At 50.8% G+C, this 67,081-nt stretch overlaps 6 protein-coding genes across 15 annotated transcripts; 4 read left to right on the top strand and 2 right to left on the bottom strand.

Moving 5' to 3' along the window:
- Positions 1 to 11,306: 11,306 nt before the first annotated feature.
- Sp6 (Sp6 transcription factor) lies at positions 11,307 to 14,618 on the top strand. The gene has a single exon (XM_027424190.2). The coding sequence runs from the start codon at positions 11,359 to 11,361 to the stop codon at positions 12,487 to 12,489; it is 1,131 nt and encodes a 376-aa protein (XP_027279991.1). The 5' UTR covers positions 11,307 to 11,358; the 3' UTR covers positions 12,490 to 14,618.
- Positions 14,619 to 19,613: 4,995 nt separating this feature from the next.
- Positions 19,614 to 22,871, top strand: Scrn2 (secernin 2). Of its 2 annotated transcripts, none has more exons than XM_035447231.1 (7): positions 19,614 to 19,787; positions 20,020 to 20,201; positions 21,274 to 21,473; positions 21,820 to 22,035; positions 22,131 to 22,296; positions 22,380 to 22,560; positions 22,713 to 22,871. In XM_035447231.1, the coding sequence occupies exons 1-7, from the start codon at positions 19,614 to 19,616 to the stop codon at positions 22,869 to 22,871; spliced, it is 1,278 nt and encodes a 425-aa protein (XP_035303122.1). The 2 variants fall into 2 exon arrangements, with proteins under 2 accessions (XP_035303122.1, XP_035303123.1); XM_035447232.1 differs by having other exon boundaries at positions 22,719 to 22,871.
- Positions 22,872 to 23,577: 706 nt separating this feature from the next.
- Positions 23,578 to 28,885, bottom strand: Lrrc46 (leucine rich repeat containing 46). The gene is made up of 8 exons (XM_027424186.2): positions 28,548 to 28,885; positions 28,351 to 28,459; positions 26,417 to 26,525; positions 25,523 to 25,569; positions 25,151 to 25,260; positions 24,930 to 24,999; positions 24,471 to 24,616; positions 23,578 to 24,031 (listed from the first exon to the last, which is right to left on the bottom strand). Exons 1-8 carry the CDS (start codon positions 28,567 to 28,569, stop codon positions 23,670 to 23,672), a joined length of 975 nt encoding a protein of 324 aa, XP_027279987.1. The 5' UTR covers positions 28,570 to 28,885; the 3' UTR covers positions 23,578 to 23,669.
- Positions 28,886 to 28,920: 35 nt separating this feature from the next.
- Positions 28,921 to 37,156, top strand: Mrpl10 (mitochondrial ribosomal protein L10). Of its 3 annotated transcripts, none has more exons than XM_027424187.2 (5): positions 28,921 to 29,039; positions 31,935 to 32,104; positions 34,480 to 34,644; positions 34,898 to 35,042; positions 36,237 to 37,156. In XM_027424187.2, exons 1-5 carry the CDS (start codon positions 28,988 to 28,990, stop codon positions 36,491 to 36,493), a joined length of 789 nt encoding a protein of 262 aa, XP_027279988.1. In that variant the 5' UTR covers positions 28,921 to 28,987; the 3' UTR covers positions 36,494 to 37,156. The 3 variants fall into 3 exon arrangements, with proteins under 3 accessions (XP_027279988.1, XP_027279990.1, XP_027279989.1); XM_027424189.2 differs by lacking the exon at positions 28,921 to 29,039 and adding an exon at positions 29,334 to 29,352; XM_027424188.2 differs by lacking the exon at positions 28,921 to 29,039 and adding an exon at positions 30,132 to 30,212.
- A 90-nt stretch (positions 37,157 to 37,246) lies between these two features.
- On the bottom strand, positions 37,247 to 38,939 carry LOC118239200. Its single transcript, XM_035448149.1, has 3 exons — positions 38,930 to 38,939; positions 38,593 to 38,880; positions 37,247 to 38,496 (listed from the first exon to the last, which is right to left on the bottom strand). The coding sequence occupies exons 1-3, from the start codon at positions 38,937 to 38,939 to the stop codon at positions 37,853 to 37,855; spliced, it is 942 nt and encodes a 313-aa protein (XP_035304040.1). The 3' UTR covers positions 37,247 to 37,852.
- Positions 38,284 to 56,480, top strand: Osbpl7 (oxysterol binding protein like 7). 7 transcript variants are annotated; one of them, XM_027424179.2, is made up of 24 exons: positions 38,289 to 38,339; positions 38,838 to 38,949; positions 40,177 to 40,324; positions 40,434 to 40,559; positions 40,694 to 40,747; positions 41,976 to 42,089; positions 42,426 to 42,521; positions 42,640 to 42,757; positions 43,370 to 43,473; positions 43,701 to 43,793; positions 43,878 to 44,010; positions 44,097 to 44,191; positions 44,369 to 44,464; positions 45,367 to 45,504; positions 46,051 to 46,144; positions 47,398 to 47,630; positions 47,810 to 47,947; positions 53,276 to 53,339; positions 53,446 to 53,524; positions 54,498 to 54,642; positions 54,750 to 54,894; positions 54,979 to 55,105; positions 55,220 to 55,342; positions 55,497 to 56,480. In XM_027424179.2, exons 3-24 carry the CDS (start codon positions 40,250 to 40,252, stop codon positions 55,603 to 55,605), a joined length of 2,499 nt encoding a protein of 832 aa, XP_027279980.1. In that variant the 5' UTR covers positions 38,289 to 38,339; positions 38,838 to 38,949; positions 40,177 to 40,249; the 3' UTR covers positions 55,606 to 56,480. The 7 variants fall into 7 exon arrangements, 6 of the variants coding, with proteins under 6 accessions (XP_027279980.1, XP_035303354.1, XP_027279982.1 ...); XM_035447463.1 differs by having other exon boundaries at positions 38,290 to 38,339; positions 47,383 to 47,630; XM_027424181.2 differs by lacking the exon at positions 38,289 to 38,339 and adding an exon at positions 39,707 to 39,807 and having other exon boundaries at positions 38,784 to 38,949; positions 47,383 to 47,630.
- Positions 56,481 to 67,081: the final 10,601 nt, after the last annotated feature.

Here is a 67,081-nt window from a genome sequence, read left to right on the forward strand (position 1 = left end):
GAGACCACCAATCTCTGGCTTGCCGCTCCCTTATACTATAGAAAGGAAGCCATTAAATCCTAAGCAACTCATAGCCATTACTTATGTACCCAGTATCAGTCACTGAGACACCAGGAGGATCCAACAACAGCTAGCAGAAAAAAATTCTAGTCCAGCAGTGAGCTCACCTTTTGTCAGATCAGCCTTCAGACAGCTCTGGATTTTAGGCTTAGAGACTAGGCGGCTTCACAGAACCGTGGGGTGGGGTGGGCATGAGTTGGGTTTCAAAGGCTCTACATGGGCTCATCCAACAGAGATCTAGAGAAAAATGGGAAAGAGCATTTCATACAAGGGGCAGTGCAGGGTATGGAAGCAGAGCCAATAACCTTGGAGCATGCACTCGCTGTGGTGGAGCACTAGAGACTCAGAGGGAAGAGGGCTGGAAGAATAGCCTGGGGGCAGATGGGGGAATGATACTTAAATTCTAGGCCAAAGAGAGAGGGTTTTCTCTAGTAGGTAAAGGAGAGATATTGAATGTTTTGAGCTGCAGCACGACAGGACCAGGATTTAGGTACCATTAGGAGAAGAGTTTAACTTATCCAGAGGCGGGGGGGGGGGGGGGACGATTTTATCTCTGCCCTTGCCTTTTTCCATGGCTGCTACCCTGCCAGCCTTTTTCCGGGATCCCATTCACTCAGCTCTTGGTTGTAGTAAAGCTGACAGCATAGAATGTTCCAACCTCCTTCAATTCTCAGCCCGCTAAAGGAGACCAAGGAAGTTATTTGTCCATGCTCATGATAGATCTTTGGGGCTCAGAACCCCTGCTGTGTCCCCACACCTGCCCCAGACTTCTAGCTTAACTGCCCCCCTCTCTCAGAGGGGCTTTTAGAAGCTTGGATGGCAAGGAGACTTTTCTCTTTCTCTTGGCCATGGCTTCTCCACTCCCTTCACTAAGAAAGGCCCTGGGAGGAAGCCTGTGTGGTATGAAGAGATAGTTCTTGCCCCCAAGGAGCTGCAACCAGCAGGGGAGATAAGACAACAGCCCCATGCAAACAGAGCATGAGGCAATTCAGCTAGGGAAATTCCAGGAGCAGGCCACTGATGTTTGGATAAGAGCAGATTCCTAGAGAATCAGATTCGGAGCCTGGAGCTGGGAGGGAGGATGGTCGGCTTTCCCCAGGCAGGGATGGGTGGCAGCTGTAGATATAGTCTGAGCCACAGAGTGAGGACCAGGTGCGTTGAAGAGGTTCCAGTCAGCTGGGGCCTGGGTTTTTATAGGAACCAGAGGAAGCAAAGACTGCAGAGGTTTTAAGGTCAAACATTAAGAGTCTGTGGTGTCACAGAACAAGGAGAGCCCTGCCTGGGTTAGTGAGCAGGAAGGGAGTGGCATTTGAGGGTGATAAATGTGTTTTTGGTCTGCAGGACAGCTTAGGTGGTAGGCAAAGAGGGCAGAAAACCCATAGGAGGGGTTAGGGTGGGAGCCCAGTGGTTGAGTGCTTGATCAGACCTGACATTTTTCTGTCCTCAGTATGGGAAGAGAGCAAGCGCAAGTGAGAGAGAGAGAGAGAGAGAGAGAGAGAGAGAGAGAGAGAGAGAGAGAGAGACAAGACAGAGACAGAGAGAGATCCCATAGGCAACAAGAACCCTATCAAGTAACTAAAGTTCCTCTGGCAGCAAGTTAGCACTTTCCTAGAATTTTCCCAGGACACTGCCCAGTTCCTCTTCATTTGTTCATTTAACAGATAATTAAGAAATACACAATGCCAGGTACTGTGAGCTTCCATCTCTAGCCATCTGAGAGGACAAAGACTTTCACCCACACACAGCTTTGAGGCAGACCTGTGGAGGAACCCCAGAGATGTGCAGGCAGTAGGGAGGTTTCAGAGGGTGGGAAAGAAGAAGGGTGACTGAATGCATGGTCATGGGGCCTGGAGAACGGGAGAGGGGAGATGAGTTAGAGATAGGCCTCTGGGGCTGATGATGGGGGTGGAGGGGAGGGAGAGAAGGAGGGACAAATTAGAGAGCTGGAGAAGGAAGCAGAGTCTTAGCAGGTGGGGTAGTGGGAGGGGGACAGGAGGCAAACTCAGAGGAAATGGGCCCAGGCTCTGGAGACAAGAGTCTGGGTGTCTGAGCTGCCTGGGAGCCACCTGGAAGGTGTAGGCAGCGGCAACATCAAACTCCAGTTGGAGGGTTGGCTCTGGAGCGAGCCAGGGCTGGCTCCAGTGGGAACTAAAAGCCAGTTCCAGGGACATTAGCCATGCTGGTCTTCAGCTTCCTCTAGCTCCTTCTCTGTTCTTTTCTTAGGACCAGAATGGGACTGAGGGTAAGGACTGACTCCGGGTACTATCCATGGAGCCCATTCTCCCTCACGGCATTGGTGGCGTGGCGGGAAAGATGGAGATAGAAGTGGAAAGGGGACAGGTCCCCTGACAACCAGGATCCTGGTTGAGATGCTGTGTTGCTCGCTCCCCTCCCCACCAGCCAGGCTGGCTTCACACCTCTGCTCCTGGTCCACTGGCCCTGGGGGATGATATATGAGGCCCTGCAGGTCTGATCCAGAGCTGCGTTCTTTTCCTCTCTCAAATTCCCCCAGCCCCAGATTCTCCTGTCTTCTGGACTGGACCTGCTACCTAAGCATATGGAACCGATTGAAAGAATTTGTATGCTCACCTTATAATTTATGCAAATCAACTCTGTAATTAACTATAATTTGGAGGCATCCTTTGGTATTTCAGACATTTATCCATGAGGAAATGCCCTGGTGATAATACTCCTGTATTAACATTATTTACTCCACCTGTGTGGTCTCCTGAGTGCAGTCCCCCCTCACTGGGATTTTCTGGGCTGGAAGGTGGGGAGGGACAAGGAGGCCCCTCCTTGGAGCCAGCGTGGGTCTTGCCGCACAGTTGCCTCTGTGCTGGCCCTGACCCTGTCCTCTTAATTTTGTAGAGGACTGGAGGTGCAGATTTGCCTTCCAAGTTTTCTCATCACCTTATTCTCTCCTGCTTGATGGGTGGCTTTCTGCCACCTCAGTTTTCTCATCTCTGAAATGGGGAGAGGAAGAACCTGTTGGGGCCTTTACTTGATAATTACTGAAAAGCTAATGAAAAGACTGGGAATCCCCACTCTGGAGATTGCTGGGAGGAGATGGAGGAGGAGTTAAGGTGAGGGTTCCCTGGCTCACCTGTGGGAGGGAGGTAGCAAGCTAGCCTTGAGATGCTGGGCTCTGTGTGGGGGTGGGGTGCACCTGTCCTCAATGTTGAGGGCCCCTATGGCTGGGAATGGGACATGTCCTATGGTAAGGCCCCAGGCTGCTCTCCTGTGTGGGTCAGAATGCCCAGCGTCAGAGACCTTCAGGACAACAGCCTTGGGTTTCACCTTCATTCTTCTTCCTGGTCTTATGTCTCTCTCTATTCCAGGCAGCCAGTGGGGCAACCTGAATGAAGTACCTCTAATTGGAGGGCATCAGGACTCACCTCTAGGCCCTTGCCCGCTTACCAGGCTCCAGTCTCTTTGCTTTCCTATGGATCAGGGCCCACTGTCTGTAAAAGTCCATCAAGGCCTTCAACTCTAGTGTTAGGTGACCCTTTGTCCATCCCAAGCCACCCAGTGCAAGCTCAATGAGAAAGAGAGGCCTCTGTCCCCATTTGAGATTGAGAGGTCCCAGGCTCAAAGAGTTTACATTGGCTCCTCCTGGGGGCTCCAAGTTGGGATTTGAGCAAAGCAGATGTAAAGTCCGGGGGGGGGGGGTTGGGGTGGCAACAGGCTCCTAGAGGTAAGCAAGACTTGGAGTAACCAGAACTCTGAATAAGAATTTTTAGGGGAAGCCTGGCTTGGAGCGCGCGTGCGTGCGTGCGTGCGTGCGTGTGCGTGCGTGCGTGTGTGTGTGTGTGTGTGTGTGTGTGTGTGTGTGTGTGTGTGTTAAAAAATGGAACTTCTTTTCTTTCCCACCAAGTCCAAGTCAATAGAAGAAAAACCTCAGAGGCTCAGGGAGGCGGGGGGGTGGGGAGAGGCTGGAATTCAGAGAGTCCCAGCCCCACCAGTGTTCTCTCTGAGCAATGTGTTCATTTCCTCCATCCCACAGGAACCACTTGGTCTGTCTCCCACTGCCCACCCTGGACCCTGGAGAAGGAAGTCCTGTGCTGCTTCTGTCCCCACCCCCAGCTGCAGCCCTCCCTTCCTGGCAGCCCTCACTCGCAGCTCTCACCCCCACTACCACTCCCCCCATGAGAATCAGGCCACGGCTTCCTGGATTATCCTAAAAGCTTCTGAGGCCGAGGACTTGGCAGCATCCTGCCTGTTCTCCCACCTCCCTCTTTGGCTCTGACTGTCGCCTCCTTTATAAAGCCTGGCTCTCCTGTCACTCCACTTGCCCCTCATTGCTGCTGCCAGCTCTGGGCTCCATGGACTGGTAAGAAAGGCTGTTCCCTGTCTAGCATAGAGGACCTCCACAAAGAAGACCATGTCTCTACTCTAAGGAGACTATAGAGACAGATCTGGGGAGCTTGATACTTTCTCATTTGAAGAGGGGGGGGCGATAAAAAGGAGATCCGAGGGGAAGGGAGGACCCAAGAGGATCCCTGGGAGGTCTTTGGAATGAGTTGGGCAGAGATCTGGGCAAGATATGTGGCAGGGATTCAAGGCTGGGGACTTCAGTTTGAAAGAAAGTAAAAGTAAATATGAATAGACATCCAGGGTGCATGCGCATGTGCGCACATACACACACAGATACTCTCTCACACACAGATACTCTCTCACACACAGATACTCTCACACACACAGATACTCTCACACACAGAGATACTCTCACACACACAGATACTCACACATACACAGATACTCTCACACACACAGATACTCTCACACACATGATGTTGTAAGAGGTGCTTATTTAGACTAAAAACAGATGACAGAACCTAGTGATATTTGGATTTATCAAAGAATCAGTACCCAGTGCAGGGCTTGGCGCTAGGAGACTCTTAATGTCTGTTAAATAAAACAACTTGACCCCAAATCTGGACTGTAGCCGGTATTCCAGGAATCTGGGAGAGTTGACAGAGACAGGAGGAAAGTTCTGGTGTCCAGGTGCACCAGCCTGAAGTTTGGGAGACACAGTGTGAGTTGGGAATGAGGAGTAGGAAATAGTAACTAGGAACCCAGGAGTTAGGAGGTGGGGTCTAGCTTGCTCTGCCTCTAACTTGCTATGTGGCTCTGCTTCTCCCTGTTGAGGAGTTCAGCTTTCCTATCAAGTATTTGGATCAGACAGTTTTTATTGTTAGAACAATTTTGTTGTTGTCCTTTGAGACAGGGTTTCATGCAGCACAGGCTGGCCTCAAGCTTACTATATAGCTGAGGATGACCTTGAATTCCTGAGCCCCTGCCTCTACTTCCCCAGAGCTGGATTCCAGATGTTCATCACTACACCCAGTTTTAATAGGTACTGGGGACTGAACGCAGGGATTCATTCATGTTAAGCAAGTACTTGACCGCTGGGCTGCATCTCCAGCCCCCCACGGTGGAATCTCTGTAGGCAATGTGGGGTCTGGAAAGGCTCACCTGTGTGGAATGTGATTTGTTCCAGTAATTCAAGATGGATCAATTTGGCCTATCAGACACAAAATGTCAGTGGCTTGGACCTGGGGGTCTGTTAAGAATGTTGTTCTCTTCACCTTAGGGACCTAGGGGAGCAACTCCCAGAGCCACCACTCTGTCATAGTGAAGCCAGACAGAATAGCAGGTAGAATGTAGGTTTTGGAGCCTTACCTATCTGGACTCAGTTTCCTCTTTTATCTGTTAACATCTCTGTAATCTTGGCTAGGTCATTTAGCTTCTTTGATCCCTGGCTTCCTCATCTGTACAATGGGAATGATAATAATAATTACTTTGTTGCATGCTCATGAGAATTAGAGATATTTGTGGGAAGTACCTGGAGTACACATAGTAGGTGCTTAATAAAGAAATGTTGCTTCAGATAAGCATACCAACCAAGGAGGCTGCTACAGGCACAAAAATGAATCACTTACTATAAAAGAAGTTGGAGATGAGGGCTGGCAGGTATAGGGGACAGAGACTTGGGAAAATCTAAGTCTTTGAGAGAAAGAAAGGAAGGAAGGAATAGAAGCAGACCCTGTCCTGAGCACATCTCTGTTTGTGTGACGGGCAGTTCAATTTCAAGAAAGGATGAGAACACGGGCTATGGTGACTATGGTGACCTCGGCAGTCAAGTTAATATGAGATCACAGCCATCATTTGGTAGGAAAACATCTGGCAAGTGGGAAGTAGAATGAGTTGGAAGCAGAGGAATGAGATCCAGGTTGTCTGAAAGAAAGGGAGCAGAGAGGCTAAATGACTATGAGGTCCAAGAGCATCTTCCCCATAGTTGAATTTCATACTGATGAGCCACAAGCAGTTGCAGGGTCTTTGCTTCAGGATGGGGCACTGTTAAGGGGAACCTGGGGTGAGGTTTCTGCCACTCTCTTCCTAGTTGCTTCCCAAGAAAAATTGGACAGCACTGGGAAAATAAGGCAGTCTATTTTCCCTATCCTATATACAGATGCTTCAGCTCATGCCTGCCTGGCTGGAAGAACAGAAATCAGTGGTTCTCAACCTTCCTAATGCTGCCACCCTTTAATACAGTTCCTCATGCTGTGGTGACCCTAACCATAAAGTCCTTTCATTGTTACTTTGTAACTGTAATTTTGCTACTGTTATGAGTCACAGAGTAAACATCTGATATTCTGGATATCTAATACCCTCCGGTTGAGAACCACTCCTGGGGGGGGGGGGGTCTGATCAGTCTTGCTCCAGGAGCGATATTCAGCCAAGTCAGGCTCTGCTCTCCACACTCCCCACATTGTGAACCCCTAACTCTGCTTTGGAGGTAACTATGAGTGGATGCAAACCCCACTAGTTAGAATTGGGAGGTTGACTGAGTGGACAAACCATGTTGATAAAAAGTGTGAATTTGGACACAAAAAGCCAAAGGGATTCTTAAGAATTTATGCTATGTAGTCAGTCCTAAGGGCAAAGAGGGAAGAACACTGGGTCCTGGGCTGATCCCCAGTCTCTCCCTGACATGTCTTCCGTTCTAAATGCCCACCCATCCTTCAATCCTCCAGGTCTGCTGAGGAAATGGAGGCACAGAATAACCTAATCCTTGAGGGCCAGTGTAAAAGATGTAGCGCTGAGGCCAGATTTTAGGTTTGTGAACCTCTAGTCCAAAGATCTTTCTGAATGGAGTTTAATCTGTACGTGCTTGTGGGAACAAATTTATTTTAAAATTATTAAGGGTTTATTTTGTTTCTAGCGGAATTTACTCTTTTAGGTACGAGCTGCTTAAGCCCTCTCAGCTTGTACCCGGGTTGTCCAGGAGAAGGACTCCAGTTTTAGAAAATACAAAGGTGCTCGCTCAAATAGCTAAAGCGCTGACCGCTAGGGACACGTGCGCGCTTGGAGAAGTTAAACGTGTAATTCAGAAGGCTGACGGATTCAGTTAAGTGTGTCTCAAAAGGGCAGGGAAACTAACCCGAGAGAAATGAGGACTGAAAACCGGGCATGGAGGTTCACACCTGTTGAGAGGTTGAGGCAGGAAGATTGCTGCATAGTCGAGGCCGGTATAATCAACCGAGTGATTTCCCAGCCAGCCTGAGCTGAGTGAGACCTGGCTTCAAAAAGCAAAGACAGAAAAAGAGAGAAAGAGGAGTCTGTAGTGGCGAGATTAAATCAATCTAAATTACAGAACTCTCGGAAATTGATTGTGAAGAGTGCTTAGGGAAAGCCAGCCGCGATAAGGGAAGAAACAACGAAAATCGCTCAGAAATTCCGTGTCGAAAGGGTCACCTAGGGAGGTCAATGCGCGGTCTTGGGAGGCGGCGGGGAAGACACGCTACTTCTAGTCAAGCCATTAGGGCAGCGAGTTGGGGGGACTCTGGTACCCACCTGGGTTCGAGGTAGGGATCCCAGGATTTCCTCCAGTTCGGATATGGAGAGTTTTGTTTAGGTGAGTGGCGCCGTGTATGCCCTGAAAATGTACCAGAATGTGGCTTTGCATACGTGCTTTTATTTCCTCCAAGGCACCCAAGACATTTATCTAAACTTAGATATTCAGCTGAGACCTGGTAAGAGCCCGTGCCAAAGGCTCGCTCAATCCGTTGCTGACATGTTTCTTCCCAGGGACATTCAGGTGTCTGCCCAGCCCTCACATCCAAGCGTAGGGCAGCAACCCCGCGTACAGGCTGAACAACCCGGACCGGGAGGGAGGTGGACTTCGATGGCGCCAGGCTTGCCGCCTAAGGGAAGGTGGAGAGAATACACTGAGAGGATCTGGGGACCCGTGAGACTGGAGAAGACATTGAGGGGGTGTTGATCACCCAGAAAGTCCAGTGGCCAGATAGAGGGGGAAGATCGCAGGAAAGCGGTAGGGGAAAGTTCGGCGCGTGGTGGTGGTGGAAGGAGGGCGGCGATATAACCAAAATGCACTTCTCGTGGCCTAGGCCTGGGGGTGGGCCGGACAGAAACTTAGTCTTCAAGTCTCCTTTCCACTCATTTCTAGCACTGCGAGGCCAGGACGCGTGAGTCAAAAGCACTTTTAGCCACGCGCGCCGTAAGGAAGGCTCAATAGCATTCCCAGGACCCTCGGTCCTTGGTCCCATCCTGGGTCTGAGCCGCGTCCCCCGCCGGGCCGAACCAGCTCCAAGCTAGATTTCCACGGGATTGGACGGGTCTCTGAACATGAGAAAAACTCCCAACTCAGGGAGTGGTGAGGACCTAGGAGGAGGGAGAGGGAGGGAAATGGCCTGGTTAGCCACCCTTCTCGCCCGCCCCCTCCTCGCGTGGGGTTGGGCCTCGCCTCCAGCCGAGCCAGCAAGGGTTAAAGGCGGCCGCAGGTGAGGTGGGCGGGGCCGCAGGTTCGGAGGAAAAAGGAGCGCAGGGGAGAGGATGAAGGCAGAGAGCGCGGTGAGTCACGGGCGGAGCTGGCCTCGCTCGCTCACTTACTCGCTCACCGCGCCCGCCCGCCCGCCCGCCCGCCTCCACCCTCCCGCCGGCTCTCACCGCCTCCACCGCCGCCGATCGCCGGGTCTGGTCGCGGCCCCAGCTTGCCCTCGGCTCCTGTCCCAAGTCGCCGAGAGCCGGTCAGCGCGCAGGGCCCATGAGCGCCCGTCTGTAGCGCGCCAGCCTGCGGTGCCCCGAGCCCGAGCGCAACCGCCAGGTAGGAGCCCCGGTCGGCGCGGCCAGGGGCGCGCGCTGCGGAGATCCGAGGGCAAAGGCGCTCGGAACACACCGCAGCCTGCGCTGGCCTCATGGGGAGGGTGGTCGTAAAGGATCCGAGGGGCTGAAAGCCCAGAATGAGGAAAAACCGGGAGGACGGGAGGGGCTGGAGGGACCAAGGGAGTTTGGGAACTGGGGAAACTGGAGCAACTGGGACAACCGGAGGACTGGAACACTGAAAACCACGTTCGAACAGAAATCTCCGCCGCCTGGACCCTGGGAATCGGGAAAGACAGACATCCAGTAGGACGTCTCTACCCTCTTTCTCGAGTTGGGGAGCCGATGTGCTCTCTCTCTTTTTAGTGCAACCTTGACGGCAGGCCATTGCACTCTAGGCCTGGGCTCAAGCTCTCTGCCCAGAGACGCCTCTCTGCAGCCTGGGTCATCTTAGCCTTCCCATCCCCCTAGACCCCGGGGCAGTTCCCAGGCGCCAAAAGCTATTAGGGTCCCGGGCCTCATTGCTCCTACCCAACCCCTTCTGGGCTGCCCCGCCCCGGCCTGAGGCTCCATTCCTGCTGCTTCACCCTGTTCCTTTCTTGTGGTAAGGCTGCCAGAGCCTGAGTAGGCACCCGGGTACTCCTCTTCCCTGCCTCTCCCAGACTATCAATGTTACCTCTCTGGTCCCAGAGGCGGGAGGTTGGTAGGGTCAGCTGAGCCCTGCTTGGGGAAGGCCTTAAATCATTGGCCTCTTCCTTGCCAGCCCACACACAGGCAAGATTCCAAGGCTCTAGGGAGAGATGGAGAGAAGACTGGGACCTTCGGGTCATAGATTTGTGGTGGAAAAATCGGTGGAGGTTTTAAGGTTTCTTGAACTTGTTTTTGAAACAGGGTATCATTTCCGAGCCCAGGCTGAATTCAGAGGCCTTCTGTCTCAGCCTCCTGAGTGTTGGGATTATTTCTTAGGTGATCCCCACCATCCTTAGCAACTTCTTTCTATCTTGTCTTCTTTTTTTTTACCTACCTCACTCCTTCCCTCTCTCCTTTTTTTCTTTTGCCACGTAGCCCAGGCTGGCCTGGGACTCTGCATTCTTCTGCTTCAGTTTCCTGAGTGCTTGGATTGAAGGTTTGTATCACCACACCCAGGCCAGATCTCTAGGTTCCTGGTGGGCCTTAGGTTTCTAATGTTTTAAGACAGAGAACTGGCTCGCAGAGGCACTGCACAGTGTATGCTGTTTGACTGAATGATTAAATGAACATTTGTTTGTAGTCAGTGCTCCACACTCTTTCTTAAATAAGAGCAGGCTCAGAACAGTAGTGCTCAACACTTGGCTGGACATTAGAGTCTTCTAGGGGGCTTCTACAAATTTTCCAGGGCTTGCCCTGGAGTTCTGGGATAAGGGATGCCTGTCTCCTCCAAACTCCCGCGCTGCCTTCCATAAGGGAGCAGCGGTTATATTTTTGTGAGTTTCTAACAAGCTCTTCTCTGGGTGACCTCTTTCTCTGGTGATCCTTCCCAGTTTCATATGGAGGGAAAGGAGTGGGTATTGGGTGAGGGAGCGGGTTTGGTGGGCAGAGTCAACCAACCTAGTCAGGGAGCAAGTGGTTAGAGAGATTAAGTGCTATTCCACACCTACAGCAGGTCCGTGATTGGCTTTGGTAAAGGCTCAGGACCTGTTCTGGGCTTTCTGAAGGACAAATCACCTCAAGCAGCCAGAAGCATACACCCGCTCTATCTGTGTTGAGAGTTAGGCTGGGGCTTAGAGGAATCTAGATCATCCATTTCGGTTGGCGGCAGGTCTGCAGGAGGAAATGCCCAGGCAGCTATGTAGAGATGGTTCTGGCTTCATTGGGACCAACCCCACTCCAGGATGAGCTGAGTCCTGAGGGCGGGGTCACTTCGAGGAAAGGCCATTCTGTGCGCTGTACTAGACAGACTTTCACGTTCTCATTCCTTCCTAGCATTCCCAAGCTCTAACTGATTTGTAGTCTCCACTCAGAGGCACGCCCCTCTTTTCCTCGTAGGGGTTCGGAAGGAGCCCTTTGCTGGGGAGGGATCTGGGTTAGGAGGGAAATTAAGCAGGTCGCCTTCTTACCTTTCATTTTTGCCTCCTCTAGGTCCCATCTGAGGTGCCCTTGACCGTCCCTGCCCTCACCCCACCCCGGATCCCGGCAATGCTAACCGCTGTCTGTGGCTCTCTGGGCAGTCAGCACACCGACGCCCCTCACGCATCACCGCCGCGCCTAGACCTGCAGCCTCTCCAGACATACCAGGGTCACACGAGCCCGGAGGTTGGGGACTACCCCTCCCCGCTGCAGCCTGGAGAGCTGCAGAGCCTCCCGCTGGGCCCGGAGGTAGACTTCTCACAGGGCTATGAGTTGCCAGGGGCCTCCTCGCGGGTAACCTGCGAGGACCTGGAAAGTGACAGTCCCTTGGCTCCAGGACCCTTTTCCAAGCTCCTGCAGCCGGACATGTCACACCATTACGAATCGTGGTTCCGGCCGACTCACCCAGGCGCGGAGGATGGCTCTTGGTGGGACCTACATCCCGGCACCAGCTGGATGGACCTCCCCCATACTCAAGGAGCGCTGACATCACCTGGCCACCCGGGGGCGCTTCAGCCTGGGTTGGGAGGATACGTCGGAGACCACCAACTCTGTGCTCCGCCGCCCCACCCGCACCCGCATCACCTCCTCCCAGCCGCGGGTGGGCAGCACCTCCTAGGGCCACCCGACGGGGCTAAGGCCTTGGAAGCGGCGGCGCCAGAGTCCCAAGGTCTGGATTCCAGTCTGGATGCGGCGGCCCGACCCAAAGGCTCCCGGCGGTCTGTGCCCCGCAGCTCAGGGCAGACCGTGTGTCGCTGTCCCAACTGCCTGGAGGCGGAGCGACTGGGAGCTCCGTGCGGGCCCGACGGGGGCAAGAAGAAGCATTTGCACAACTGCCACATCCCAGGCTGCGGGAAAGCCTACGCCAAGACGTCGCACCTGAAGGCACACCTGCGGTGGCACAGCGGCGACCGTCCCTTCGTGTGCAACTGGCTTTTCTGCGGCAAGCGCTTCACGCGCTCCGACGAGCTGCAGCGCCACCTTCAGACCCACACCGGGACCAAGAAGTTCCCCTGTGCGGTCTGCAGCCGAGTCTTCATGCGCAGCGACCACCTGGCCAAGCACATGAAAACCCACGAGGGCGCCAAAGAGGAGGCTGCTGCAGCGGCCCAGGGGGAGGCCAAGGCCGGTGGCGCAGTGGAGCCGCCCGGGGGCAAAGGCAAGCGGGAGGCTGAAGGCAGCTCGGCGTCCTCCAACTGAGCCCCTCGGATGTCGCATTCCTGCCGATCTTTTTAGGGGGTCGCCCTGAGTAAGAGGGGAAGGTGGTTATTTATTGATTGTGGGGAACAGGGAGAGAGGCGCTAGGGTTTTTGTTTTTTGGTTTTTTTGTTTTGTTTTTAGTTTCTGGGGCTAGATTGGAGGCTATTTGACTGTTTAGGCTGCCAGGAGCTGAACGCGCCCCTCGCTTCTCTCTATTTCACCCTCCCCTGAGTTGCTGAAGGGTTAGGATGGAGCACCCCTACTATGTGGAGGGGTTCGGCTAGTAGAAATGGCACGTCCCAGGAGCTGAGGGGAAGCGAGACTGGCTCGGGGCGTTGGGGGTAGCTGTCTGGACATGCCTTTAGCTCCTGGGAACCCGGACATAAAAGCACCTTGGAGCCGCCCTAAGGCCTAGGTCCCTTTCATCCCCCTGCTAGTGCTTCTCCCTCTAAAATTTCCGAAGAGAGAGCAGAGGTGGGGTGGAGGAGCCTGGGGTGGTTCCCCTTAAGGGGCTGTCTATCTAGCTTGGAGGGTTGTTACTATGGAAAGAACTCCCTTCAATGAATTCCTTATAAACCCTTCCAGACTCAGTCTAAGAGAGCCACGAAGGACACAGCTTCGCAGCCAGAGCTGTGAGCTGGAGGTCAGAGTTACATAGGGAGAGGGCTCCAGCAGGGCGGTCCTCTTACAAAATGGAAGAAGTTTGGCCGGGGTGGCGGGTGGGAGAACTAACCGCTTCTTCCCTCTTCAACTCTAATTCAATCCTTACCTCTTAGACCTTTTAAAAGAAATCAAATTCAGCAGTCCCCTAGGTAGTTTTCTAAAGTCAGCCACCAGCTCCGGAGTTGACATTAGACTCCCCTACCCCACTCCACCTCCTGGTCTCCATCCTTTGCTTTCCCTCTGGGGTTGTCCTAGCAGAGGGACTGCAGTGGAGGACCCCACTCTGTCTGGATCCCCGTCTCTTTTTAGCTTGACCTTCCCAAGTTGCCCCCACTGCTATAGAGTCCCCCCTCCTTCACCCGCAGTGGGAACCTCCTTCCGTATGAAGAGTTACTATCCACTGGAAGGGATTCTAGGAAGCTGTTTCTTTATCCCCTACTTAGATGCTAGAGATACAACTGGGTTTTGATCACAGGGCGGGGAGGGTAGTTTTCTACCTGGCAGACCGCAGGGCCCTGGGGCTGGGGGCACTCTCAGGTTTGAGGTAGAGGCCTTGAGTCCCTCTGACCTCTCCTTGCTCTCTTCTCTCCACCCAAAACCCTCTGCAGGGAATAGCTATGTGTTGACTTTTAAGTTATAAGCAAAGGGTATTTTATTTAATAATTAGGGTGTGAGTGCGTATGTGTGTGTTGTCTGTACCTGTATGTATGTATGTGTGTGTTTCTCTACTGAGCCTGGGGTCTCCTGAGACCCCATCTTGTTCACCCGTCCAAGGTCTGGGGCCTAGACCCACAGAAGTATCTCTTCTGCCATTGGGGATGCTGGGACCCAGTCCAAGGACTGGGAGCTGTATGGGAAGTAGGGGCTGGGATCTGGGTAGGAATATGTGTTTGTGTAGAAAGGGCTCCTCCTTCAAAGGGACAGGGTGACTCCCTGTGGGACTTAGGGGCCTGAGGTAGTTTAAGCATAAGGTTCTTTCTGTATTCTCCCTCTTCTCCTCACTTCCTGCTAACCTAGCCAGGGGTCCCCATTCTTAACAAAGAGGGATGAGGGCAAGAGCAAAGCTGGCCATGCCTGCAGGTTGCCTGGCTAGGTACAGAGGGGGAGAAAGAAGGGCACCGTGGGTGTGGGATGCTTTCTCCTCCACCCATCGAAACCAGACACCCTTCTCCCTGTGCTACCAAGACAACCTTTTCCAGTGACCATTCTTAGGGGAACTCCTACTTGGGTGTGGGGGGGCATGCATGCTCCCCCTTATAGAAGCCCTGAACCCTAAGATTTGCAGGTGGGGCTTGGGATAGTTTTTGTCTGCCCTACTCTTTATCAATCTAGGTTTCTCAGCTGCCTGTCCTTCTAGGCAGCCCCCCTAGAGGAAAATGTAGGATTTTTTTTCTTTAACTGCTGTGAACCCACTTGGGGGGGGAGGAGGAGGCAGAAACAGCCTGTGTTTTTTATGCAACAATAAAGTCATCAACCAACCACATTCTTGCTTTATTTGTCTTCCAGCGCAGCCCTGTTTTTTTGACTCTGTCTCTCCACAGAGAGGACTGGGTAGGGGGATCCTTGGGCAAGCATCACATCTATTCAATTGGTTGGGTCAGAGCTTGGATCTGAGCCTATCCTGGAAGGGGTAAGGAGAGAAAGGCTGCTTCTGCATCAGTACTCTCTGGTTCTCATCTGTGGAGTTTCAAGATGTTTCCGTATTCTACTTCTAACTCCTACCTTCCCTAAGGTCCCCTGCCTTCCAAGTCCTAGCTGGCCGCTTGGCTCACTCTCCCCACCCCCATGGGAGCATGCATGTCAGCCGGTCCCTCTGGCTGCGAGTGAGGTGGGGGTGACTGACAGTGATTTCTTCACCCAGGACGATCCCTATCAGAGACAGGGCGATGAAAGGCAGCCCTGATATCTGATGGGCACCTGCCCAGCTGGAAAGTACGAGGGGAAGGTTGCTACTACTACTCAAAGCAAGAAACCTGCTAGGGTTATGCAACGGCAGTGTGCACAGAGAGACTAGAAATGCCCACCTGTAGTAGCTGGTACCCAATCATGGCGAGTGAGTGAAAGCCTCATGACTTCGGGAGTCCCAGTGTTTGGAAGGTGATAGGGGAGCAACTTTTGTTTTGGCTTCCTGTCTCTTCAGGACAAGGTTGGTTATTATGTCCTTTTACCTTCCCAGCATACTATTTATTTATTTATTTATTTATTTCTCCAAATGTATTGTTCACCCCTCCTGGGATTCCCAGCCCCTACAACCCCTAACCCAATTTCTCCAGCCAACTCCGGTTCTCAGATTGGCCCATCCTATCACATGTCTGAGAGATTTGGGGGCCTCCAGGTGTAAGGGAACCTTGGGAGGGGGTATCAGGATGATTTAGGGACTGTGGAGAAAACCAGACTGGTGTGTGTGGGGTGCACCTGTTTTCATCTGTTACTGGGCAGAACAGCTCAGAGCCTTGTTTACCTGTGACCTGTGCCTGGGGCAATCCTGCTGGGCACCTCTTTTGTCTTTTGGTTCTAGGGGAATTAGACCCCAGAAACCTGGTGGTCCCCTCTTTTCCCCCATATTTGCCTCCAGGGACAGGAGGGCAGCTGTAGGGCCGGCTGGGCTTGTCTGGGCAGGGCCAGGGCCCTCCCTCCTCCCCTTGCTACTCCTCCAGCTGACCTGCATTCTTAGCAGGGGCCTTTGGTGGGGCTCTGATGCATGCTTGATCCTCTGCAATGCTGCCTGGCTGGCCTGGGCCCCCTGAAGGAGCCCAGGGTCACCTATGACCCCTCAGAAATGGCACCCCAGCAGGATTGTAATGGAGAGGCTGAGAGGGAGGGAAAACATCCCGTCTGGATTGACCTTTCTGAGGCTTCTCCTAACCAGAGAAGTGAAGTAAAATACCTCTAGGGCGGGTGAATGAAGTCAAAAGTGGAAACGTGACAGAAGGCAGCCCCGGAACGCAGCCTGGGTTGCTTGGAGTCGGCAGCCTCCGCCTTTCTGCTTTTCCGGCTGCCTCCTCCTTCGGCCTGTCCCGCCCCCCAGCGGACATCTGGGGAAGTGCCGAAGAGGAACCTGCCTTCTCCCCTGAGCGCCGCCAATGCTGCCTCAAGGTGTACAGCCTTGAGGTTTGAGGTGGTACAGCGTCCAATGGCGACTTTGCACCCCTCCTTCAAGATGCACCCCTCCTTCAAGACTGCCTTATGGATAACACCAGCGATTTAAATTTAAAAAGAATCTTAGGAACAAAACCAAAGAACTGTTAAAAGTCACAGAAAACAATGAACAGACAACAATAAGAAATATCTCCTTAAATTTTTTTTTTTGACGTGGCTGTTAATCCCACTTGGGGGGCAGAAGCAGGTGGATCTCTGAGTTCAAAGCCAGCGTAGTCTACAAAGTGAGTTCCAGGACAGCCAGGGCTGCACAGAGAAAACCTGTCTCGAAAAACAAAAATAATTTCATGTGTATGAATGTTTTACCTGCATATATGTGTGCACACCACATGAATGCAGTGCCCTTAGAGACTACAAGAGGGCGTCAAAAACCCTGGAACTGGAGCTACAGATGATTGTGGTATCTGAAGATTAGGATGGACCTCAGCTGCATCCTGACTTGAATTTCAAAGATGCAATGCTAGTGAGAAAGAGAGGGAAAATTTGTACACTGAAAAACAAATTTATTTTAACTCAGAGACTCCTGCCCAGGATGGCATTGAACTCCTTCTGTAACCAAGGACACCCATGAACTTCTGATCCTCCTGGAATTACAGGTGTGCTCCACCACACCCAGTTTATGCAATGCTCAGGATTGAATGCAGGATTCATGCTACCAACTGAGCTACATCCCTATTCCCAGAGACTAAAATTGAAGAATGTGGCCAAGTAGTGGTGGCTCATGCCTTTAATCCCAGCACTTGAGAAGCAGAGGCAGGTGGATCTCTGTGAGTTCAAGGCCAGCCTGGTCTATAGAGCAAGTTCCAGGACAGTCTCCCAACCTACAGAGAGAAACCTGTCTAGAAAAGAAAAAAGAAAGAACTGAAGAATGCACACACACACACACACACACACACACACATGCGTGAATGCACTTCGTTTATGTATTGCAAGAATTAAGATTGTTGCAATATTACAGACTCCATGTAACCCCTAGAAATAATTCCCAGAGGTCATAGGAGCACAAATGTATGAGATGCATTTTCTTCAGTGATGGCTACAGAGATGAACGGAAGGCCTGAAATATTTGAGGTTGGAACACAGCTTCACACCACTGTGCGTCCCTCTTAGCCCACATTTCTCCTTTGCTGTCTCATTTTCACTGCATGTAGAAGGAGAGGTGTCACATTTCTAAATTTCCTTTCAAAGTTGCTTTTCTTTTTTCTTTTTCGTGGGGGTTTTCGAGACAAAGTTTTTCTGTATCTCTGTAGCTTCGAAGGCTGTCCTGGAACTCGATCTGTAGACTAAGCTGACCTCAAACTCACAGGCTGCCTCTGCCTCCCGAATGCTGGGATTAAAGGTGTGCAACACCATCTGCCAGTGCAAAATTATCTTTCTATAATCCTAAGCACTTATGAGACAGAACAGAACTTGGAGTTTTGGAGACAGGAGGGTTTTGTGTATATCTCATTGTGACATGGGGGCTAGGGAGATGGTTGAGCCAGTAAGAGTTCAAATAATAAAGTACCTGTCAGGCAAACATGAAGAAGGCCTGGGTTCTATCCCCAGCATCACATGCATTTACAATTCCAGCCCTGGGAGGTAGAGACAGGCTACAACCTGGGCTTGCCGCTCAGACAGTGTAGAAGAATCAACAAGCTTCAGGTTTAATCAGAGGCCCTGTCTCAAAAAGTAAGATGGAGAGCAACTGAGGAAAACATCCAATGTTGACCTCTGGTCTGCACAAGCACACACATACAAGTGTATGTGCACTTGCACACATGAATACACATAAATAATCTCCCAAAGACAACAACAAGGTGGACAGCTTCTAAGACAGGGAATCTAAATTTGAAAATAAAATGAGTGAATACTGATCTTGCCTAAGTCCTCAGTTTGGTTCCCACCTCCCATGCCAGGTGGCTCAGAATGACCTGTAATTCCAGCTTCAAGGGACGGAACACTCTGTTCTGGCTTCCCCGGGCACATGCCCTCCAGTACACATAATCCACACACATAATTACAAAATTAAAGTTTTTAATTTATGTGTATGGATGTTTTTCCAGTATGTGAGTTTTTCCAGTATGTGAGTCTGTGCACCTCGTGTGTGCGTGTCTGGTGCACATGGAGGCCAGAAGGCATCGGATTCCCTGAAAGTGGAATTACAGACAACTATGAGCCACTGTGTGGGTGTTGGGAATCTAACCCAGTTACTCTGCAAGAACACCCAGTGCCCTTACGCCCTGAACTATCTCTAGCCCCTAAAAATAATTTTTTAAAAATTAGTAAAATAGGGGCTGGAGAGATGGCTCAGAGTTTAAGAGCACTGGATGCTCTTCCAAAGGTCCTGAGTTCAATTCCCAGCAACCACATGGTGGCTCACAACCATCCATTATAAGATCTGGTGCCCTCTTCTGGTGTGCAAATATACATGGAAGCAGAATGTTGTATAATAAATAAATAAGATCTTTTTAAAAAAATAGTAAAATAATCAATACAGTAACTTGAGATATCCCTATGCCTGTCTGTGCTGTGCAGTTTTACTAGGATTGAGTCTTTGGCATTCAAGTCAGGATGCAGGCAGCTAAAGTTCTTCCTTAATCTTCAGAACCCCAGCAACGTTGGCTACTTTATGAATACTTTCTTCACTGTGGCTTCTTTTCTCCTTCAGCTCCACCTCCTAATAGTGACTCTTTGATAAGCCTGACCGGGAAGTCCAGGACACCCAGGCAGGATTTGGAAGGCCACTTAGTTCCAAGAAGTAGTGCCAGCTAGCGCGCTCCCTCGTGGGAAACGGTGGGATTGCAGTTGCTCTGTTCACGCCCCGCCCCGGGGAACAAAGGCCTTCCAGGCCACCTAGGTACCTGGGTCCAGAAGAACAGATCTGACTTGAAGCAGAGGAGGTGGCGTCCTGAACTGAGTTGAGGGTCTTGGAGACAGAAAAGGTGAGAGGTGAAGGTACTGAGGACTTGGAAGGGGTTGGACGGAAGAGGAGCGCGAATGTGGGCATGCGCACGAGCGTGGGATTCTTGCAGCAGACATTAGTGCCTAGAAATTACCCTTATAGCCCGGAAGGGCTAGGATTCCAAGGCGGACGCTCCTAACTTGCAGAGTCTGCGTTGTCTGCTGACTCTAAGTGCACGGTTAGTGCACACCGCGCTCTGAGTGTGCACACAGTGCTCTTGTCCCAGAGCGTCTGGCATGGATTCTGTCTTGTCTGAGTGCACAAGTTATGGGAGGGAGCGTCCTAGGCCCCACCGGTGGCCAGGATTATGGAGAGGTGGCAGTGGAAGGACATGATCATCCCCACCTCTTCTTCGCAGATGGCCTCCTCTAACCCTGACGCCCCTTGTTCCTGCGACTGTTTTGTCTCTGTGCCCCCTGCCTCAGCCATCCCCGCTGTGATCTTTGCAAAGAACTCGGACCGCCCTCGAGATGAGGTGCAGGAGGTGGTGTTTATACCAGCAAGCACTCACGTCCCTGGGAGCCGGCTTCAGGTGGGTTAGGATTTAAAAGGAACTGCAAGGTTTAGACCTTCGCTTTCTTGCACCTGGGATGCTGGCAGATGCTGTGAAAAGAGTATGGACTTTTAAGTCTAGTTAACCTCTGCTAACTTGGTTTACTTGTGTGTGTGACGTGAGAATAAGACCTTAAGGCCATTATATAAAGCGGTCAGAGCAATGCAGGCCCTGGGTCGTTCTTTCAGTGAATTCTTTTCTTTACCTCCAGTGCACCTACATCGAGGTAGAACAGGTGTTGAAGACTCATGCTGTGATTCTGAGCCGCCCTTCTTGGCTGTGGGGGGCTGAGATGGGAGCCAATGAACATGGTGTCTGCATTGGCAACGAAGCAGTGTGGACCAAGGAGCCTGTTGGGGAGGGGGAAGCCCTGTTGGGTATGGATCTACTCAGGTACACACCGGCTCTTCGTGACCCCCGTCTTCCCCTAACACTCGTTCACTGGGCTTGCGTCTCTGTTGGCCTTGTCCTGTGGCCTCGCTAAGAGGGCTGCAGTAGACCTTCTATATTCTTCTTCTTCCTCCCCCTCCTCCCCCTCCTCCTCCTCCTCCCTCCCTCCCTCCTTTTCCTCCTCCTGCTTCTTCAATTTTTCAAGACAGGGTTTCTCTGTGTAGCTTTGGCTGTCCTGGAACTTTCTCTGTAGACCAAGTTGGCCTTGAACTCAGAGATCCTCCTGCCTCTGCCTCCTGAGTGCTGGGATTAAAGGCGAGGGCCACCAAGCCTGATAAGGAGCCTCCTTTGGCCCAGAGTGGTTTAATTTTTTTGTCAGTACTATCTTTGGTAACTGAAATGTCCCATAGAGTTCTGGTTTATAGAAACTGGTAAAGGTAGAACAGCCCCAACTGGGGAGCAGTTCAGACACTTCTTCCTTGGAAACTGGTTTCCAGACCTTTCCATGAATTCTCAGTTCAAAGCTTGGAAACCACTGGCATATGGCTTTTTCATTTTTTACCCTTGCTTGTTTCTGTTGTGTGTTTTGAAACAGCTTCTCATTGTGTATCCCTGACTGACCTAGAATTCACTATGTAGACCAGGCTGTCCTTGGACTCAGGCCCACCTACCTCTGCCTCCCAAGTGCCGGGGGTTAAAGTTGCTTACCACCATATCCAGCTGATTTTTCATTTTGCCTGGGTATTTTTGTTTGTTTGTTGTTTTGAGATAAGGAATCATGTAGTATGTAGCTGAGTCTGGAGTTGAACTTTTTTTTTTTTTTTTTTTTTTTTTTTTTTTTTTGGTTTTTCAAGACAAGGTTTCTCTGTGGCTTTGGAGGCAGAGTGCTGGAACTAAAAGGTGTGCGCCACCACCGCCCAGCTTGGAGTTGAACTTTTGATCCTCCTGCCTCCACTTCTTTATAGGGATCACAGGCCTGTGCTGCATACCATCATTGCTGTTGGGTTTGCTGGGAAAGGTGGGCCTTTCTTTCATCAGACCTCTCTGGGTCACTTCTATCCTCTGACTCCGCCAGGCTGGCTCTGGAGCGAAGCAGTACTGCCCAGGAGGCTGTGCACGTGATCGCAGGCTTGCTGGAACGCTATGGGCAGGGGGGCAGCTGCCGGGAAGAGCCTGTGCCATTCTGCTATCACAACACCTTCCTACTGGCTGACCGGACAGAGGCATGGGTGCTGGAGACAGCAGGGAAGCTGTGGGCTGCTCAGCAGATCCAGGGTAGGAACCTAGACCTCCCCAGGCACTGCCCTCCACTTCTGGAGGCTACCACGTTTGCTCTCCCTGACAGCCTTGGACAGTGGGACGCCCTGGGAAATGAACCCACTTAGGAACTGTTTCCTCCTTCCCCTGGCAGAAAGCCTTCCTGGACTTCTATGCGTGGTTGGGAGGTCACATGCAAGCAACCACTGCTTTGCCATCATGTCTGTTCCTATGATTTACCTCTTATTGATTTGTCTGTCTCATCACCGTAGGCCCCTTGAGGGCATGTTGTGTTTGTTAAAACCGTCACCTAAACACCTCACCTAGGGCCTGGCACATAGAATAAGTCCCTCTTCTTTCACAGGGGGTGCCCGCAACATTTCTAACCAGCTGAGCATTGGCACCGACATCTCAGCAGAACACCCAGAGCTCCGAAGCCATGCCAAGGCCCAGGGTTGGTGGACTGGACAGGGCACCTTTGACTTTGCAGAGGTCTTCTCCCTGACCCAACAGCCTGTGCGGATGGAAGCTGCCAAGGCCCGCTTCCGGGCTGGGCATGAGCTGCTGCAGCAACGACAAGGTCTCTGAGCGGTGGGCAAGAGGGTCATGGCACCCTGGCCTGGAGTCTCTCTCACACTCTCATTTGCTGAGTCCCCGCCACCTCCTCCTTTGCAGGCAGTATCACAGCAGAGGTGATGATGGACATCCTCAGGAACAAGCAGAGTGGCATCTGCATGGACTCTGGAGGCTTCCGCACCACAGCCAGCATGGTGTCGGTCCTGCCCCAGGATCCCACAAAGCCCTGTGTCCATTTTCTCACTGCCACACCAGACCCATCCAGGTGAGGGTGGAGAGGACATAGTGATCAGGGGACATGACATGTCCCCGGCTACTACTTCAGTCCTTCAACCTGTGTCTCGTTAGGTCAGTATTCAAACCTTTCATCTTTGAAGTGGGGGTGGCCCAGGCCCCCCAGGTGCTGTCCCCCATATTTGGAGCCCAGGACCCTGTTCGGATCCTCCCCCGATTCCAGACTCAGGTGGATCGTCGACACTTACTCTATCGTGGACACCAGGCAGCCCTGGGGCTGATGGAAGACGGGCAGGTAGGAAATACCTTTACCTTCCTGATATCTGGAACCGTAAAGGGCCTAGAAGAGACGGCAGAGCTGGGGGCAGGTGGGGCCTCCAGCCAGTCTCGAGTTTCTCCTGCCTGGAGGACAGGGTCCACATTCCTCACCTCTGCCTTTCCTGGCAGGATCAGGGAAAACAGCTCAGGCAAATGCAGCAGAGCCTGGAGCAGGAAGGCCTGGAGGTTCTCAGAGGACTACTTACTGGTGAACAGACCCCACCTCCCCAGTTGCTGGGCAGCCTCTTCCAGACCTTTGTGGAGAAGGAGCAAAAAGCCTATGCCTGAGCAATGCAGCAGCTGTTGGCCCACTGGCTTCAGGAGCTCGGAGGCCAGCTGTGAGCTGTAGTGGCGGTCACAACCATCCCTTTACAATCGCTAGCTCATCCAGGTTCTGGGTAGCTGGTACAGCCTCTGGATTAATAAATGTTTTATTTCCATATTTAGTGAACTGTATCTCAGGTCTGTTGGGGAGAGCTGAGCAGAGGGCAGCTCCTAGCAGCTAGACCTGGGTGCCAAGCCATAAACCCTAATTATGGGTGTGATGGGACCTAAATCATGTGTTTGCATGAAGACCCAAGATCACAAGAGCTGGCCTATTGGGGACAATCAAGATCTCAAGGTTTTAGTCCTTAGCTTGGACTGCATAATAGCATGTCTTTAATGCAATTACTCAGGAGGCAGAGGCAAGTAGATTTCTTTGAGTTCCCGCTAGCCTGGTCTACATAGTAAGTTCCAGGCCAGCCAGGAATACACAGTGAAGCACTGTCTAAAAAATCACAACAATAACATAAAGCTATCTCACCATGAGACAGCATCATTTGTGAGGTGGTCTCCACTTCTTGGCCACTTGGGGCCAGCAAACTAGTTGGGGACCCAGACAGATGCCAGCCCTTTGGGTCATTCCTGAAAGGTTAAGCTAATTTGGGGATTGTGGTTTTAGTTTTTGGTTTGGTTCCTTTCCTTGACTTATCCATGTGATATAAAAAGCATCCCAAGCCCAAAGATACTTTATTGGGGGGTTGGACTACTGCCACAAGTGAAAGGCCTGCGAAGGAGAGCAAGCACACAGAGGCTGTGTGTGTGCTACTTTGTGCTTCTTTTGGTTGTAATTTTTGTTGTGCTGGGGGCTGCAGCCAGAGAGGTCTTGGAGGCTGTGGCTGCCAGAGCCCCCTTCTTTGCCCGGACAGAGCTTTTTTGGCTTGTGGGAGCTGGTTTCTTGGTAGAAGAGGTGGTCCGGGTTGAGGAGGTGGCCTTAGGGGCTGACTCCTTCTCAGGCTCTGCAGTGACAGCAGGGCTGCAGTCCCCGGCCATGGGCACAGCAGGCAGGAGAGGCAGGTCAGTGAGGACAGGCTGTGTCTCCATCCTTGCCAAGTGCTCTGCCAGGACCACCTGCTGCCTTCGCTCCTGGTGTTGCTGTAGTTCCTGCTCCAGGTCCTTGAAGAATCCTGGGGGAAGAAAGGTAGAGCCCTGGGCTCAGCAGGAGGGCCTTGGGCTCAGGGATGGCTCTGATAAACCTACTGGCATCCCTAGGAGACTGTGTATTGGACTGGGGCTGGGAAGAGATGCATTCCCCCAGCCTCTTATTAGATCCTGCTGATTCCAGACAGAGGTGGATCACTGCCACTCAATCATGAGTAGCAGGTGGCCCTGAGGCTGATGGAAAGTGAGCATGTAACCCCAAGGACTGAGCCATGCTGGGAAGATGTCACCTTCCACCGTCCTGACTGGCACTCTGGAAACATGAAGATGCCTGGAGTGGAGGAGACCAAAGAGCAGGAGAGACGATCACGGCAGAGCTAGCTGCCTAGCACAGTGTCAGTGTCGTTCCCCATCTCCTAGGGCAATGTGAGCCTGGGGAGGCTACAAGCTGTGGAAAATAACCACCTCGCTCTGCGCAGAATGGGCCATTCAGCTCCGGAAATTCCTCCTCCTCATCTGAGGATTTATCCTCATCATCTGAGGTCCAGCGCTCCAATATAGGCTGCTTGTCCAGGTCCAAGAGCAGTGGCAGGGCTCCTATCACCATCTTCCTGGAAGGCAGAAGAAGCAGAGGTTACCCGTGAGGGTATCCTTGGTGTAGAACCTGGGAGGACACAGTGACATGTGCTTCGGTGCCTATACCTAGGTGTGCATGACTCTGAGACTAAGAGATGGACCTGGGGTCAGCTCAAAGAGCAAAAGGCTGGCTCCTGGGAGGTGCTGGATATGGGACTGGAGAGGGACAGACTCAGTCTAGGGGTCAGAGGGCAAGATGGATACATGAGGGTTGCCGGCTGATGGTGGCTCCCTGGAGCAGTGGGCGGTGCTCACCTAACACGCCTTTACCCTCCAGTCTCTCCTCACCTGTAGCCATTCTTGTTGGTGCAAGGGTTTCCACACAGGTTGAGGATGAGAAGGCTCTGAGGGAGCTCGTCTGTGCAGCAGAAAGAATGAGGGAGGGTCTCATGCCTGCTCTGTTCCCCTCCAGGGGGAGAGAGAGAAGCAAAATCACAGGGAGCGTGGAGCCCAGAGGAGGGAGGGCACCACATGGGACCATTCCCTGAGCCAGGGCACGGTGTTCCTACCTAGCTTTAGCATTTCTATCAGGTTCTCGGAAAGGTCCAGAAACTGGAGGTACTGGAGGTCAAGGAGATTTTCCACCTGCCTGATCTGGTTTCCTGCCAGAGACAGGAAGCTGCCGAGGGAGAGAGAGGGGCAGAGACGAGGTTGAGTTGTGGGACTGCTGGAGGAGGCAGGAGGGCACCAGGTGCCCAGGCTCCCCTGTGTAGGTAGCTGACTGACAAGTGGGGACACAAAGTCTTGTGGGGTGAGGAGAGCAGAGCCAGACTTCTCATCTGATAAAGAGCCAGGCTTGGAGAGCCCCAAGACAATTGCAGGGGCGTAGCCAGTTTCTCACCACCCACTCCTTAGGCCCGTGCTGTCTTGGTGCCACATACCGCAGGGAGGTGATGCATGACAAGTTCTCAATTCTCTGGATCTTATTCTGCAGGAAGAAACCAAGGTGGGGAAACCAAGTTTAAGATTAGCTGGGTGGGGAAGTCTTTTTAAGGGGACAAAGCCCTAATTTTACCATGACTACTCTCAGCTGCAGCCATTACACTTTGAGAATGACCGACTTTGAGAATGAGAATCAACCTGACTGAGGTTGGATGCCACTACCGTGGGGAAGATGATTTGTTTTCTCTGGTCAATGGCTAATGTGTGAGCGGAGCCAAAGGACTGGAGACTCAAAAGAAGAAAGCCAGGGGGCCAACAGGGAAATGGAAAAGCCCTCATTGGTGGCCTGTATATTTGTTGATTCACAAGGTTTGTATAGAAGTTTAAGGGCGCTGGGCAGTGGTGGCACACACCTTTAATTCCAGCACCGGGATCCTTCTGCTTCAGCCTCCTGGGTGAAGACTGCCATAGGCCACTACCCCTAACTGTAATGGTAACTCAAGAGCTTGTTCAGGAGCTCTTGGTGGGGTTGGGGTAGGAAATCGGTCTTTTTGTTTGTTTTGTTTGTTTGTTTGTTTGTTTCAAGACAGGGTTTCTCTGTGTAGCCTGGCTGTCCTGGCAATTGCTTTATACACCAGACAGGCATCGAACACACAGAAATCTGATTGCCTCAGATTTCTCAGGTATTCCAAGTTCTGGGATTAAAGGTGTGACCACCACCTCCGGGTCAGAAATCGGTCTTTCAATTCAGGAGGATTATTGATTCATTTTGGGAAAGTTCTGCTTATCTAAACACCAGAAACGAAAAAAGATGAACCATTCACCGGTTTTCAGGTTAGATAGACTAGGTTCGTAGCAGGGAGAGAACAGAAGGCATGGGGGCAAGACCTTACCAACTGCAGGTAGAGGCTGTGAATATTCCGGAGGCCCTCTAAATTCCTGATAGAAGTAATCCCTTCCCGATCCAGGCGGACAGTCTCCAGTTCTTCAAGAGTATGAAACCTGGAGAAGAGTGAGCAAAATGGCGCAGTAGGGTTCACACCTGTGGCCTCTTAGTGGCTGATGGGGGGCGGGGAGATGTCTCAAGGAAAGGAAGAGGGCTGAATGGTTTTGGTGAGATGTCAAGAGCAGCTTCTTAGCCGGGTGTTGGTGGCGCACACCTTTAATCCCAGCACTCGGGAGGCAGAGGCAGGCGGATCTCTGTGAGTTTGAGGCCAGCCTGGTCTCCAGAGCCAGTGCCAGGATAGGCTCCAAAGCTACACAGAGAAACCCTGTCTCGAAAAACCAAAAAAAAACCAAAAAAAAAAAAAAAAAAAAGAACAGCTTCTTGACCCAGAGATTGGTGTTCAGGTCATGAGACTGGCTAGTCTCAGTCACATGGTTCTCTGTTGGTGGACCTGAGGAAGGGCAGAGTGAAAAGCTGACGAGGGGCCCTCTGGATAACTGGTGGGTGGCTGCTCACAGCTCCTGGAGATTCAGAACGAGAGAGGCCTTCCTTGGTCAGTTTGGATGGTGGGGGCAGGGTGGGGATAGATGCAGAAATACTGTCATATCTTCTGGAAGAAGCTTCCTCACTCCCTTTTGAGTCACCCATGGAGCAGAAATCACTTGTTCCATCCATACATTCCTTGTTTCCAAATTAACTGAGTATCCTCCAGACAAATGGCATAGGTCCTTGACCATCATCATCAGGGAAGCCAGCCAAATATCTGTGGCCAAGTGGATGCCAGAGGCAGGTACAAGAAATGAAAGTGGGTACATGGTCTATGGACCAACTCCAGAGTGGAGGATCGGAGGTGATCGGAGGATTCCTAGCTATCGGAGGTGACTAAGGTATAGGCAGGAGAGGACTGGGGACAAGATATTTGAGCAGAACAAATAGTGCATGCATGTGCTGATCCAGCCTTGAACTTGAATGTGCCTGGGAATCCTTTGTGTACTGGAAGATGAAGATGGGTTTGAGATGGGTACCTTTTTTTTTCTTTCTCTTAAAGCCAGGGTTTCATGTAGCACAGGGTGGCCTCAGACTCACTCTGTAGCTGAGGAGGATGGTCTTGAATTTCTATCTTCCTGCCTCTACCTCTTGGGATTACAGCAAGGCCAGTTTTATGTGGTGCTTAGCACTCTGTCAAGTGAGCTAATCACCAGTGGAGAGTCTTCATTTCTAACAAGCTCTCAAGGGTGACTCGGTATGAGAAATTGCACACTTTTAGGTGTGGCTGGAAATGTTTCGGTTCATGCTGTTTGGATTTTATTCTTGATGTAACAGGTTTCGGAGGAAGTTTCTACCAGGGAGTAATGAGATTTATAATCTATAAAGATCAATTGGGCAACAACAGTGTGAGGATGGGCAGACTGAGAACTGAACGGAGAATTTCTGAGTTTGCTAGAGCATTTTCTAAGGCAGCTGAGGATGATGCAAAAGAGAATCATCTTTAAGAAGGAAAAATCATACAGAGAAACCCTGTCTCGAAAAGCCAAAAAGAAAAGAAAAGAAAGGAAAGAAAAAAACTGAAAGAAAAAGAAAGGAACTCAACTGGGAAGTACTATTGATTGGAGTGTGCACTAACTAAAATGACAAACGAGTTATAAAACCATACAGCTCTTCCGGGAGTTGGTGGCGCACGCCTTTAATCCCAGCACTCGGGAGGCAGAGGCAGGCGGATCTCTGTGAGTTCGAGGCCAGCTTGGTCTCCAGAGCGAGTACCAGGATAGGCTCCAAAGCTACACAGAGAAACCCTGTCTCGAAAAACAAACAAAAAACAAAACAAAACAAAAACCTATACAGCTCAGCAAACTGGACCTCTGTGACATCTACTCCGCTCACATCTTTTCTGACAGGTCTTCATCCTCAGAGAAGGTCAAGTTCCTCTTGGTGATCAGGGCTTCAGTGATGGGGACCTCCCCTTCCTGTGTACTCTGGGCAGCATTCTTAGCTGTGAAAAGACGAGCCCCTTTGTCACTTGTCTTCATTATTTGAGAGCGGACCTTACCGTCGTCCAATTGTTCTATTGAGCAACTCACCTTCCTCCTCACCCCCTGGCATGACCTAGAGTAAATAGCGATGCCTGATTATCCGGCCGGGTGGGATGACCGAACCCAGGCTGGGGGGAGACTTCGGAGACAAGGACAGGGATGGTTGGTTCCGAGCCAATGGCTCGGGGTGCGGTGAAAAGCAGGAGTAAACGGGAGCCAAGGATCTGGAGTTACAAGCGTGTGGCGCGGCTTTACTGGTCGCAAACTGAAAGGACCCGAAGGATGAGAAGAACGGTTCTTGGAAGTCTCGCGTCGTTGCTAGGAGACTGGACGCCAGGTCCGTGGGACCCGTAGGCGTGGGGGCGGGCACTGCAGGACGCTACCTTCCGGTGGCTCGCCTACTATTTCCGGCCCTGGTTTCCCTTGCTGCCCCACAATCCTCAGCTCCTTCCGTCTCCGCGCAGCGCTCGTGGGAACTTCCTGTAGCGATGGCCGCGGCGGTGGCGGGGATACTTCGAGGCGGTGTCCCGCCCCGGGCGGGTAAGGAGCGGCCCAGGGCCTCAGCGCGCACAGGCCGGCGCTCTCTAGCCCTGCCCCCCTTTCCCGGAATCTCTGACAGCTCCCGGTGACCCTGCCACTAGCGGGATCTCCGATTGACTGGGTCCAGGTCCCTGTGACAGCCCCTCCACCCCCACCCCCACCCCCGTACACACTCTGGTAGTGACAGCAACGGTGTCACCAACGACAATGTTTATTTCTGCTTTGGATTTTCTAACCCTTCGCCTAGTTCTTGCCCCCGATCCCGGAGAGGCCTTGCTGGGATTTTAAGGTGTTGTTTAAGGCCAGCTTAAAGGTAGCTGCCCCAAGTGTGTGTCTCTCTGTGTCTTTCTCTCTCCGTCTGTCTCTCTTTCTGTCTCTGTCTCTCTTTCTTTCTGTCTGTCTGTCTGTCTGTCTCTCTCTCTCTCTGTCTCTCTCTGTCTCTGTCTGTCTCTCTCTCTCTCTAAAGCAGGTTCCTTGGTGAAATCTTTTGCTTGTATCCTGTTTATTGACACCCCCGCTTAGTCAGTTCAGAGTCTAGTTTTGCATTTTCCCATGCGCCTGTCCGGTCTGTTAAACTCCGTGGAGGGCAGCACAGTGTCCATTCATCTTAGCTAGTAAGTGGCATGGTGCCTGACGTTAGTAGATTTGACACCGTACTATTGGCCAGGAGTTGTGGTTATTGTCTTACACTTGTTGCCTCATTTAAATCTTACAGCAAAAGCACCTTGGGAGGAAGGCATTATCCACCTCTCTTTTTCAGATAAGCACATTGAAGCCTGGACCAGTTCATTGATAGGACAAGAATAACACTTAACAATCTGCAGAGCAGGCTTAAAATCCAGTTCCATCTCATTCTAAACACTCTGAATAGGTCTTGGGCCATTAGCCACAAAACCTCTCACCCTAGTAACCCTCCATATTCTCCAAGAGTCTTCTGGCTGATCCTTTTCCTGCCGGACCTGGAAACCACAGTGTTGGTCTTTATGTTGGAGATGCAAGAGTCACTTTGCTTAGAGCTTTGGAGTGTTTCCTTGGTTTCTGAGAGGGTCTTTCATGTTTTTCTTATCATCAAGAATGTGCCATTGGGCACACAAAGGTCAAAGGACAACTTGCATGAATCTTTTCTCCACCATAGGCGGTCTGGGGGTTGAGCCTAAATCATCAGGCTTGGTGGTAAGTGCATTTACTGTACTGGATGAATCATCTCCCAGGCCCTTATTTTTGCTTTTTCAGTTGCTGACGTTGGCCTTGAACTCCTGATCCTCCTGCTTCTACTTCCTAGGAGCTTGGATTACTGGTGTTCCTCACATAGCTGACCTGAAGAAAGACTTGAGACAGTTGTGTAGGGGTGTAAAGTGTTTTTCCTCCCTCTTGCTTCAAGTCATAGGAGCAGGCCTCAGCTATGGGATGGAGCCAGGCAATATCACCAGAAGGGCTTATTTAAACACAACTTGCTGGACTCTGCCCCACAGATTTTGAAGGTCTAGGGCAGGCATCAGAGTATGTATTTCCAACAAGTTCCCAGAGGAAGCTGATGTTGGTGGCTTGATCCAGGTGTTTCCTGTCCTTGAAGAACTACTGCTAAGACCAAGGCCTGACATTTTACAGTAGAGCTGGTCACAGTGTTGTTTTCTCTTTTCATTTGCTCTTTTTTCTTACTTGCTTGCTGGGGATGGAACCTAGGTCTCCACACTTATTAGACCAGTTGTGTACCTCTTAACTGCAGTCCCACCCCTGATGACAGGTTTATGATTAAGTTTTTACTGGAGCATAGTCTCTGGCATGTTATTTGTGGCTGCCCTGGTTTTTGTTTGTTTGATTGGTTAGTTTTTTGTACTTCTTATTTATATTAGGACTGGGTCTCACTGTGCATCCTCAGCTGGCCTGGAACTCAAAAAGATCCACCTGCTTCTGCCTCCCAAGCTCTAGGAGTAAAGATGTCCGCTGCTTCACCCAGTTTGTTTCTGTTTCTGTTTCTTTTCTTTCTTTTTTTTTTTTTAAAGATTTTTTTTATTTATCTATTATGTATACAAATTCTGCTTCCATGTATATCTGCACACCAGAAGGGGGCACCAGATCTCATAACAGATGGTTGTGAGCCACCATGTGGTTGCTGGGAATTGAACTCAGGACCTCTGGAAGAGCACCCAGTGCTCTTAACCTCTGAGCCATCTCTCCAGCCCCCTGTTTCTGTTTCTTCCTCTTCTTTTTTTTTTTTTCTGGTTTGTTTGTTTGTTTTGTTATGTTTTTGGTTTTTTGTTTGTTTGTTTTTTTGAGTCAGGTTTTCTTTGTATAGCCTGGCTGGCCTGGAACTCACTTTGTAGACCAGGCTGGCCTCAAACTCACAGGTATCCACCTGCCTCTGCCTCCTGAATGCTGGAATCAAAGGAGTGTGCTAACATTGCCCAGTTAAGAAAAGAAGATATAATCCTTTAAAATTCTAGCACTGCACATAAGGACTTGTAGACGCTGGGTCTGTAGTCCACTTGGTAGAGTGCTTGCCTGGCATGTACAGAAGCCCTGCATTCAGTCCCCAACGCAATGAAACCAGACACGGAGGTGAACACCTGTAATCCTAAATACAGCACTTAGGCAGAGTGGGCAGATCAGAAGGTCATCTTCAGTTATGTAGTGAGTTCAAGGAAGCCTGGGCTATGAGATCCCGCCTAAAAACAACAAAAACCGGCAATAGTTACAAACCCAGGAAAAAGGAGAGTCTTAAGGGATTGATCTACTGATAAGGTCACCCACTAAAAGGAGAAGAGACTTAGTGCCATGTCTAATTTGCGAGCCATGTCTTTGTCTGTGGGGGTAGGGGTGTTCTTTTTGTCCATTGGAGATAAGCTAGGTCCTCCAAGAGACTGTATCTTACTGTGTTACCATCTCCCCTTCCAGCTTGGCTACCCACCCTCCAGACTGTGCGCCATGGCTCCAAGGCTGTGACCCGCCACCCTCGTGTTATGCACTTTGAGCGGCAGAAGCTAATGGCTTTAACTGAGTATATTCCTCCCAAACCTGCCATCAACCCTAGATGCCTGCCACCTCCTCCCAAGCCCCCCAAGGAGGTAAGAAGACTTAGTGTGTGTTACTTGGTGGTAGGCTAGTGAGTTTGGACTCCAAGCCATGAGGTTCCTCACATCACTAGTTCACTTCCCCACGTTGAGCCCTGTATGTGTGTGTTTATTATTACATGTGTGTATTTATTATTATATGTGTGTGTGTGAATATGGGTACACACTTGCCACTGCTCACTGTGGAGGCCAAGGGCAACTTTCAGGAGTCAGCTCTCTCTTTCCACCATGTAGTCTCTTGTTTCTGCCATGCTACCTAATTGACACTACTGGTAAGCTTCTGGTGAGACTGGTTCTCCTGTCTCTGCCTCTGCATCTTGCTGCAGGCGTGCTGTGTGTGCAGGTGTATGCAACATCAGGCTTTTTCTGTGAGTTCTGGGGATTGAATTCAGATTGTTAAGCTTGCACAGCAGGTGCTTTTACTCTCTGAGCCATTTCAGCCACCCCAGATTCTTTATAATAAAATATGCACTTGGTTCAGGACTGACACTGGGCTCTGAATTGCCTGAGCTGCTGTCTGCATTGTCTTTATTTTTATCTGTGTCCAAAAACACATATGTGAAAACTCTACAAGCAGGTGTGGGGAATTTCATGCCTGCTTTTTTTTTTTTTTTTTTTTTTTTTTTTGTGATGGAGAGTCTTAGGACCGAGCTCTTCTGGCATTCCTGGATCCCAGTGATCTCCTAGATGCTGAGCGTGCAGGTGGAAGCTACCACACCTTGCTCTTTCCTGTTGTAAAAGGAGCTGAAGCTTCCATGTTCCTCCAAGGGATGATAGAAGTGTTTTGTCTTTTGAAAAGAACAGGAAGAAGCTGGGTGTGGTATCCCAAGCCTATAATCTTCCCATTTAGGAGATAGAAGCTGGAGGATCAGTTGTTCATGGTAGTCTTTGGCTGTATGTGGAGGTCAAGGCCAGTTCACACTATATGACAAGCTGTTTTGAAAGAACTGGCAGACTGGCACATGCCTGTAATTCCAGCACTCAGAAGGCTGAAGCAAGAAGATTGTTTATGAGTTCAAGGCTAACATGGTCTGTATAGTGTGTTCCAGATCAGCCAGGACTATAATGAGACCCTGTCTTAAAAAAAAAAAAAAAAGCGGGGAGCGGGGGAGTTAGGGACTGGAGAAATGGCTCAGCAGTTACTTGTTCTTACAGAGGTGGGGTCCTCGCACCCATGTAGTAGCTCACCGCTTCAAGTGCCACGGGATCCAGTGCCCTCCCCTGGCCTCCTAGGGCACTGTATGGGGTGCAGACATACATGTAGGCAAAGTACTAGTACACATAAAAAGAAAATGAAATCCTGGGTTGGCAAGGTAAAGGCACCTGCTACCAGCCTAGGTTCTAGGGACTGAACTCATTTCATCTAGCTTGGTGTCAAGTGCCTTTACCTACTGAGTAAAGCCTGCTCTAGCCTCCCATCACATATTTTAAATTGGTAAAATAAGATGGGCAGTGATGGCATATGCCTTTGATTGTAGCACTTGGGAAGCAGAGGCAGGCTGCTCAGAGTTCAAGGCATCATGGGCTACAGAGTGAGTGTCAGGACAGCCAGGGCTACACAGAGAAACCTTGTCTAGAAAAACAACAACAACAAAATAATAATAAAATTGAGCCAGGCTTTGGTGGCGTACGCCTTTAATCCCAGCACTCGGGAGGCAGAAGCAGGCGGATCTCTGTGAGTTCGAGGCCAGCCTGGTCTCCAGAGTGAGTGCCAGGATAGGCTCCAGAGCTACACAGAGAAACCCTTTGTCAAAAAAACATAAATAAATAAATAAATAAATAAATAAATAAATAAATAAATAAAATTGATAAAATAATTCATGATAAGTGAAGTAATTTTGTGTGTGTGTGTGTGTATGTGTGGTACTGGGAATTGAACCTGGTTTGCTGCACATGCTACATAAATGCTACCAAGTTCTGTCCCGAGCCTTTATTTTAACTTTTATTTTGAGACTGTCTCATTAAATTTCAAAATTTAGCCTTAAACTCACTCTTCAGTTCAAGCCTAAACTTTTGATTCTCCTGCCTCAGCCTCCTGAGTAGCTGGAATTAATTTGACAGGCTTGAATTACTACAGCCTGTAATTGAAGTAATTTCTGTTAAACATGATAACACGCTGCCTGCCAAGGTGTCTGCAGAAGGGCAGGTGCCCTCAGGTTTGCAGACTGCTGTGAAGCCCACAATTTTCCAGTAGAAGTAGAAAGCTTATGGCGGAGGTGTTCCGCATTGTAGGAATTAGGCCCAGCTGCCCAACCCTTTCTTCTGTCTGTTACACATTCTGGCTTCACTGACCACCCCAATGCCTATGTGGGGGAAGGGAGGGGGCCAGGAAGCCTTCCTTTCTCCTCAGCCATCCCATCCTGCCACAGGAGTCCGGCCTCATCCATCTCCTGCGTCGGGATATAGTAGCAGTTTTTCGAGACAACCGAATGATAGCCGTCTGTCAGAATGTGGCCATGAGTGCAGAGGACAAACTTCTCCTGCGGCACCGGTTGCGGAAACACAATATCTTGATAAAAATCTTCCCCAACGAGGTAGGGTTGCCCTGGCTCAGGCCTCTTTCTCCCATGCCTGCTGAGTGGACCTGGGCCCTGCCCTTCCCACAGGCAGGCTGCTTCCGGCTTCTGTCCTAGTCACCCTAAACAGACTGCCCGAGTCTGGTGCCTAACTATGTGTAGTGACTGAAGACACCCTGGGGTGGCACTTTTAGCGTGGTACAGTCTGTGCCTAAGGTGTGTGGCTTTTCTGCCTCTTGTCCCCCTGAGCCATTCTTTTCTGTGATCCCAGGTCCTGAAGCCTTTTCTAGGAGATTCCAAATACCAAAACCTGCTTCCCCTTTTTATTGGGCACAATATGCTGCTGGTCAGTGAGGAGCCCAAGGTCAAGGAAATGGTGCGGATCCTAAAGAGCGTTCCTTTTCTGCCGCTGCTGGGTGAGTGGCTGCCCTGCAGTTAGAGCCGGGGAAGTAGGTGGGTGGCCCAGAACCTCTGCTGGATGAGGCCTGAGTCAGCACATTCTGGGACGACTGTGTCACTCAACACCTGTGCTGTGTCACTGCCCACATCCTTTCTATACTGGAGGAAAGAGCATAAGGTATCTCCCAGTGAGGAGAGGGGAGGGCATTGTGGCAAAGTACAAGGGGGCCTTGGCGGATTCCATGACAAACGAGAGTGACTGAGACAGAGCTTAGTGAGAAGATTTATTAGAAGGGAAAGGGGGGGAGGAAGAGAAGAGGGAGATAGGAACAGTCCTGTCTGCCCCAGGGGAACAGAAGGAAAGAGAGCGTAAGTGGGCGGGGGTCTGTCTTTTAAAGGGGTCCTTTGCACCTGCGTGCAGACTAGTAGGCATGGAACCCTGGGCTGACCAGGGCACTGCCTGAGAGCGTCCTGCCAGGGGTCAGGGGCAGGTATCAGTATGTCTTGGACCAGCGGTGTGGCTCAGCAGGTTAAGGTCATGCTTGGTTCATTTGCCATGACCCACATAGTGGGAGGAAAGAACCGAGTCCTATAAGTTGTCTGTGGTATGTGCATGCCCCACCCATAAACAAACCATTTAAAGATAATAAGAAAACAAATATCTCAAATAAGGATGCATGAGGGCCAGTGCTGTGACCAGTGTGCTTTGGGTTCATTCTGTAGAGGAAACTGTCTGTGTCCCCAGAAAATTCAGATTTCCCAGGAATCTGTATTTATAGTCACACACCCTTTACATTCCAGGATGTTCTTTCCCTAGTACTTCATTGCAGAATACACAGAGCCTGCCGTGCCCAGTCCTGGTTTGTATGTCCATAGTTGAGCAGTGTTAGACACATGCGTAGTGTTGGGCAGCTCCGTCACTGTGTATCTGGGTCATTGAGACGGCAGCTCCATTTCTTCACTCAAGAAGTTTCGGAGCCACTGATTTTAGGGTGTTTGAGACTAGCTGTGTGTTTTGTCATGTTTTCAGGGAAAGAGAGGAAGGGGATTGATGCCCAACATGGGAATGGGATGAGGTACAAATGTGACCCTGATTTTAGGGCCAACTGGGAAGGGAGAAGGGCCCTGGGGAGCAGGTTCTTGGGGTGGGATGATGCCTGTCAAACAAGAAGGGCTTTGCAGGGAGCCCAGCTGACCCTGTGTTCTTCCAGGTGGCTGTGTGGATGACACCATCCTCAGCAGGCAGGGATTCGTAGAGTATGCCAAGCTGCCCAGCCTGGACCTGCTGCAAGGGGAGCTGGTAGGAGGACTTACTGGCCTCATGGCCCAGACCCACTACCTGCTTCAGCACCAGCCTGCCCAGCTGACTTCCCTGCTGGATCAGTATATCAAACAGCAACAGGAGGGAGAGTCTACCACGTCAGCCAGTGGGACACCACCTCCTTCTGACCTGACTCCAGATTCCTAGCCCACCTGTTTTACCCAGTTCTGCCCATAAATACACTCTGTCCCTGCTGTCTGTGTTGTCTGGCAGAGGTCTAAAAGAATCAGGAGTGTGGGAATGGCATGTGTGCCTTGGCTCTCATTCACAATGACCTCCTTGGGGACAGGCCTCTTGGAAGAATCAGAGAAATTCCATTTCAAATTGAGGCTGTCCATTGTCTTCAGTTTCACTAGTCACTGTCTTTAGTTGTCCCAACAAGGGACCTAATAGGAATAGTCTCCTTCAGTTCTCCAGGTACAAAGCAGACAGGGATGGAGAGTCTTGCCCAGCCTTGTCATCTCCTGTCCCTGCTCTGTGTCTTCCCAGCCCACCCTGTCGTTCCTCCGAATGCCACAATGGACCTTGTGAATGGCACTGAGTCACGGGCCAAGTACCATACTAAACCCAGATGCCAGCTCCTTTATCTCTTACCATTCAGGAAACCGCAGAGTTGGAAATCCTGGATAAGGCCTTGAGCTTGGTTCTCAGAAGTCTCAAGTTCCCATAGCAGAGCTTCTTCATAAAGTTACCCAGGAGTGGGTCCTGGGTAGACTCTGAGGTTCCTGGTCCACCCTGAGGTGTGCTGGGTTGTGGAAGAAGTTGGAAAACTTATTTGTTATAAAAATAAAATGCATTTTATGGACTCTTGTCATGTTTTTAAGATTTATGTGTAAAACTGTGCCTACATTTATATCTATGTATCTATGGCATGTGTGCCTCGTACCCACAGAGGTCAGAAGAGGGAACTAGCATTGCCGGTGGGGAGAGCTGCCATGTGGGTGGGAAAACGAGCCTGAGTCCTCCAGAAGAGCAACAAGTGCTCACAGCCCTGGAGTGCTCCAAGCCCGGACTCTTGATCTCTGGGTTACCTCAAGTCATCTCTAAATTCTCACTTTCCTTCCTAAAACATCCTCTTCCCTAGTCACCTGCCCTTATAGATGTCACTCTTACCTGCTTTTCCTTACAAAGGCCGTGGCTAGTAGCACAAAGATCTGGGGGAAGTAGAATTCTTTTTTAATATGGGTTCTGAGGACTATGGCAGGAGGCCTTCCCCTTGTGTTAGGGAACGGCACCTCTAACAAGGAAGGAAGATGCTTAGCCTGTGGCCTGCATTGTTCTTGATTGGAACACATCCTCGGTGGATCAGGGTTGAATGAGGAGCGGCTCCTCTGCATTCTTTCCCAGATGTGGAGTAAAGCCACAGCGTCTTTAGTCCTGGACACTGGTGTTGAAGATCTGCAGCAGCTATCCCCTGGCCTGGACCAGGACCAACTTCTTACAATGCCCAGCTCTGCGGATGCCCAGGGATGCTCAGTCATGTAAAAGGCCCTGAGGCTCTAGATGTCAGCAGCTCTGCCCGGTGCCACTGGGTGGCTCTGCTTCCAGAGGCCTGCCCACTGCTGCCCACAGCACTCCTCCCTCCTGGAAGGCTATGTCCATGCTGAGGCTCTGAAGGGGGGCCAGACAGACGGTATCCTGGAAGTGTGCAGTCTGACAAGGTGGAGCGGACAAGTGGCCCACATCATTTCTGAGGCCATAGAAGAGCCTTTGTAGCCACACCCTCCGGTGGTGCCTCCATTTCTCAGGCACTGACCTGTCAGTGCTCATCCATTTGGATGAATTGTAGGTATTTCTCAAGAGCCAATTCTTAATTACTTCAGCAACTGAACACAGTGCTCCAGCAGTGGTTAAAGGTGTCTGAGGGACCCTCAAGTTGGCTTTCCTTTGTAACAGCCAGCTGGTGACTGCCCCATAGTTCTCTCTCCCCACAGATTGACTGCACCGGCATTCCTGATCCCACAGCGGCCGACCTGGCAGGGCATTGCTCTCGGTGAATAGCCTCTGTGGGGCTTCAGCTGTCCCTCTTCCCTTGAGTGCCCTGCTGACTTTGCTTCTGGCACAGTTTGTCGGGTCCCAGAGTATGCAGGGGTAGTGTGAGGTGGGAGGCTGTCTCTGTCCCTTCCCAGTCAACCAGATATCTTTGCCATCTATTTTAGGTGTAAAACGAGAGGCAGGGTGAATTAGGAAATGGCCTTGAGTGCTCGCCCGGGTCAAAGCCATGCTAGCAGGAATAAATCCTTTACCTCCAAGGGCTTGAAGCCAGCAATTTTCCAGTCCTCTGATCCATGTAGAACTATGCCCAATGGGGACTGTGCCCCTCATTTCCAAGTCATTTGGTACCACTCCGTCCTTAGTCCTCCCGGGAGCAGGGGGGCAGAGCTGAGCGGCAGCCCGGAGCTTGGCGGGAGGAGGCGACGGGGGAGGGGCAGGTGGGGAGATCCGGCTGGAGGGGAGGCTCCGACGTCTCCTTCCTTCCTGGTTCCTGCAGCAGCTGCTGCCACTGCTCAGCTCCGTGAAGAGGTAGCCGGTGACTCGGGGACAGTGACTCAGAGGCAGATCAGTGTACGGACCAAGAAGCACTGGCTTCCATGGACCCTGGGGTAAGGGGGCCTTGCTGGCACCACCTGACATTCCTGGGAGGGCTGCCTCTCTTCTGGAGCTGGTGGGTCTGCTCCTCCAGTAAAGAGGAGGAGAATGGAGGTGCTTGGGAGACACTCACCTGGCTCATCTCCACTTCTCCTTTCTACTGGTAGACACCTCCCACCTCTGCTGGGGGCCGGCAGTGAATGGCCCAGATCCTAAGGGCCAGAACAAGGGCATAGAAATACCCAAACACCGGAAGAGTTTGGAAACTTTGAATGGCTGAATGCAGGAGTTTCCCCTTGGGTCAGCTTCTTGCAGCCTGGGTCTTTCTGCTGTGATCTCCTGGCCATACTTAGACTGCCACTTCCCTGTCCCTTCCGGGCCTCAACTCCTCAGGTGCTTGCTAGCTGCATAAAGCTCTGAGCTGCTTCCCCAGACACAGGGCAACATCACCCCTCCCCCTTCTCATACACACACAGCCTTATGCATTATTGATCTCCTAGCGGAGCCAGGATGGCCAGAGCCAGTGCCAAGGGCGCCTGTGGGCACTGCTGCGGGACCTGAGTGGATCTGGACATTCCTGGCCACCTCTTCTCCCACCCACATTGTCTCAGCCAGCCAGTGTCTTGCTCCTTCTTGGTGGGAGGTGCTTCTAAGGGCTAACAGTAGAAAGGGGCAGGGAAAAACAATCCAAGGTGGGTGTCCTCGGGGCATGTTTGGTGGGAGGAGGTATTTGAAAATAGGGCTGCTTCAGACCTCTGTTTCCCCTTGCAGAAGATGGGAGCACAAGAATTGGCAGCTAAGGGGCCAACTAGTAGAAATTTGAAGGGTGGTCTTCAGGGCAATTGTGGCAGAGGAGTGGCCAAGCCGTGGAGGTAGGCAAAGAGATCCAGAGGGAAAGACAGCTGGGCTGAGGAGTTCCTTCCTCCCTAACCTCTGGGTCCTTTCATCTCTTCCTGGACCCTCTTCTTTCTTCCCTCCCCAGCCTCAAGAAAGCAGCATTTCTTGGATTCCTGGGGTGATGCCCAAGGAGGAGCCACATGCTGGGAGCTAGTTAGCCCTCCTGGCAGTGGCCACAGTGGGGGTTGAGTTGGGTGCTGTTGCCTAGGTCCATGGCGGTATCAGGGCATACTGGGGGTGTGGGGATGGCGCGTGAGTGGAGGCTATGTATCTTAGTGCAGGAGGGACCAACGGTGGGGAACATGACAGCAGGGCGGTACTCACGGGTCTCTCTTTTCTTCAAGGGACCCCCCAGGAGAAGGTGACATTCTTCCCTTTGCTCCACCCTCCTCATCAGGGAGTACCCTCTCCTTCCTCATGGACTTCCAAGAAAAAGACACTCCCTCCCTGGCCGAGAGTACTCAGTCCTCAAAGCCCAGCAGTACCCAGCAGGTCTGAGTAGAAAAGCATGGCGGCAGTGGAGGTGGGGGGCTGGCTCGGGTTCCTGGAGGGGAGGTAGGGGGCTCACCACCCGAGGGCCTCCATCTACCCTGGATCTCAGGCCTCTGAGCTGTGGGAGGTGGTGGAGGAGCCCCGGGGCAGACTGGGAGCCGAGGACATCATGCCTGAGAGACAGGAAGGACACCTGCTCAAGAAGAGGAAGTGGCCTCTTAAGGGCTGGCACAAGGTAGGGAGGCCAGGGAGGAGCTACCCGTGGGAGGCTATGGGACAGCTCTGTGTGGTGAAGGAGGAGGCAAATGTGTGTGTTTGCTCTCTCCCTACCCCGTGCTGTTGGCTGCCCGGTCCTGCCCGGTCCTGCAGAGGTACTTCGTGCTCGAGGACGGGATCCTCCAGTATGCCACAACGCGACAGGATGTAAGTCAGGTTCCAGGTTGGGGTGTGGGGGAAGTCTGCCCTAGAACGTAATCCAGAGCAGGTCTGAATCTCACTCAGTTCCACTTGTCAGCAACCTCTGTCAAGTAACTGTTGGCTTTCTGCATCCTTAGGCTCCACATCTGCAGATTCAACAATTTATTTATTTATTTTTGTTTTTTTTTTTATTTTTCTCTGTGTAACAGTCCTGGCTGGCCTCGAACTTGCTTTGTAGACCAGGCAGGCTGGCCTCGAACTCAGAGGTCCGCCTGCTTCTGCCTCACAAGTGCTGGGATTAAAGCTCCAGTCGCGGTTGCTGCAACCACCATCTGGCAGATTCAACAATTTAAATACACACACACACACACACACACACACACACACACACACACACACCCTTTGAAAGTATATCTATACTGAACACATATAGGTTTTCTTTTTTTTAATAATTTATTATTTTTATTTTATGTGCATTAGTGTTTTGTTTGCATGTATGTCTGTGGGGTGTCAGATCCCCTGAAACTGGAGTTACAGACAGTTGTGAACTGTCATATGGGTGCCGGGAATTGAACCTGGGTCCTCTGGAAGAACAGCCGGTGTTCTTAACTGCTGAGCCATCTTTCCAGCCCCCACATATAGGTTTTCTTCTTACCACGATTCCCTAAAGATTAGAATCACCATTCCCACAGCATTCCCATGGCATTCATTAGGTATCAGAAGTCATCTAGAAATGGCTAAGGGCACAGAGATGGTATATAGGTTATGTGTAGAAACTGTACCTTTTTACTGTTAGAGATGAGCGTGTGTGCATTTTGGTTTCCTTTGTGGCTCCTAGAACCCCTGGGCCTCAACCTTCTTCCTGCTGACACAGGGTGGGAAACACACTCTGACACCTGTGCAGTTATCTCAATGGTGCCATTGCAAACTAAGCACCTGAGCTTTGTCACTCTTGTCATTGTCCTGAAGTTGGACTCTCAGGTTCCTTCCAATGGATGTTCTTTCTTCTGCCATGTAGATTTCCAGGGTATTTTTTCTTGCGTGATGACTTCTCAGACTGGCATGAAATTCAACATAGTGTAGTGTTCTATGCATATGAGATGATGAACAAGCCCCTTTACAGATGACTTAAGGGCTTGGTCCTTGAGTCTAGAGTGGCCTCAAGGAGATGGTGACTCTGTGCTTCTGGGAGCCTCAAACCAGTCCCCTGTCTCCTACCAACCCTCTACTCCAGATCACCAAGGGGAAGCTCCACGGTTCCATTGATGTCCGTCTATCAGTCATGTCCATCAACAAAAAGGCCCAGCGCATTGACCTTGACACAGAAGACAACATCTACCACCTAAAGGTGACATCCCTGGGAACAAAGTGTTCTGAGGACTAGCCTGGCAGAGGTACCAGGGCACACACATAGGAGCTCAGGGGGTCTTCTCTGAGTTTGACAAGAAGAAAGTTTCCATTGTGTGAAATAGCCAGGAGTGGACCTACTCTGTGGCTGGCTGTTATATGAATAGATACAGAGCTGGGAACTCTACACTTGGAGTGTCATACTTTGTCTGCAATAGCATTTTGTACAAACTGGGTGCCCTAGGGAAATTCCCTGCTTGCCCGGAGGTCAGAGACCTGACATTTTGCTTCTGGAAAGAGATCCCTCCCTTCTGATCTCTCTCCATTATTTCTGCAGATCAAATCCCAAGACCTGTTCCAAAGCTGGGTGGCCCAGCTCCGAGCCCACCGCTTGGCCCAGCGCCTGGACATGCCTGGTGCCACTCATCGGAAGGTGAGATGGGCCCAGGAGTGAGGGCGGGTAATGTGAAGATTTAAGAATGGAGACTGTGGGGAACGGAGACCCAGAGAGCTGGCTGTCATCTTTGCTGACCCTTGGCTTACCCCCACAGGCTCCTGGTACCCAGATGCTAACAGCGGGTAGTGCCTCAGCCTTACCTGGGGTTGGCCCTCGAGAGAAAGTGTCATCCTGGCTGAGGGACAGTGACGGACTAGACCGCTGCTCTCACGGTGAGGGTCCCTGGCCAAGGGCCTCTGTGGGTAGGGCCCATGTTCTCAGATCTAGGCAATATCAACACAACAGGAAAATGTTACCTCAATCACTTCCTCAGAAGGAACCCCTCTGCTGGGGGAGACACCCTCTACCTCCAAGATGGTCAAATCTTCTTAATGCTTCAAGGAGCCCCAACTTACAGAAGTTAGTAGGCTAATGCCTGCATAGAAGGAACAGAGGCTTTTGCCTGAGGCCAGTGCAGCAAAATTTCTGAATAGCAACAGAGAAAGGCTGTGCCCTAGAATTGTATTCCTGCAGCAGGAGACCGAGATAGTGACCCAGAGAGGGTAGTGTGTATAAATAAGGAGAGACAGTAACGACACCCAGCCTGGCACAGGCACAAGAGGGAGGGGTAGTCAGCAGACAGAGTAGGGTAGACTACTGACCTCCCAGAAAATTTAAAGTAGCTACATCACAGAATTGAAAATGGTTTGAGCTCCTAAACAAAGAGGAAGCAGTGTCCGACTCTCCCTGGCTGCCAGCCATGTCTTTGGATGGACAAACTGAGGGGACAGACTGGAAACTGGTACCTCGAAGAGAGCAATGTCCCTTCCTTCCTTTTCCCCCAGCACTCTTGGAATGCCAGGGTAAGCTCCAGGAACTACACAAACTCCTTCAGAGCCTGGAATCCCTACACCGAATCCCCTCTGCCCCTGTGATCCCCACACACCAGGTAAGGGTCAAGGGAGGAGGCAGGAACTGCTCAGGGTGCTCATCCCCATGATTTCATGGGGCAAAGCTGCCTGCCTCATACCTATCCAGAAGCCTCCAGGCTGTTTCTTTGCTCCTTTTGTCTGGGTCACTGCCAGCATGCCATGCCCATGTGCCCGGACGATCTGTGCTCTCCTCCATGGCCTTTCCCAACTCTGTGAGTGAAATTACTCCTTCTCAACTTACCAGGCCTCGGTGACAACTGAGAGACCCAAGAAGGGGAAACGGACCAGTCGCATGTGGTGCACACAGGGCTTTTCTAAGGATGACACCATTGGACGGGTGAGATGGGGTTACAAGCCCCAAGTTCCAGGGACTCAATGCCCTGGAGGAAGCTGTCCCGTCATCCTTCATGTTCACTGACAGGTTGGTCGTCTCCATGGCTCTGTTCCTAACCTGTCTCGGTACCTGGAGTCTCGGGACTCTTCTGGCCACCGTGGACTGCCACCTCCAGACTATGCCCATCTACAGCGCAGTTTCTGGGCCCTGGCCCAGAAGGGTATGTACAGGCTAGGTGGTGGCCCGGAGTGGGTCAATAGGCCAGGAGAGAGAGAAGGGTCTGACGATCTGGCCTGTCCCCGGCAGTGCACAACTCCCTTAGTAGCGTCCTGGTTGCCCTCACCACAGAACGGGATCGACTGAGAGAACTGCATCAGGGCTCAGAGCTGTCACGGGTGACGGTGAGCTTCGGGGACATGGCAGCCGACAGAGGGAGGGCCTGAGACTGAGGACTGCAGGCCCCACCGGCAAATCTGTGCCAGGGCTCAGGGTTGACGGGGGCTGTCCCTGGGTGGGTGATGGTGGCAGGTGGGGAGGATTTCACCATCCCTCACCTTGTCCACCACCTTCTGCCTCAGGTCTCTGAGGCCCCAGAAGGTCAGAGACGCCTCCACTCCCTCTCCATCTCCTCAGACACCACAGCAGACTCCTTCAGTTCCCTCAACCCAGAGGAGGTAAGGATCTAGGATGGACAGTGGGTACTATCTTCCTTGTGCCAGGGCTAGGGGCAGAACACAGGCTTGATTTTTAGTCCAGAAGTAGGTGGAGGAGGGGTAAGAGGGGATCCAGCTTGCCCTTGGCATAACATCACAGTTCCCTTGACGGGTCCTGAAGATAGCTTGTACCTCACGTCTTGTTTTGTTTGCAATATTGAGGCTTGAACCTAAGGCCTTGCCCATGCTGGGCAACCAGTCTACCTCTGAGCCACGTGTCCAGCCTCTGAGACCCTGTACTTTTACTTAAGAGCCCATGAGGTATTGGTTCTTATCTTTTACCAGGCCTACCCAGCCTTTTGACATTGCAACATTGTCTTTTACAAAATTAACACCCAAGAACCACATAATCAAGTTAACAACAACAAAAGGTTGCCAACATTTTTTTTTATAATGTTTTAAGTAAGTTTATGAATTTGTGTTAGGCTGAATTCATAGCTATTCTTGGCTACATTCAGTTGTGTATTGCTCATGGACCACAGGTTAGACACGTCTGCATCATAAAACTGAAACACAGTTGTTCCAGGCTGAATTAGAGTCAGAGTGTGGTGCTACTGCATACCAGCTGTGTGTTCCGAGTCTCAGCCTCCTAATCTTCAGTTGGGGACACAGCTGCACCTGTCCGTAGGGTGGGGGTCCAGACTGAGTGGGCCAGGACAGGAAAAGAGTTTGGAGCCGGGCTCCGCTGGTGCCCCCCAACTCTTCCGAGTCCAAGCTTTTCCGTGTCCCTCCACCCTTCTCGCCGCTGCTGCTTCTCCTGCTTGCCAGGAGTCGAGTCTGCTGGGGCGGGTGGGGTGGCTTCCTTCTCCAGGAACTGTCACTCCGGTGGCCTCTGAGGTCTCACATCCATCTGGTTCCCACAGCAAGAAGCTCTGTACATGAAAGGCCGGGAGCTGACTCCACAGCTGTCCCAGAGCAGTGTGCTGTCCCTTGCCGACTCCCACACAGAGTTCTTCGATGCCTGCGAGGTTCTCCTTTCCGCCAGCTCTTCCGAGAATGAGGTGAGGGAGGAAGAAGCCGGCAGCAGGAGGAGAGGGACTTGGGGAAGATGGGCTTGGGGTCCTGAGATTCCTGTGTCCTTTCTCACCACCTTAGCAGCTATCTCGGAGCCATTTCAGCTTCCGTGCTCCTTTGACCCCCATCTCGCCTGACCCTGGATCTCAGCACCCCTCAGCTTCCCGTTCCTCTGTGTCTTGCCAAGTTCCCAAGCTCCTTTCTACAAGCCAAGTACCAGTCATGACAGGACCATGTCTTTGAGTCAAAAGTCCTCCTCACCCAGTCCTCTGTCTCTCTCTCTTGGTTTTTCGAGACAGGGTTTCTCTGTTTAACAGCCCTACCTGTGCTGGAACTCACTCTTTAGACCAGGCTGGCCTCAAACTCACAGAGATCCGCCTGCCTCTGCCTCCCAAGTGCTAGGATTAAAGGCATGCGCCACCACTGCCCAGCCAGTCTTTTCTCATTCCATCTATGGGCTGGCTGATCACATTCCTGCCAGATCCTGGGCATTGCCATTCAGTCTACCCTACCTATCCACTCTCCGTGTTCAGGGTTCTGAGGAAGAGGAGTCATGCGCTAGTGAGATCACCACCAGCCTGTCTGAAGAGGTTCTGGACCTCAGGGGAGCCGACCGCTATCAAAAAGGTACCGACTGGATGAGTGGGCAGTGGGACAAGGGTGAACCTGGGTATTCTGGGGAGGAGCTGTTTGCTCATGGCCCCGGTCCCATGTAGAGGCAGTCCTTGTATCTGGTGGGCTATTGTCTTTGGGTATTGATTCCAGAATTGACCTTGGAACCATGAGCTGGGAGTATTTTGGGGACAGTTTGGGAGGTTGATTAGGCTTGGGTATGGTGCTGACATTCATTCCATCCAGTAGGCTGGGAGGCTCAATAGGTACGGCAGAGGGGTAGACGGTTCCAATGGGCACTGTAGCTTTGGGCCTCTCATTTTACTTTCAGCAGCCCATTTCTTTTCTTTTTTCTCTTTTTAAAATTTTTTTAATTTAATTTTTTTTTTTTGAGACAGTGTTTCTCTGTATAGCCAAGGCTGTCCTGGAACTCAATATGTAGATCAGGCTTGCCTCAAACTCAAAGATCTGCCTGCCTCTGCCTCCTGAGTGCTGGTTTTTTTGTTTTGTTTTGTGTTGTTTTTTTGTTTTTTTGTTTTTTGTTTTTTGGTTTTTCGAGACAGGGTTTCTCTGTGTAGCTTTGGAGCCTATCCTGGCACTCGCTCTGGAGACTAGGCTGGCCTCAAACTCACAGAGATCTGCCTGCCTCTGCCTCCCAAGTGCTGGGATTAAAGGCATGTGCCACCAACACCCTGCCTGAGTGCTGGGATTAAAGGCATGTGTTACCACTGCCTGGCTTATTTCTTCTATAAAAGGGGCTGAGGACAGAGGGTGTGGCTTGGTTTGTAGAGAGTTTACCTCATATGCACAAAGCCCTGGTTCAGTCCCGGCACTGTATGAAAGTGGTGGCCCTGGCCTGCAATCCCAGCACTCGGGAGGGAACTGGAGACAGGAGAGTCAGGTCAAGATTATCCTCAGCTACATAGTGAACTCAAACCCAACCATCCCTGTACAAAATGTTTGAAGGACAGTGGGTGACCTGCATGCCAGCATCAGGGGACAGAGGCAAGGATGAGACCCAGGCCCGAATTCTGAGCACTTGTGCACGGCAGTGGAGTGTCCTGTCTGGGTGGTTCTTAGCTCTGCTGCCCATCCAAGTCCCCAGGAGCTCACAGGCAGTCAGATCCTCAGTCACCTCCCATAGGGCCAATGCCAGAAAGCCTCAGAAGGCTAGGAAGCCGTCCTGGTGCAGTGGCCTGGTATATCGGAACATCAGTGTCCAGAGGGAGACTAAAGTGACTGCATTGGCCCAGGGGCGTGTGTTCCAGGGATTGCTGTAGGACCCCCTCGCCGCCGCTGCCTGCCAGCTGCCAGTGGGCCTGGAACAGATGTGAGCCTTTGGAATATCCTGCGTAACAACATCGGCAAAGACCTGTCCAAGGTGTCGATGCCGGTGCAGCTCAACGAGCCGCTCAACACACTGCAGAGGCTCTGTGAGGAGCTGGAGTATAGCAGCCTCCTGGACCAGGCCAGCCGTATGGCTGACCCCTGCGAGCGCATGGTACCCACCCAGGGTCACTCGCCCCTTCCCAGGGCTCTGTCTGTCTTCCCAGATCCCGGCTGGGTGGGTCCCTGATGCAGAAACACCCATCAAAACCCCAGACTTTTTTTGTGACGGGCTGCTGTCCCCTTCCTGGGGCTTTCTTGCATCTGTGGCATTCTCCTTGGCCTTTCCCACAGGTATACATTGCAGCCTTTGCTGTCTCTGCCTACTCCTCCACGTACCACCGGGCAGGATGCAAGCCATTCAACCCTGTCTTGGGAGAGACCTACGAGTGTGAGCGGCCTGACCGGGGTTTCCGTTTTATCAGCGAGCAGGTGTGGTTCCTAAGGTGGGAGGGTTGTTTCCACTGCTGGGACAGGGAAAGGCCTGGGCTTTGGGGACCAGAATGTGGGCCAGCAGGGCTGGTGGATGGAGGAGATTAGGAAGCAGTGGCCCTGTGTCAGGCACGTGCTAATGAGGGGAAGCTCTGCTCTGCATATGGGAGGCAGAGTCCAAGGTGTCCTGTGGGGGGCAACACTGCTATCCAGGTCTTGAAGGTTGAGTTAGGGAAAGTCTGGGGCTAGAAGACTGGTTTGTTTCATGTGTGTAAGATAGGGTGCATTACATTTGACAAAGTTAGAGATGGGGGTGAAGGCAGGACAGGTTAAACCCTGTGCTTTGTAGGTGAAGGTGAGGTGCATTCGGGGGTTTTACTTGCTTCTAAATTTGAAGGCAGGGGGAGGCACGGGCAACTCAACACAGAGAAGTGGCGGGCGCTCGCAGTGGCACTCTGTAAAGAGCACTTAGGCAGTGGTGTGCAACAGTTGGCAGAGGCCATTATCAGGCCATTAAAGTCATCTGCCTGAGAGCTGAAGACAAGCTGCACTTAGCCTGTGGCATGCTGAATTCAAGAGCTGTGTGTGCACCACCCTTGCCAGAACTCAGCAGCTGGGAGGATGGAGAAGAGCGTGGGGAACGACCCTGCACCAGGCACCGTGGCACATGGTGCCAGCCTTGTGTGGGCAGCAGACTGGGGCAAGAGTAGAGGGGCCTCTTGCAGTATTGGGAAGTGAGGATGGTGAGTGGAGGGTGAAGCTGGGTGGTCCTGTCTTTCTAGGAGATTCAGTGCATGGGTACAGATGCCAGCTAGCAAGAGAGAAGGTGGAAGGGAAGGAAGCAGCCTGCTGCCCACTGGGTGGCACTTCCTCAGGGAAATGTCCCGTTAGCTTTGAGGCCCGGGGACCTGGAGCTGGGAAGAGGTGACAAATCAGTGGGTTCCCAGCTTAGCAAGTGGGAAAAATCAGGATTCCCCTGTGGGGTGTGTCACCAGGAGGGGACATAACCCATGCATGGGTCCTGGGGGGGGTGTCAGTGACTTCTTGAGTGAAGGACAGAAAGGACAGGGTAGGGATAAAATTATACAGAGTGTAGCAGGTGTATCCAGCTTGCAGCCCATTGGCCGAGTGCACCCCAGGACAGCAGCAATGCAGCCTGGCACATTTGTAGATGACAACATCATATTGCCACATCAAAAGATTGTGATGGCACATGTCTTTAATTCCAGTACTGGGGGGGGGGGTAAGGCAGGAGGAACTCTGTGAGTTTGAGGTCAGTCTGGTCTACATAGTGAATTTTAGGACAGTCAAGACTATTAAGAAAAGACCCTGTCTCAAAAAAAAAAAAAAGAAAGAAAGAAAGAAAGAGAGGGAGGGAGGGAGGAAGAAAGTTAAAAGTGAAAATTAGAAAAAAAATAATAAAAACTAGAGCTGGGCAGTGGTGGTGCACACCTTTAATCCCAGCACCCAGGAGGCAGAGGCAGGTAGATCTGAGTTCAAGTCCAGCCTGGCCCACAGAACAAATTCCAGGACAGCTAGAGCTACATACACAGAGAAAACCTGTCTCGAAAAACCAAAAAAGACAGGAAACGGGCCAGTGTGACAACTCAGCATGTAAGAGCACTTGCCTCTGAGCCTGACGACCTGAGTTTAAGTCCCATGATTTCCATGGTGGAAAGAGAGAACAAATTTCTACAAAGTGTTCTTTGACTTCCACACACATGCCATGGTACACATGGTCCCATGCACATACTCACATAAAATAAACACACATATATGAAGATATGAATCACATATATTAAATTTTATGTGTGTGGGTGTCTTGCCTGCATGCGTGTCTATACAGTACTTGCATATGTGTTACTGTAAAGGACAAAAGAGGACAACAGGTATCCTGGACTGGAGTTACAGATGTGTACAAGCTGTCATGTGGGTACTGGAAATTGAACTGGGATTTATTTTTTTGCACAAGACGACCCCTGGGAAAGCAGCAGTGCTCTTAACTGCTGTGCAATCTCTCTGGCACCACCCTCGTTTAAATTTTTAAAAATATATGTGTAAATGTATGTTTCTGAGTGTGTGAATGCAGTGCTCTGGGAGGCCCGAAGAAGGTGGTGGGTTTCTCTGGAGCTGTGGCTACCTCTGAATGTGAGTGTGTCTCTGTGTGTGTGTGTGTGTGTGTGTGTTGTGTGTGTGTGTGTGTGTATGTCTGTGTGTGTGTGTGTGTGTGTGTGTGTCTGTGTGTGTGTGTGTGTGTCTCTGTGTGTGTGTGTGTGTGTGTGTGTGTGTGTGTGTGTGTGTGTGTGTTGTGTGTATGTGTGTGTGTTGTGTGTATGTGTCTGTGTATTTTAAACTAGGTGCTGGAGAGATGGCTCAGGGGTTAAGAGCACTCACAATGTGGCTTACAACTGACTGTAACTCCAGTTCCTGGAGATCTCATGCCCTCTTCTGGTCTTTGCAGGCATATGGTACATACATACAGGCAAACACACATCCACATAAATTTTTGTTTGTTCGCTTTTTTTGAGACAGGGTTTCTTTTTATGACTCTGGCTGTCCTGAAACTCCCCCTGGCCTCAAACTCAGAGAGATCATCCTGCCTCTGGTTCCCAAGTGCTGGGATTTATAGGCGAGCCCCCACCCAGCCATTTGTAATGAGATCTGGTGCCCTCTTCTGGACCTCAAGGGTACGTGCAGGCAGAACACTGTATACATAATAATTAAAAAAAAAAAAAAAAAAAAAAAAGGTGTGTGCCACCACCACCCAGCCCAACTACATTTTTAAGAAAAAAAAAAATGTTAATTCAAAACTAGAGCTGGGCGTTGGTGGCGCATGCCTTTAATCCCAGCACTCAGGAGGCAGAAGCAGGTGGATCTCCATAAGTTCGAGACCAGCCTAGTCTACAAGAGCTAGTTCCAGGACAGCCTCCAAAGCCACAGAGAAACCCCGTCTCAAGAAAAAAAAAAAAAAGAAAAAACAAACAAACAAAAAAAGGCTGAGACAATCTGCTCATTTATTTAGTTTTTGTTGGTGTTGTTTTGCTTTGTTTTTTGAGACAGGGTCTCACTATGTAACCCTGGCTGGTGTTGAACTTTCTATGTAAACCTGCCTCTACTTCCTGAGATCAGGGATCAAAGAGGGAGAAAACGTTACACCGCAGAATAATGTGTAAATAGAAAGAATCCTCCCACTCTGACCTATGGAGGGGACTCCTGCTACTAGCATCCTGCCAGAAGTGATGGACACGGACGCAAGCAGAGATGTGCTTATCTGGGTGGGGAAGATTTCATTTCAAAAATGTAGTCATGGAGTGTGTGCTCCTCGATGGCCCCTTTCACTCAGTACAAAGCCTTATTCATACTGTTGAGTGTGCCAACGGTTTATCCCTGTTATTAATGACTGTCCCTTTGTGTGGATGCACAAAGTTCGCTTATTTCCTTTTTGATTGACGTCTGAATTGTTTCCTGTTTGGGGTGTTATGAATAAAAGTGCTATGAGTGTTTATGTGGGAAAATAATGGGAAGGCTTGCTGCTTGGGATGGGAGAAACAGGAAGTCCTTTTGTTCATAGAGAAGGGGCCACATGGAAGGAAGGACTGAAGAGAAGCAATGTGGGAGGGCTGTGGAGCTGCGGAGGAAGAGCTGCCTCGCGGGCAGGGGAGCCAGCCTGGAAGGCGAGGAGGGGAGCAGGTATCAGGAATGAGGCCAGACAGGAAGGAGTTGCCTTTTTCTACTGCCTGTGAGTGCTGAAGGCCTAGAGTTAGAGCTATGTGGAATTAGCGGTTCCCTCTGTGGGTTGTGTGTCCAGGTGAGATCAAAGCCAGGGGCACACAGAATGGCTGGGCCGCCACTTTGTTTTTTAAGATCTCTTCATTTGTATTGTATGTGTGTCAGTGTTTTGCCGGCATGTATGCCTGTGCACCATGTATGAAAAGTGGAGGCCAGAAGAGGGTGTCAGAGCTGCCGGAACTGGAGTTACAGGCTGTTGTGAGCCTCCATGTGTGTGCTGGGAATTGGAACTAGGTTCTCTGAAAGGGCAGCCAGTGCTCTTAAGTCCTGAGACTTCTCTCCAGCCCCCAAGGTCTATTTATTATTTTTCTTGATGGTGTTGGTGTCTGTGTGTGCTAGTGTGTGCAGGTGGCCACGAAGGCCAGAAAAGAGTGTAGAATCCGTTAGAACTAGAGTTGCAGGTGGTTGTGAGCTGCCTGATGTGAGTTCTGTGAGCTGAGTTCAGGTCCTCTGCAAGAGCAGCCAGTGTTTTTAACTGCTGAGCTGTCTCTGCAGCCCCTCATTTCAAAAACAATAAGTTTACTGCACTTATTTATGTGTGTGTGCGCGCGCATGTATGTGAGCACATGCCTCACAGCTCACACAGGGAGGTCAGGGGACTACTTGTAAAGTCATTTTCTCCTTCCACCATGCAGATTCCAGAGATCAAATCAGGTTGTCAGGGACGGTGGAAAGCACGTTTACCCACCAAGCCATGCACCAACATTTCTGGCGAGTGGTGGGAGCTAGTGGCTGAGGGTGCTGGGTGAGAGGGCAGAACTGTGGGCAGAAGGAGGGGAAGCCAGGATGGTGTCTGCAGAGCACACGAAAGCAGAATAGAAGGAGGAAGTCTTGGCTGCAGCCAGAGACGGGGAATGACAGGGACCAGGGAAGCATGGAGGCTAGGCTGCAGCATGTCCGAGGTGAAGGTTGCGGATGTGGAGACATTCCAAGTGAGGATAAGGCCAAGAGTTCCTGAGAGTGTGGAGTAGAGCCAGCAGGGTGCGATCAGCAGTCTGGGGACAGGCATGTGGAGAGGGAAGAGGCCCCTGAAATCTGGGTTTCAGGGCATAGGTTGGGGGCCGTTTGGTGTGCTGCAGGGAACGTCTGACCAAAGCAGGGCTGTTTAAGGGCTCCATCAACAGGGTTGATCAGGGTGACCAGCAAGGCAGATGAACAAGGGGAACACAGGGCCTGGTGGGAGAAAAAAGAGGATAATGGACTTGGAGGTGCCTGGAGATGGCAGGAACAAACGACTTAAACTGATTCAAGCTGCACAGTGGTGGGTGGCGCACGCCTTTAATCCCAGCACTTAGGAGGCAGAGGCAGGGGGTTCTCTGTGAGTTCCAGGTCAACCTGGTCTACAGAGAGATGACAGGCAGGGTGGTTAATATAGAGAAACTCTGTCTCAAAAACAAAAAACAAGCAAACAAATAAACAAAGAATTAAGTGATTCCCCGGAAACTATGTAAGAGTCAGAGAATGGGGGTGGGTGGGGGCAGGTTAGGAGAGGACCCCAACTCCTCGGGGTCAGTGTTAAGGACTGTTTTGCTTATCAAGGTCTCCCATCATCCCCCGATCTCCGCCTGTCACGCAGAATCTGAGAACTTCATCTTCTGGCAAGGTGAGGTCTGGATGGGCATGAAGGCCGTGGGCAGCAGGGTGGGGGCGGTGGGAACACTCTGGATCGTTCTGGCCTTACATCTGCTCCTCCCTCTCCCTCCTCCAAGACATGAAGTGGAAGAACAAGTTTTGGGGCAAATCCCTGGAGATCGTGCCCGTGGGGACTGTCAACGTCAGCCTGCCCAGGTGAGCACTGTAAATTACTGTGGCCAGGCCTGCCTGTGATGGGGCCAGTGCTGTGGCAGATTCCAAGGGTCTGGTCTCGCCTGAAGCTGCTGGAGGTGACGGCAGGCAGCGTTTGTACATTTCACACCTGCATCTGTAGCAGTTACTGAGAAGAAGGTGAGATGCCTGAGAACCGGCGTGGGGGCTTAACGAGGTCGTCTGACTAAGTGTCTTTCACAACTTTCTGAGCATGACTCACATTAAGAAATGCACTTGAGACCTCAAATCAACATGCATGTGAGGTACCCCCACCACCTCCACTACACACACGCAGAAATCTAAACGGATGTTGGAACTAATGGATTATAAACCATGTTTGAAAACCCTCATCTCAGCCCGCGTGAGCTGCGCTGAGGAAGCAGAGGCAGCCCTGTCTACAGAGTGAGTTCCAGGAGAGCCAGGGCTACACAGAGAAACCCTGTCTCAAAAGACAGAGAGAGAGAGAGAGAGAGAGAGAGAGAGAGAGAGAGAGAGAGAGAGAGCCCTCAGCCCACATCTAAGTACATCTTACAGATGGGCAGCAAAAGCTAAAAAGAAAAGGGGACTTTCACTAAGAGTGGCAGGGGCCCCCGTGTGGTGGTGCACACTATGTTTTTGATCCCAGAACTTAGAAGGCTGAAACAAGTGGGTACCTGTGGGTTCAAGGCAGCCTGGGCTACGCAGCAAGTCCCAGTGAAGCCCTCTCTCAAAAAACGCAGAACTAAAAGAGTGGCCTTTTGTGGTCTTATTTTCATTCTGTAGGCAGGAACCTTGTTATGGGATCCAGACTTGTTCACTGGAGCATTCTGTGATAGTGGCTCGGCTTTAAGAACAAGTCATGCCTCACAGAGCTGGGGCCCTGTGACTTGATACAGGAAGCTAGCATTTCCATTCACAGCCCACTTGCTTCCCAGGGCTGGCTGGCTGCTGCCCTCATGTGCCCTTTGTCTGTCAGGTTTGGGGACCACTTTGAGTGGAACAAGGTGACATCCTGCATTCATAACATCCTGAGTGGCCAGCGCTGGATCGAGCACTACGGGGAGGTGCTCATCCGAAACACACAAGATAGCTCCTGCCACTGCAAAATCACCTTCTGCAAGGTAGGCGTGCCCCCTGACCCTGCCTCTCCACCCTGAGAGGCCTCTCATCTGGATACCCTGGAGAACGGGGAGAGCCCCTCACGCCGACTCTGCCTTCTCCATCTTAGGCCAAGTACTGGAGTTCCAATATCCACGAGGTACAAGGTGCGGTGCTTAGCCGGAATGGTCGTGTCCTTCACCGCCTCTTTGGGAAGTGGCATGAGGGGCTGTACCGTGGTCCCCCACCGGGTGGCCAGTGCATTTGGAAACCTAGTAAGTGGGGTGTCCAGGGAGGGCTGGGAAGGGTAAGGATGGCTGTGACACAGTCCACCTGCCCCAGCCCCTTGTCTCCCCCAGATTCAATGCCCCCAGACCATGAGCGAAACTTCGGCTTCACTCAGTTTGCCCTGGAGCTGAATGAGCTGACGGCAGAGCTGAAACGGACACTGCCTTCCACTGACACTCGGCTACGGCCTGACCAGAGGTCAGTGCCTGGCTGACCTCCCCAGGAACTCCTTAAAATGGGGACGGGGCAGGGAGCTCAGCTTTGGGAGCCCCCGAGACTAGGCAGCACACTGACTGATGCCTGGATCACCAGGTACCTGGAGGAGGGGAACATACAGGCCGCCGAGGCCCAGAAGAGGAGGATAGAGCAGCTCCAGCGAGACAGGAGAAGAGTGATGGAAGAGAACAACATAGTCCACCAGGCGCGCTTCTTCAGGTGCTTCCACCCCGCCCGCTACCCTGTGTCCCTCCGCAGCCCAGCTCCTCCGTATCCCCGGATGCTTTGAGTTGGGTGGCCGTGGGAGGCCGCACTGGGAACTAGCCTGCACTCTACCATCCTACACCTACTCCTACGGGTGCTTTTCCCCCAGGCGGCAGACGGACAGCAGCGGCAAAGAGTGGTGGGTGACCAACCATACGTACTGGAGGCTGCGCGCTGAGCCAGGCTATGGGAACTTGGACGGGGCCGTGCTCTGGTAGCCCTGGCCTTGGGGCAGGAGACTCTTGGTCCTCACTCCTGCCCCCATTCCTACCATGGACATATGGGTGAGGTTAGGCTCCCTCTCACTGCCCTTGAGGGCAAAGGGGCAGCCAAGGCTCCAACCCTTTCCCCTCTGCTGGCCAGAGGGGCTGTGTCTCGCACACGCCCATTCCGCCACTGGGATGGAAGTAGAATCTGTGCTCCCAGTCTTGATAACCCAGCAGCTGGCATGTCAGACCCTTCTTGCTCAGCCATCCTCCTCATCTGGGAGTGTTTTGGGGAGATGCCAGGTCCCCCAGATTTGCTTCCCATTTCAGTGCCTTCCTAGGACACAGGGGTTTCCCCTTGATGCTACCCAGACTTTCTGTGCCCAGGGCGCTGCCATGCTGCAAGGTTGGAGTGAGTGGAGGAGAGGAGATGCCCTTTTTCCCATGTGTCCTGTCCTCTGCATCTTCTCTCTGCCCTGACCCATCCCTGGGCCTGCATCCCGTTTTCCCAAACTGCAAAGCGCCTGCAGCTTCCAGCTCCCCCACCCCAGGGCCACCAGTGGTCCCTTCAGGCTCAGCTTAACAGATGCCCCAGAGTGGATGAGCCTCTTCAAGAGGTGTGGATCAGGCTGAGGTTCCTGGCCTCAGAATCACCCAGGAGGGAGTGAGCCAGCTTGAGTGTAAGTTTGTGTAGGTGTGTGTGTGTGTGTGTGTGTGTGTGTGTGTGTGTGTGTGTGTCCTGCTTGCAGGCAAGCAGGGTTCCTAATGTAGCCAGGACACCCCCGCTGCTGGTGTCTGTCACTGTTGCTGCTCATTTTCTCAGTTTGCCTGAGTCAGGTGAATTGCTATAACATTCCAAGCTCCAATAAAGACTGTCCTAGACTTTGGCCTGTGACCACTCATTGAAAAATATAGGCCTTGGAGTTTGGGCAGGGATGGGTTCATAGCCACTGCTGTGTGTTGACATGTCATTCCAAAAGGTCTGTTTCCAACAGAGTAGGGATGCAACTCCGGGGGGAGAGTGCTTGCCTAGCATGCAAAAGGCCAGTCCTGAGTACAGTCATCAGCACTGACCAAGGACTGGGGGAGGAGCTTGACAAAAGTTAACTTACTCAGGCTAGCAAGATGGTAAAGACAATTTGCCGTGCAAATCCAATGATGACTTTAGTTAGATCCCTGGGGCTCATGTAAAGGTAGAGAGAGCTGACTCCGTAAAATTGTTCCCTATTGTTCATGTGACATGGCATGTATGCATGCAAACACACACACACACACACACACACACACACACACACACACACAATGTTCCTGGTTCCTGGAACTGTGGTTTTATTCAGAAGCAGGAGCTTGGAGGATTAAGCTGGTTCCTTGTGAGAACAAGAAGGTTGGGCACAGGGAAGAGGGAAGAGCACTATGGCAAATGGGTCATCTGGTCGAATGCCCTGTGGGAGGTGGGCAAGCTGACTCCAGGCCCCACAGCCGGAATGTCCAGAATGCTGTAAGCCAGCAGAGGCAAAGCGTGGCTCTGAGCCCCTGAGAAGGTGCTGGCCCTGCTGACATACTGGCTTTCAGACCTCTGGGCTCAGCTGTGGATTTTTGTTTACCTGGTTTTTGTATGTGCGTGTAAATGTGTGTGGGGTGTGTCTGTATGGTGTGGGGGTGCACGTGTGTATTTTCCTATGGAGATCAGAGGACAACCTCAAGTTTCTTCCTCAGGCACCTTCCATCTTTTTGTTTGTTTGAGATAGGGTCTCTTGTTGGCCTGGTATGTTACTAAAAAACGGCATAAACTAGCTGGCCAGTGAAATCCCGGACATTCCCTGTATTCATCTCCCATCTTGTCATCAGTGAGATGACAGCATGAATTTTTTCATAGGGGTTCTGGGAATCCAAACTGTGAGGCAAGCAATTTAATTATTGAGCTCTCTGTCAATCTGTCTGTCTGTCTGTCTGTCTGTATCTGTGTGTCTCCAGCTTGCTTTTTTGAGTGTTTACACTATTCCCAGGCTCCCTGGAACATCCTATGTAGTCCAGGCTGGCCTTGAACATTTAGTGTTCAGCAATCTTTTTGTCTCCCCCCTCTTGAGTATTGACATTACCTGAGCCACCACACCCAGCTTCAGGGTGATATTCAAGAGTAGCTTGTTTCCTGCTTTTAAAACACCCCTGTCACCTCCCGGTGGCAGAAGCAGCCGTTTGGCCGAAGCAGAGGCTCTCAGTCCACGTTCGGACCCTTCCTTCTCCCGTGGCTTCCTTGGTGTGTCAGAGAGTGCTGAGAAGCAGCTTGGGCTCTCTCTCTCTCTTTTTTTTTTTTCCTCTCCTCCAACCCCACTCCACTGTAACAGCAGCCTGCAAGTCCCTGCTCTGTGTTGACAAGCATCCCGAGAGAAAGTTCCTGGAATGGCAAGATTAGGAGACCCTGAACTGTGGCAACTTCTGACCATAGACTTTTTCTTCTCTGATCTCAAGGAAGAATGGATTCGGCATTTCCAGGGCTTTTGATGGGGACTTTGTTTTGTTCTGTTCTACTGTTGCCAAGGCTGGCCCAGAACTCCAGAACTCACTATGTATCCCAGGCTAGTCTTGAACCCACAGAAGCCCTCCTACCTCAGCCTACCAAGTATTGGCATCACAAGCAGAGCCATTATGCCTGGCTTTTGACTGTGTGGTGGTTATCTACTCAGTTCTGTTTTGCTGTTGTCCAATTAGACAGTCTTGCTATATGGCCTGGCCTTGAACTTGTGATCCTCCTGCCTCACATCTCCAGTTTATTTATGGAGACTATTAACATGAACACACTTGACCTAGCACCATATGCCAGAAATAACTTCAACCCATCCCCCAAGTCAGCTGAAGCCTACATACATCAGGACCTTTTTATAACAGTGAGCACACCCTCCCCCACCACCTTCCCCTCTGAGCAGCAGACACAGGCAGGACCAACCTGAGTTCACCCTCCTCCACACAGTCAAAGAGCTGGAGTTTGACATAGACCCAATTCCAATGTTAAATTCCCTGCAGACACAGGGACCAGGCCCTCTGTGGCTTGTGCTATCCCCACTGTGTGTCCTCTCTCAGCCTAGAACAGGCAGCAGCTGGACAGGTGCAGGTGGGGATGGGGCAAGAAGATGAGATCATGGTCATTTTTGCTTGTTCCACAAGACCATTCCCTTCTTAAGGCTCCCTTCTTTCTCTTTTACCATTGCCTTTGGAGACAGTGTTGCTGTGTACCTCGGGCCGGACTTCAGCTTGAAGTCTCTGGCCTCTGCCTGCTAAATGCTACCATGCACCGCCCCATAGCTATAGTGGGGAAGCTCCACCCCCTTTTTTGAGACAGGGTTTTGTTAGATAGCCCAGGTTAGCCTTGTACTCAAGGCAGTTCTGCCGTCTCAGCCTCCCAGAAGCTGGGATAATAAGTGTTTGGAACTACACCACCCCCATCCAGGCAGGGTCTGGCCAGTTGTAGTTGACAAGAGGCTCAGGCTAATATGAGGAGACTTGATGGTTTGGCTCTTGGATGGTAACTGTGGACAGTGTCAAGGGCCATGGAGGATGATTGTTCTTTACTCCAACAGAAAGGAATGGTGGGCTCCATTCTCATGCCCCTGTCAGTCTGGTCCTGGCAGCGTTTTTAACTGCTGGGCCTCAGGGCAGACCTAAAGATCTGACTGTCTGGATGGCAGGGCAGTTGGGGCAAAGAGGAGGAATATGACTTCATCTGAAGTCTTGACTCAGCTTGGAAGGAAACTGTGAGTTAAGCCAGGACCCTTCTGTGGATGGACAGGTGAAGAGAGGATGGGGACTAGCCGGCAGTGAAAGTGCCTGGGCAAACCGTAGAATGGAGGGAGGAAGATAGGCCTGTGTGTGTGTGTGTGTGTGTGTGTGTGTGTGTGAGAGAGAGAGAGAGAGAGAGAGAGAGAGAGAGAGAGAGAGAGAGAGAGAGTGTGTGAGAGGGTGTGTGTGTGGGTGTGTGAGTGTGTGAGTGTGTGGGTGTGGGTGTCACAGTGGCCTTGGATCTTCCAACCCCACACAACTCTACCTGGAGATACACGTTTGTCATTTTGAATTTAGTTATTGAAAAGATTGTGGAGGCAACTAAATTGCATTTAGGAAAAAAAAAAGCCAAAAAATATCTTAAGTGGAAGAGATGTTTCCCACAGGCAATTCCAAATCAATGGTACCACAGCCTTCTGGTGCCAGGACAGGATCTGGTTGGTGCACACCAGATTCTTAATATGACAGGTACCACAAAATGACCAGGAAGAAGGGGAAAGGTACGGGTGGGAGAATGAACTGAAAGGGTTCAGACAGTGCTTGAAGGAGAAAGAACAGAGGATGTCACACACACACACACACACACACACACACACACACACAACACCACACACACACACACACACACACACACACACACGGTGATGCAATTTTCCCAGAAGCCTCAAGAGGGCGCCTGGCACTCTAGAAATGAGCAACTCTACCACAAATTGACTCTTGGAAAAAGTACTCCAAACTGAGACCTGCACAGCTAAATGACAGCAACAAAAACTACATATAACTCTGTTCCTATGAATACCCAGTCAGATCACAACTCAGAGTACTCAAGACTTAGGAAAGCTCTTGGTCTTGAAGACAGGGGTGACCCCAGCCACATCTAGAAGCTACAGGTGGGCAGTTAGGACCTCTCACTGCCAAGTCATGGGGCTGTGGAACAGCTGGGCCAGGGCCCTCCGCCCATATAATATTCCTCTAAGTTATATGAACATCTCTCCTGAGCCACAGAACCTGTCACATACTGGGACTAGGACCCTAAATTTAACCTTGTACCTTAATTTTGGACTTGCTTTTGGCAAGGACATAATTCCACTCCAAGAGTGCTCCAAGTTAGCCAGGCATTGGTGGTGCACGCCTTTAATCCCAGCACTCGGGAGGCAGAGGCAGGTGGATCTCTGTGAGATTGAGGCCAGCCTGGTCTCCAGAGCAAGTGCCAGGATAGGCTCCAAAGCTACACAGAGAAACCCTGTCTTGAAAAACCAAAAAAAAAAAAAAAAAAAAAAAAAAAAAAAGAATGCTCCAAGTTAACTTTTAGGCCCCAAGTTTTTGTCCCAGTAACCTCAACAGGCTATGCTTGGCCACCTATCCCAATACACCAATGAAAGGGAACAATGGTGGGGGAGAGAGAGACAGAGACAGACAGACAGACAGACACACATACACACACACACACACAGAGAGAGAGAGAGAGAGAGAGAGAGAGAGAGAGAGAGAGAGATTGATTTAATCAGTGCACACACTGAGAGGCAGAACAAAGTACTCCAGAGATCCCAGGTTCAGCTTGATGAACTGACCTGAGCTTTGGGTTAAAACAGAAGAATTGGGGAGTTGGGAGTGAGCAAGAGGTGTGCATAGCTAAGCCTTCCTGGCCAAGGTGGCCTAGCTGACCACTGTTTCTGCTGCGTTTTTTACAACTTGTGAAGGAGTCATAGCCTGAGGGGACTATCTGATTTTCCGGAGCTAATTACTCTGACTCCAGGTGCAGTCCCTGTCCCTGAGGTGGTATGTAATTGCCTTTCTTAGGGACCTCATGGGATGGTGGTCTATCCTTCAGGGCTCTACTGTTCTCAGAATCCAAGCTGTACTGCAGGTTTAGGGTGGTGGTTGGAGACTTTTAGGCGCCTTTTGGGGTCTGGAACTAGACAGTGTTAGATTCCTCAGTCATTCTTATCTTTGTGCCTTCGGCCTTAAGGAAGAATGAGGTTAGGGGCTATCTGTTAGGAAAATTCCTGAGAGATAAAGGCATCCACTGCATCGTTCATCAGGTGACCCTGAGTAAAGGTCACAAGGAGACTCTAGGCTCTCACCCTGCTCCAAGTTACCTGTGGACCCAAAGGAAGAACCAGGGTTTTTGTTTGCTTGTTTGCTTGCTTGTTTATTTTTGCAAAAGTAGTTTCAATGTACTTGTACAAGGAGATAGAAAGTTCCAGAAGGGCAAGAAGATCCCAGAGGGCAAAGATGGTCGTTGAAGTCAGAAATGGACCTCGCACCACGATCCTATCACCTTCAGCTGTCATACTCTGGGTTGGATGTAACTGGAGTCTGTGGACCCCTGTGCCAGGTGTCTGCAAGCAACTGGGTCATAGAGATACCCCTCTAGGAGCAGTCCCTGCCTTTGCCCTCTGGTGCAGCCTGCTGCATGAATGGAGGGGTTGGGTCCTGAGGACCGGAGGCTCTGCAGGGGAACCGCATCTGACTATGGTCTTTACCTCTTTGCTCAGTCAATGCCTGTGTATGCAGCATTGACTCCCAAGTCCCCTGAGGTTACCAGCTCTGGACGTGCAGGAAAGGCATGAAGTCCATGTATACAAACTCAGTTACCTGCTGGAAGGGATACTTATTGGAATCCCACAGGAAGCACCACAGGTCTGGGCCAGGACAGGAGAGTGCCACTCCAGTAGGCCCTGGGCACTGACCTATTCCCATGCAGAGAATAGGGGACACCCCAATCCCATAGGATTGCCTGCAACCCCACAGAGGGAGTGGGGTCTGAGAATGGCCATCTGGCAGCTGAAGCCATGGTTCAGGCCCGATAAATAGAAGACATCTCCCTCTCTCCCCTGAGGAAGTTTATCATGTGGGAAGTTGAGTTCTTTTCTCTCTCTCTCTCTCTCTCTCTCTCTCTCTCTCTCTCTCTCTCTCTCTCTCCAGGATCTCACTATGAAACCTTGGCTGTCCTCGAACTCATATATGTCCATCTGCCTCCCAAGTGCTGTAATTAAAGGTGGGTACCACCACCGTGCCCAGCATCCTTTCTTCTTTCAAGACAAAATTGGCTTCACGATTTAGTATGTGAGGGTGGCCTTGAACTCCTGATCCTCTTGTCTCAGCCACCTCCTAAATGCTGGGATTATAAGCACCGTGGCCCTTTCCCCCATCTCTCCTCCTCCTTCTCTAGAATTCTCCTTTTTTCTTTCTTAGTGCTGGATCTCAAGTCCAGGGCCTCTGTGTGTTGGGAAATCCGGCCATCAATGAGTCATATCCCCAGCCTTTTCTTTTTGTTTTTATTGCCTTGCATTGACTGGAGCTTCCAACATATAAATATGACTATAAAACACCATGCACTTTTTTTTTGAGACAGGTCTTGCTATGTAGCCCCCATCAACCTTGAGCTCACTATCTTCCTGCCTCCCCTGTGCTGGGATTACAGGTGATTTTGTTTGTTTTTTGAGACAGGGTTTCTCTGTGTAATAGCTATGGCTGTCCTGGAACTCGCTCTGTAGACCTGGCTGGCTTTGAACTCACAGAGATCCACCTGTCTTTGCCTCCCAAGTGCTGGGATTAAAGGAATGTGCCGCCACTGCCCAGCCAGTTGATTTTCTCTTTTACAAGAAACTGGATGGCACCAGCGTGAGCCAAGAGCATAAAAACATTTTAGCCAAAACAAGCAAGAGATGTTTCATTTTCTGAGGGCATCTCGATGTACTGTTTGTTCTGAGATAGGTCAATGGGGAATTATACGCTGTAAGGCTGGGAGTAGGTTTCTAGTTCTTGCAAAGACATCAATCACAGGAGCTGAAGATGGAGCTTAGTGAGTGGAATTCTTACCTAGCACGTGCTAAGTTCTGGGTTCGATCCTCAGCACTGAATAAACCAGGCTTGGTGGCACAGGCTTGTAATCTCATCATTCAAGAAGTGGAGGCAGGGGGATCAGAAGTTCAAGGTCATCTCCAGCCACATAGTGAGTCTGAGGACATCCTGGTCTACATGAGACCCTGCCTTGAACAAAGAAAATAGCAACAACAACAACAAAAGCTGCCAAATTAACTGAATTCATTGGCTTTCTGCCTCCTCCAGCCCACCAATCCTTGGGTTAAGAAATGTCAATGTTTCTCCCATTTAAAATTACATCTACGGGGCTGGAGAGATGGCTCAGCCGTTGAGAGCACTGGCTGCTCTTCCAGAGGACCCAGGTTCAATACCCAGCCCCCACATGGCAGCTCACAGATCCAATTCCAGTGAATGCAACACCCTCACACATACATACATGCAGGCAAAACACCAATGCACATAACATTTTTTAATGGCATCTATTGCAGAATTCCTATAGACATATTTTCTCAGGGTTAGACCGTTCTTGGAGCTGCTGCTGATTAGCAGCTAACAGCAGTTAGAGTTCCAGTCCCAGCAACCACAGCAGGCAGCTCCAAGCACGTGTACTCTGGCTTCAGGGGATCCAACACCCTGTTCTAAGTCTCCATGGGTACTCACATGCGTGTGCACATGGTCACACACACACATATAAATAAAAAGGAAACAAATCTTAAAAAAGAGAAAACGCTTTCCTATATAATTCACTAAGATGTTGTTTCCGTCACAATTGTCTTTGCCCCTGTTTGTAGTGCTGGAGATCAAACTTGGGCCTTATACATGTTAGGCAGGCACTCTATCATTGAGCTGTATTCCAAGCCAAGGTTTGTTTCTTTCTTAAAAAAAACAAAAAACAAAAAAACATTTATTGGTCTGGAGAGATGGCTCAGAGGTCAAGAGCACAGACTGCTCTTCCAGAGGTCCTGAGTTCAATTCCCAGCAACCTCATGGTGGCTCACAACCATCCGTTATGAGATCTGGTGCCCTCTTCTGGTGTGCAGATAGACATGGAAGCAGAATGTTGTATAACATAATAAATAAATAAAATCTTTAAAAAAAGAATTAAAAAAACATTTATTAATTAATTTTTCCCAGCCCTGTCACAGTTTCCCCTCCCTCCTCTCCTCTCAGTCCCCCCCCCCCGCCCCCGCCTTCTCTTCAAAGAAATGCAGGCCTCTCAGGTATATCAAGGCTCCAGCTGCAGTAAGACTATACACCTCCTCTCCTATTCAGGCTAGATGAGGCAACCCAGTAGGAGGAAAGTGTCCCAAGAGCAGGCGACAAAGTCAGAGACACCCCCTGTTCCCTCTGCCAGGAGTCCCACAAGAAGACCAAGCTACACAGTTACAACGCCTGAGCAAAGGGCCCAGGTCAGTCCCACACAAGTTCTCTGGTTGGTGGTTCAGTCTTTGTGAGCATCCATGAGCCCTGGTTAGTTGATTCTGTGGGTTTTCTCGTGGTGTCCTTGGCAACTCTGGCTCCCCTAATTCTTCCTTCCCCTCTTCCTCAGGATTATCCGAGCTCTGCCTTATGTTTGGCTGTGGGTCTCTGCATCTGTTTCCATCAGTTGCTGGGTGAAGCCTCTCTGATGATAATTGGGCTGGGCAATGATCTATGCATTTAGCAGAATATCATTAGAAATCATTTCATTGACTTTTCTTTTTTGCCAGTCATGTTTGGTTCTATCCTAGGTCTCTGGGCTGTCCAAGTTCTGGTTCCTAGCCCTCTAGGCACTGTCAGTGGTAGGTTCCCTCTTATAGTATATGTCTCAAGCTAGACCAGTCATTGCTTGGCCACTCCCATAATTTCTTGGCCACCTTTGTCCCAGCATATCTTGTAGGCAGGGAAAATGTTGTTTCTTAAAAACACAAATTAGGGCTGGAGAGATGGCTCATTGGTTAAGAGCACTGGCTACCCTCCCAGAGGTCCTGAGTTCAATTCCCAGCAACCACATGGTGGTTCACTACCATCTGTAATGAGATCTGATGCTCTCCTCTTCTGGAACGTAGGCTCCATGTGTAGATATAGAAAATAAATAAATATTTTTTTAAAAAACCACAAATTAACATTGAATTGAAAATATACCTCTGCATCTGTGGAGCTGATCATGAACTTGCTCTGTTGATCTGCTATAAGGAAGAAGGGTTTTTGTAACCATTTTATCATTTCAAGTTCAATTCTAAGTGCTTCAAATTTTCCAATCTGCTTTCCTCTCTGACCCATGAATTATTCAGAAGTGTTCTCATTTTCAAATATATGGTGACTGGTGTTTGTCTTTATTGTTGAAACTTTGAGATAATTGGATTGTGGTCAGCAAGTGAGCTGAATAGGATTCCTGTTCTTTGAAGTCTCTGGGCACCTTCTTCTGTCTAATGTGGAGACTCACCTCCCCAGTAAGTTAAGCCCAGCTTGGACTCTCCAAATGCTGCATCCTGGTGAGATCCTAAAGTTTGTGTGGCAGGCTAGAAGAAGATGAGAGGGCTCTCCTGGGCGCTGGGTTGTTGGGCCTCGTGTCATGACTAGAGACATAGTACTTGGCGAGCCGGAACCATGGACAGTGGGCGAACCAAGCTGGGGTCCCCATTCAGCGGGCATTTCCCGCTCATGTGTTTATTTTGTTCCATCTTAGCATCTCTGCCAGTGACTTGGGACTTCTCAGGGATGGCCTGAACCATCATGTCTCTTGTGTTCTTTTCCTGGTAGCCCTTGATCTCCACCCCCCCCCCAATAAGTTCTTGGACCCAGAACTCTCCGGAGGTCATCAGAAGCAACAGTCATTAACTTCTGGAGGTTCTCCTGCTTTAGCTTCTAGATGCTAGAATTAAAATGGTGCTTGGTTTGTCTGTATGTATGTATGCTTAGACAGGGTCTTACTGCTTAGCTTAAGCAGGTAGAAACTCTCTATGAAACCCCAGCTGGTCTCAGACTTGTGGCAATCCTCCTGCCTTAGTCTCAAGTTTGGAGTTTATAGGCTAGGCATGCACCAATCCTGGATGGGGTTTTCTGTGTTTTTTTAATTTGTGGGGGATCAGAAGTTCAAAGTCAACCCCAGCTACATAGTAAATTTGAGGCCTCCTGGGATTCCCTGTCTCAAAACAAACTAATTAACAAACAAACAAACAGATGCTGGATGGTTAAGAGCACCTGCTGCTTTTCCAGAGGACCTGAGTTCTATTCCCTGTACCCATTTTAGGTGGCTCCCAACTCCAGGGGATTGATTCCTTCTTGCCTCTCAAGGCACCTGGACTCACTTGCACATTTCCACACGTACACACACATACACACACACCAAACATTTGAATGAAAAAATTATCTCAAGACTATATAATCTGCTAGCAAATTAATATTTGTTTGTTTGTTTGTGGTGCTAACTGATCTTTGCTTGGTTGAGTCACTGAATTTTTTCCAAGCCTCACATTTCTCTTCTGTGACAGGGACCATATTCATTTGGAAAAGAAGTACAAGGAGCAGGGGAAAGGCTCCTGGAATACCGTAGGCCACAGCTTTCTAGACAGTGATGAACCCCTCAAGCTCCAATTACACTGCTAATCCTGTGCCAGACTTCCAGTTACACACAGTCATCTCTTTTTGGCAAAAAGTAGAAGCCAAGAGCTTGGACGCCCAGGCCAATGCTCGTCCCAGCCAAGGATTCCGTTATTGATCTGTATTGCTATCTATCCATTTTAGCGTCCTCACTAGAATACAAGCCCATGGCGAGTAGGCCACTGAAAGGTTGTCTTTCTGTCTGCAAAAGATGGAGTGGGGCTATCAAGAGCCCAGGCTTGACTTCAGAAGGCGCACGGTGCAGTTAGTTCCACCGACAGCCAGAAGAGCCCAGCACATGATA

The sequence above is a fragment of the Cricetulus griseus genome, chromosome 7, assembly GCF_003668045.3.
Source record: "Cricetulus griseus strain 17A/GY chromosome 7, alternate assembly CriGri-PICRH-1.0, whole genome shotgun sequence".
In the NCBI taxonomy this organism is placed as follows: domain Eukaryota; kingdom Metazoa; phylum Chordata; class Mammalia; order Rodentia; family Cricetidae; genus Cricetulus; species Cricetulus griseus.

Excerpts from the sequence above, each read along its gene's own strand:
- Sp6 (XM_027424190.2), top strand. The coding sequence starts at position 11,359 with ATGCTAACCGCTGTCTGTGGCTCTCTGGGCAGTCAGCACACCGACGCC.
- Scrn2 (XM_035447231.1), top strand. The coding sequence starts at position 19,614 with ATGGCCTCCTCTAACCCTGACGCCCCTTGTTCCTGCGACTGTTTTGTC. Across the intron at positions 19,788-20,019 it reads TCCCTGGGAGCCGGCTTCAG|TGCACCTACATCGAGGTAGA; the intron begins GTGGGTTAGGAT and ends CTTTACCTCCAG. Across the intron at positions 21,474-21,819 it reads GGCTGCTCAGCAGATCCAGG|GGGGTGCCCGCAACATTTCT; the intron begins GTAGGAACCTAG and ends CTTCTTTCACAG.
- Lrrc46 (XM_027424186.2), bottom strand. The coding sequence starts at position 28,569 with ATGCCAGGGGGTGAGGAGGAAG. Across the intron at positions 25,261-25,522 it reads TCATGCATCACCTCCCTGCG|CTTCCTGTCTCTGGCAGGAA; the intron begins GTATGTGGCACC and ends CTCCCTCGGCAG. Across the intron at positions 25,000-25,150 it reads GATAGAAATGCTAAAGCTAG|ACGAGCTCCCTCAGAGCCTT; the intron begins GTAGGAACACCG and ends TCTGCTGCACAG.
- Mrpl10 (XM_027424187.2), top strand. The coding sequence starts at position 28,988 with ATGGCCGCGGCGGTGGCGGGGATACTTCGAGGCGGTGTCCCGCCCCGG. Across the intron at positions 29,040-31,934 it reads CGGTGTCCCGCCCCGGGCGG|CTTGGCTACCCACCCTCCAG; the intron begins GTAAGGAGCGGC and ends CTCCCCTTCCAG. Across the intron at positions 35,043-36,236 it reads TCCTTTTCTGCCGCTGCTGG|GTGGCTGTGTGGATGACACC; the intron begins GTGAGTGGCTGC and ends GTGTTCTTCCAG.
- Osbpl7 (XM_027424181.2), top strand. Across the intron at positions 43,474-43,700 it reads CTGTGATCCCCACACACCAG|GCCTCGGTGACAACTGAGAG; the intron begins GTAAGGGTCAAG and ends TCAACTTACCAG. Across the intron at positions 55,106-55,219 it reads CGGCTACGGCCTGACCAGAG|GTACCTGGAGGAGGGGAACA; the intron begins GTCAGTGCCTGG and ends CTGGATCACCAG.
- LOC118239200 (XM_035448149.1), bottom strand. Across the intron at positions 38,497-38,592 it reads CTGGCTTCAAGCCCTTGGAG|ATGGCAAAGATATCTGGTTG; the intron begins GTAAAGGATTTA and ends CACCTAAAATAG.